Source organism: Martes martes, assembly GCF_963455335.1.
Source record: "Martes martes genome assembly, chromosome: 6".
Taxonomy (NCBI): Eukaryota; Metazoa; Chordata; class Mammalia; order Carnivora; family Mustelidae; genus Martes; species Martes martes.
This window is the reverse complement of record NC_137893.1, coordinates 35,953,409-36,025,497: the sequence shown is the minus strand read 5'-3', so window position 1 is coordinate 36,025,497 and position 72,089 is coordinate 35,953,409.

The following is a 72,089-nucleotide window of genomic DNA, read 5'->3' as shown; positions in this document are numbered from 1 at the left end:
CAGTCCCACCAGATTTATTTCCAAATCCTTATAATATAAAACCAGATGCATAGCACTATTAGAATACTTATTGGTGTTTGTTTTCATTTTTCCTTACCATCTGTGAATGTTTTATTTTACTTATTTAAGTCTATTTTTATAGTGTAATGCCCACATATACTAGACCTTCAATAAATGTTTCTTGAATACATTAATAAGTGTACCTCTGTAAAAACCAAATTCTCTTGTACTAAACATCCATTTCATAATTTACCAGATTGCTAGGCCCTTGAAGTCAAGACCTGTGACTTTTTTTGTTATTGTGCTAAATTATTCAGTGATTATTCACACACACACATACAGACACACATACATTCTTTATAAACTTATAGCTTGAATTAAAGATAAATGGGGCAGGAGATCAGTTCTGCTCTTTCAAAAATTATTATATCAAAAGAAAAGCTTCATTTTCAATATTTTATATACTTGCAATTAGCTAAATCCCTTTTTCACTTGGGAAAAAAAGAGGTGAACTGATATAGTAGCTCCTAGATTTCAACCTTCTCTTGTAACATTTTTGTGTACTCTTTCAAGATCTTTCCCATAATCTAAGAGAATTAAGGTAAAATAAATGACCACTATCACTTGCATGAGTAACTTTGATATCATTTAATAGCCCATCTGCATAGATTTCTGTTACAGAATCTGTTGACCTAATACAGATGTTAGATTAACCTTCAGATAGACTTTATAGAAAGAGCTATTAAACATGCATGGATGGTTAAAACAGGTATACAAGCAAAGTTTATAAACCAGCACGAATGAGAAACATCCTGACCTATTAAACAGATTCGTTTCACTATCCCATCAAAATAGCAAACACTTAATAGGTTATATTCTGTATTTTAAAATGCTTGAGTCAATGGTTTTGCAGTACATTGCACAAGCAATAGTCCTGTCAAACTATCAGGAAGTTCCTGGAAAGTGTTAATTGACAGGAATCTGTGGAATCTGGAGTACAATCTTCAATATTGTGCAACCCGGTTCTTAACTAAAATAGGACAAAATATCAAATTGTCTTAAGATACAAATTATGTCTAGCAGATGAGGTCATTATGATTTTTAAATGTCAAAAGAAAAAGCTTAATGAAGTTGTATTCATCCTATGTCTGTATTTTATAAAATCACATCAAAAGAGATGTAGTGGGAAAATAGACTTTGGAGAAAGATAGTCTGTAGTTTGAATCCCTGTTCACCCACTTATTAATCCGATAACCTTGTGTAAATGACATCTTTATATTTTCTCTCTTGTTCAAGGTGGGTTGATAATTCCTACCTTGCACTATTGCTGTGGGGACTAAAAGAGTAAATAAAAAGAGTAAGAGAGAGACAAAGATAGGTATGGTGTCAAACAGGAAAATGACAAAGTGGCTTCTAATAGCATAGTTGTGTACATGCCAGTAGTAGGAATAGATCAACATCTTTTATTTGCTAGTAAAATTTATGCTTAAAAAAAAGTTTCTGTTTTAAAAGCACCAAATCTTTTGAATGATGATATGATAATAAAAGAGCTGAAATTTACTAAAGCACCATATTTGTATCTGCCCAACATCCTCCATCTCCTTTGGGATATATTCCTTCTGTTTGAATTACTTATGGCTTTAATTACTTTTTAAAAACACACAGATGGCTTTGAAATACAGGCTCTTGGACCTGCTGGTGAGACAGATTCTTCAATCCATAAGCTCACTTCTTTGGTACCAGGGCAGGCAAGACCACCATTTGAGAAGACCTAGATTTGATCAGATTTCCACTTGGTATAAGATGAACACTAGTCATGCTCTTTCAGCCTTCAGCTGTTCCTTAACCTTTGCCATTCTCCTAGAAGTGGATGCTTTTTCTTTCCTTCATGTATGTCCTGTTCCCAAAGCTGGGTTATAAATTTGCTGAAGCCCTGTTCACTTTGCCATCCATCTTGTAGGAGACAAATCAATGTTATGAATTATCTCTACATGAATCCAATGGAACAAGGTTCTGTTCAAAACAAATTAGTGACATGGAATAAATGCAATGCCATCTACCTGAACTCTCATGTTGCTTATGCCTAGAACATTCTGCCTCCACGTTTCACTGACACACTAGATTCTCTTAAGCATGGGATGCACTATATTAAACTGTGTTTCTGGCCCACTTATTTAAATTCCTACCCAAATCCTCATTATTCAGTGGGACAGAATTCTCAGTATGGTTCAAGTCCAGATCAGAAGTGACTGTGGCAGAATATATACCAATGAAAAATTAAGTTTCAGGAATGCAACAAAAACATCTACTCATTCAATCATTTGTGCAAACTATGGATATTAGGCCATTAGAATACACCAATATAATTTGAATCTAAAAGAAAAAAGAACTTGCACAGTTGTACTTTTCACATTTGTGCAGAGATAATTGTCATAAAAAAAAATCTCCACAACACTGCAGTCATTTTTTTTTCAAAAATGTATCCTTTTTGTATGGCTTTACACAGTCTTTTTAAAAAATATATTCTAAAAAGGAATTTTTCTTAAAATCAATTTTTGTATGTATGTTTTACTGAGATGAATATGCACATTTTTGAGCACCTTTGATTAGTCAGCTTAGGCTTATTAAAACAGATGCCATAGAGAAATCATTAAGAAATTGAATGGAAGGGTTTATACAATAAAGCCCTAAGCCTGAGAAATGGAATAAAAATATACATAGTAGGGAAAAGGGAATATTGCAAAAATAGCTCATTTTAAGAAAGTAAAAATGTATGGGCTGGAATCAGGTGAAGGGTATAAGAGGATTGCCATATGACAATTTTTTTTTTTTTAAGAATACAAATGCCCTGGGGCACCTGGGTGGCTCAGTCGTTAAGCGTCTGCCTTCGGCTCAGGTCATGATCCCAGGGTCCTGGGATCAAGCCCCACATCGGGCTCCCTGCTCAGCGGGAAGCCCCCCTCGCCCTCTCCCACTCCTCTGCTTGTGTTCCTGCTCTCTCTCTGTCAAGTAAATAAATATTTAAAAAAAAAATACAAATGCCCTATTTATGTATGTTTATTTGATTTCTAATACCACTTAAGTATAGCAGGCATTGATTTAAATTATATAATAATAGATTCCAGTATATAATAACCTGTCACTTAAGGTAAGTTTGTCTTCTATCTCACTTTATATTTTAGCTCAGAAAATATCTTTTCTCTTAAATTCCAAAGGGGGAAGAAGTCTCTGTTTCTTAATTTCAAATTTGCAGTAGTATTAAACCACATGGAAGATAAAAAATGAGACACCGGCCTGGATGTAGAAGCGTTCCATCCCACATTCAGCGGAACTGAAGGCCATGTCAGGAGTAGAACATATTCCACTTGCAGTGATGAATAACTGGTGCTAACAGCAGCTACCGAGGCAGAGCCATTAGAGAGATGGATGAATGTATCAGCAAGTAGAGGCACACATATCTGCGGATGGGAAGGTCACAAAACAAACATTAACAATTAAGAACATTAATACATTCTCCCACACCAGTGCTTTCTCAACACTGACTTTTGACAGGTACAATCTGGCTCCCATATGTCTCCTGTTAAATCTCGGGGACAGTTTTAGTTCAGTACACAAACATGTCCACAGATTTGCCTTTCAATATGATAGAAACAACGGAGACAAAGTGTTTCACATTTTTTGGGATTTTGTATCCATTGGAACTAGTCTCTTCTCTGAGTATACAAATGAGGAGACTAGTCTGTGAAGTACTAGATCACATAGCATTTGTAAAATAATCATACTTCATTTATTTACTTTTAGGAATTATGTGTGCTGCTCCCTATTGGCATTATATATATAATGATTTCAGATTTTTTTTTTTTTTTTGAAGGGACCAAAAGAAATAGGGAAGCCATGCTTATACTTTTGGGGAAAGGAGAAAAATAAATGGCCAAAGAAGATGAAGAAATTACAAATCAGTTTTCCAGCTGGTGTATTGTCTTATTGTTGTATTTGGGCCCTCTGAACGACCCCTAGATTAAGAGTTCATACAGATGTCAGACAAATAACACATAGGCACCAATGAATATGAAAAAAAAAAGTCATTACTTGCATAATAAACAGCAAAAAGATCCTCCAAAGAGAAGGAGTCAGACTTCAGTCTGGAGTGAAATAAGAGAGATGGAAGTTGGTTACTTTGATTTTTATTTTGGCTAGGATGTGGGGCTGCTTTCCTGCAGGCTAGTTCAGGTGTAAGGGGAAAGGCGAAGGGTAAAGTGTAGGGCTTGAAAGCTGTCAGTGGGCAAACACCAAAAATTAAGTTTTTCTCCTTACACTTATTTTACTGTCATAAACAATTTAGATAATATCTACTTTCTAAGTGCTAAGATAAAATAATTATCGTGATTTTTTTTTCTCTGAACAGCCACAATTTTCCAATTAGAATAATTATGCTCTGCTTTTTCATAGCATTTCTAAGAGATTTTGCCTGTTACTTTATTTGATTGTCGCTAAATCTGAGAAGGACTTAGACCTGAAATTATTTTGCTGATTAATTAATATTTCCTTCCCCAAGTTAATTGTAATATCACAGCCTAAATCCCGTTAAAAAATAGATCTTAGCAACTATTATACTCTTGAAATGACTTGATTTTACTGGAACTTTGCTGTTCTTATAAAATTGCCAATTGAAGTTTTTTGCATTTATAAAAACCAGGGTTGGGCCAGAAAGCAAATAATTTTTACAGCAAATGGTAGATATATTTTAATATATGTGAAAAATACAAGAAACATAGCAATCATTGTAAAGATTAGGTATGTTAGCATTTTTAATTTGGGGATAGGGACATGGAGAGAAAAGAAACCTGACATTCATTAAGTGATGATATGTGTGAGGCCCCATGCCAGGTGTTTTACTTATTTTTCATACCTCTTCCATGTAAGGAGGGTGTCATTTTTCATAGTTTATCTTTAATGATAGTGAGATGCAAAGGGATTAAGAAATGTCCTCAAGATTCCTCATCTACAAAGTTAAAACTAGGATTGACACAACTTCAAAAAGCCATGCTCTTTATCTTTTTTATATTTGCTTTGGCAAACTGTATTAACATATAATTTGTGAAATGGTATTTGGGTAAAAAGCATAGAACAATTACATATGTAATTACACACACACACACACACAATTTTGTTATATCACTATTTGAGGTACTATAAAGTTAAAATATATCACTATTTTAATCTCAGCTTAATTGTAAATATCTGAATTTCCATAGCAGAATCTATATAGCTTTCTCACTAGTCTTAACATTCTTCATGTTATACTGCCATACTGTACTGATTCATTACCACTGTGGTTACTCTTACAGTAATTCTTGATTTTAAGCTTATTTTCCCAGAATACTTCAAGCTTTCTTATGATTGTTCTCTGTATAGTATCCTTTTCTAAGTCTCTTACTTTTATCCTATTCATTAAAAAATGGCCTTTGTGTTATGTTTTTTCTATATTTAGTTTGTTGAGAGTTTTTGTCATGAAAGGATATTGAATTTTGACAAATGCTTTTTCTGCATCTCTTATGATGATCGTATGATTTTTATCCTTTATTCTGTTAATGCAGTGTATCTCAGTGTTTGCCTATGTTGAACCATCCTTGGATATCAGCAAGAAATCCCACTTGATCATGGTGTATGATACTTTTAAATGAAATTGGTTAGTAAATATTTGCTGATATTTTTATCTATGTTCATCAGGGATATGGACTTGTAATTTTCTTCACTTGTAGTGTATTGGGTCTCATTCATTCTGTGACTGTTGCACAACCACATTTTCCCTTTATGTAACCAGTTGCCCTCAACTTTTATTTCCAACACCTTCAACACTGATGCCTGTAATTTCCAGTCTGTTGTAGCTCTGGAGGCTGATCAGTGTCCTGGAGAAAAGAAGATTCAGTTCTTATCCCTGTTATTTTAAGTTGTTTGAGATCAAACTTTGCTCTTTCTTTCTACTTTTGGATACTTCTCAGTGTTTTTAAAATGGTCTTCTAATTTTATTTCACTGTTAGAGTTGTTTTTAATTGAGTGATTGCAGGGCCACTTCACTTATTTACCTTTACATGCTCTTTTCTCATTCATTTTTACTTTTGTTTTTCAACTTTTGTAATCACTGTAAAAATTAAGAGGATGCTGGCAATGTATAAATCAATCTTCTTGTAAATGCTTATCATATGTGCAATATTTATTAGCATATGATTTGCAATAAAATGTTAAAATATGAAGCATACTTTTAGTTATTATAATCTAGTGGAGAGATTCTATATTAGAAAATAACATAAATATTCTATAAGTAACAATATAAGATAATTTATTCTATGATGTCATAGCCTGGAAAAGCATTATGTGGCCATGCTCAGTTAGTCTGAAACTCTTTGGAAAATTGTGACCCAATTTGAATCATGAGATGTTGATATCTCTGGGTGCCACCATTGTAGTTTCTGTCTGGAATTCCTCAGGTCATCTCACTTTTATCCCAGCATGCTACCTAAACTTACCCTCCTACCAGTAGGCTCCAATCCTTCTACATTCTTATATACCCTGAGTTTTGTGCCTGACATATTTTTACATTTTCATTAAATACAAGAGTGTCTTGTGTTCCAACTATTAGTTGTGCTAATATTGCACAGTGTTATTATCAATAGACTTATATAATAAAATGTATGATACTGATTATTAGAGAATCCTAGGGGAGATCTCCAAGCTACCAAACAGTGGTTGTATAATGGTAATGATTTTGATGACCTTTAGGAATGTGTTTTGCATTTGTCCACTATTCACATATTTTCTACTATGTATTTATTAGTACCAGTGAAATACAGAAGGTCCTTTTATGCCTCCCAAAGCCTACTGGGAATGAAATAGCCCTCTTGATAATATATCCAAGACCCAAAACAATCTCATACAGCAGTTTATCTTTTTGTCCTTAGTCCTTATTATATGTTACTATCTCTATGAACCTCCTTAGGAGGCACTGGTTAGAAATAGCAGATACATTAAAGCATATTGCATGAAAAGCATCAAGGATGAGAAAGAAAAGAAATTTGAAGAAAAATGGTGAGGTGAAAAAAGATCAATATGACATTTACTAAAAATTTGTTGAAGAGGCATTCAAAGAATATCTCCACACAAGCAGATCAAGATTGTCCTTGCTAAAAGTATAATATATATATGAATGAGGAGTGAGCAATGAGATAAGAAGTTCAGAGTGTTGGGAAAAGTCAAGAATATGAGTCAGAGAATGTAAAATAGAGATCAAACCAAGAGCAAGTTAAGAGGCTCTGGAAGGCAGTTCACAGGAAGAAAGTGTTTAAGCTTAGTGTGAGTCTGGGAGGTCAACATATCAGTCATGGGGAAAGTCATCCAGTCAAGAAGTAGAAGATATTGGACATTTCTGATAATTCTAGTTTGTAAAATAGAAATGTTGTACATTTCTTTTTTAGGAATAAACAGTCCTGAACATGAAACTAAAATATACAAAGCTATTATATGGAGTTCATTATTATATTTGCTCTGTCATTTAATGTACCTTTATGATGGGACTTTCTATTCAGATTATTATTCTTTCTGCTAACATAGTGCTAATGTTTACACTTAATCATACCAACAATTTCTGATGAAACTTTTTTCCTTAAAAATCAATAACCTCCAAATAGGGCTTCTTGTTAAATTCTCTTTTATGTAGCATGCACATTAAATATTGTGCAGAAACACTGGTCTATTAATGACTTTATTTTTTAATAGCATATATTGAATTTGTTTCTAAACTCAGTATTATTCAGGAAGAAGAGATGAAGAGTTCATTTTGCAAAGTGAATAGAACCACAATCAATTTTGCAGAAACCCAGTTTTGAACTCCTGACCCAGGAAAAACTTTCACTGAAAAAAACCCAAAAATAAATGTCAGTATACCTAAAGTAAAAAGAGTCAAGTTAGAGGATTAGAGAATAAATGTGAGTAGTAGAAAAATAAACAAAGAGAAATAGGGTATTACTCTTTTCTTTCCCTTCTTCCTTTTATTTTTCTTTCTTGTGTTCTCTTTTCCTTCCTTCCTTCCTTCCTTCCTTCCTTCCTTCCCTCCTTTCCTTCTTTCTTTCTTTCTTTCTTTTCTTTTTTTGAAGGATAATAGGAATAGATTTTTAACTCTTGATGGGGGAAATTGGATTCTCTTTGGAGATAATTATAGTAACCATGTTTCTAGCTTCCACATTTGATGATTTGGCATCTTACCACGGACCCTACTCCAACCATAAGCCTTGTTTACCACATTAAGTATAGCTGTGTCACTGCCCCTTTCAGAGAGGCACACAATTGATACTATGCAATAACCAGTACCCTTTAAACCTATCTGCATTTCTGTATGCACCACTAAGAAACTTGTGCTTTTCTCTCTTTCCTGCCATAACCACAAGAAAGGCTCCAGCCTAGTTTCTCTCTCTCTGTCCACCCATTCTGCTCAGTGTTTCCCCAGTGGGCCCTCTTTGGTATATTATGCCTCTTGTTTCCAGGGACCTGAGCATATTAAAACATACAAACAAACAAACAAAAAAACCCTTTTTTCTTCACGACAATTTTTTTCTACTCTGCATGTCTTAAAATACCTGAATAAAACAAATCCCAGATACCCTTAAATTAATGGTAGTAGTGATTGGTAGGGATTGGTAGGTAAAAGCTATATATTTCTTGTTCATATTACTCTATAAGGTAATATATATATCATGCAATTCACGCCTATATACTTATTTATGATAAAAATTCATATCCCATAATGAAAGGAATGGGCTGGATTTAATTTCATGTTTTATTTTATATACTCAAATGGATGTTTGAGAAATGGCCACTGTGGGAGAAAATAACTGTCAGTTATCCAAAATTTTAACTCTCTCCCCAGTCCTATCTTCCTTTACTTAAGTTGATATCCTTGCTTAAAATTCTCTAGGAAATATCTACATCTTCTAGCAAAACTTACCTTAAATTCACTACATAACCACTTTTACACCCATCCACTTGCACTAGGTGAAGTGCACTTAGACCTGGAGTGACTCATTCTGCCAAGACTACATCTTCTAATTTTTTTTTTATAATGCTTGATTCATTAGTCTTCTTTCGTGAAGGTTTTAACATCCTTCTGTATGTGTGTCTGTGTTTAAGAAGATTAAATCAAACCTCACATGTATGCAAATATATGCCAAATATATCAAACTTTTAAAATTTTATATCTAATTAATATAAAATAATTTTTCATGATGGTTCTAGTTTGAATTTCAGTGACTGTTAAGGAAGTTGAGTCTGTTTATTTATGTTAATAGAATATGCCCGTTTCATCTCCTATGAAATGCTTATTCATGTTTGCTAATTATTTTTGTTCACTTGTATTCCTTTTTTTTGTGGTTGTTTTTGTCCCTTGACGTATGAGTCTTCATTACATATTTTGGATACTTGTCATTTTTCAGTAAATGTATGGCAAATAATTTCCCCACAAAAAAGTGTTTTTTATGGTATATCTTCTGCTCTTCTGTATAAAACTGTAAATGTACGTTTACTATTATTGACAGTATATGTTCACTACATATCTGACATCTTTCTATTTTCTTGCCCACCAGCTTCTGGAATAGTGGGGTGCCTCCCACCTAAATATCAATTCCTGCTCAAACTTTTCTGGGTATAAATGCCTAGAACCCCATTATATCTTTGTGGGTGTGTGGGTATCAGCTAGATTCCCCAGTTGTTCCAGCTGATTAGGAATTGACAACTCTTGAGGGAAAACGAATTTCTTCTGTGCAAAGAAAATGAATTAGCTGTAAGATTATGTCCCTGAACAAAGAATCACATTAAGAATTATATTGCCCAAATTAAAGTTTTTGTGCTAATTTACATATTTTAGCTCAGTACATCAGAATTTCTTCATGACATTTGTGGTACAAGCCAGCCTAACAATAAAAGTACTTTTTATTCCATTTCCCATTATGTCTTGTTTATCTCCTTCCAGAAACATAAGGGGGCAGGATGGTAGTTCTACTAAAACAAGATTAAGATATCCCTGTGTAATTCCATTAAAATGCCACTCAAAGGGTGCTTGGGTGGCTCAGCGGGTTGGGCCTCTGCCTTTGGCTCGGGTCATGATCTCAGGGTCCTGGGATGGAGCCTCGCATAGGGCTTTCCGCTCGGCGGGGAGCCTGCTTCCCTCTCTGCCTGCCTCTTTGCCTACTTGTGACCTCTCTTTGTCAAATAAATAAATAAAATCTTTTAAAAAAATGCCATGCAATGCCACCTCAATTTTTCCTAATTTCTGACCTTTAGAAATATAATCAATAGGATTTAGTAAGAAACAGAACCTGGAAGGTGGGATGAGAGAGGCATCTAGAATAACCTTCATATGTCAGATGAGAAAGGGAGGGTGGATGGCAAAAATTACAAAATTACAGAATAGCATATGATCTTGGGGAATTGAAAAAGAAAATGTTTTTGTGGTGTATATTCTGCTCCTTTGTATAAAACTGTAAATGTATGTTTACTATTATTGACAGTATATGTTCACTACCAGTTTCAGTGTTGCTATATATTATTTTATCCTTGCTCTCAGGGATAGAAACAAAGTTCTTCTCTTTATTTCACAATTTAATATGCAGGATATTTTGAAGTACATTATACATGACCTCTGTCACAGCTGAATATCAATTTAGTTCATCATCATAGTCAGAGTATTAGAGTTTATGTACAGTAGACAGGTAGTAGATAGAACTGACTGATCCTCTGAGAATGATGACAAGGGGACAGATAGAAATTAGATATACTGAGAGGTGGAGGTTGGAACAAATTGTATTGTGTCTTAAAAGCATTACAAGCCAAAAAAAAAAAAAAAAAAAAAAGGGCATTACAAGCCAAAAGAAGCAGTGTTTCAGCTTTTGAATGCTTCTTTCACAAATAATTATTAATAACTATTATTTGTTTTCTCAGTGTCAAATGGATCACTGTGTTTCCAGCATTTATCTTTATCACATATATACAAAATTTAATAAAACCATACAAACAAGTGTTATTTTTTCTCAAGAAGCAGATTTTAAAGAAATTTTAATAAAACTGGCTATGCGTATAGATCCAAATATAATCTGTTAAAAAACAAAATTCAGTTGACTAAATTTGGAGACCTAATTGGCTTCCTTAAATGATCCATGAATTGGGCAGCACCCCATCTAGCAAGCAGAGGGGAGCTTCCAGGAGTTTTACACGATGGAAGGTTTATAGAGGAGGGAGGGTCTGGGTGATGTCTGGGTGGCTCAGTCAGTTGATCCCAGAGTCTAGGGATTGAGTCCTGTGTCAGGCCCCTTGCTCAGAAGGGAACCTACTTCTCCCTCTGACTCCAGCTCTCCTTGCTTCTGCTCTCTCTTTACCTCTCCTGGACAATAAATAAAATCTTGGAAGAAAAAAAAAAAAAAAGAAGGAGGGTGGTGGATGAAAGTTACTAGCAAATGAAAGGACTGATCGGGCAAGACAACTTTCCCCCCAAGGGGAAGGGCAAGGGATCTTATTATGCAGATTAACTCATTTTGGGAGAGGGTGGGGGAGGTTGGAGAAGTCCCAAAGGGCAGATTACCATCTCTGGTGCTGATCAAAAAATTCCTGACTGACATTAAGACTACATTCCTGCAAGGGGTTGAAACTAGATCCCTGTTTGAGGATTTAGCCTAAGCAATGCCATTTTGGGTCTGTGATTTTCTTTTTAACAAAACAAAAGGAATTGCTCATTTTAAATTGCATATTTCTCACATTTGAATTGTCTCAAGTTCTTTAGGATTACAAGTGCTAAACCTGTTAGGTTGTTATTAGCATCTCAGTTAGTTTTCCATCAATAGAAAGCAGATAGCCTGGTTCTGTGGCTCTTTGTAAAACAGCAAAATTAAAAGATATCTGATCCAAATATCTCTGAACTAAATTTAAGTGTATATCAATGAAATATTGGCAAAAGCGTCTTCCAAATTTCTGGCACAAAATTGCACCCACATTGTCATCTGTAACCACAGCTTGTTAGCATTTAAGAATCCACAGGCAGTCTAATCAGCTGAAAAATTTATTCTAGTTATGTACAATATCTTCCTGTATAATTAAAGACAGTTACTTCCTCCCTCCTCTAATCTTACTCTTCACTGTCCCATGAAAAATATTATAATTTTTAAGATAATTTTTACAATTTTAGAATGATTTGGGATTAATAGAAAAATTGCAAAGATAGTATATGAATTACCATATATCCTACATCCAAATTCCCCTATTATGAACTTCTAACACAAGTGTTTCAGAATTACTGAACCATATTGATACATTTTTATTAACTAAAGTCAATACTTTATTCAGATTTCCTTAGTTTACGTAATGTTCATATTCTGTCCCAGGATCCCATCCAGGATATCACATTATATATAAAGATCTTTAAGCTCCTCTTAGATGTGACAGTTTCTCACTTTTCTTGATTTTAATGACCTTGGCAGTTTTAAGGAGGACTGGTCAGGTATTTTGTAGAATGTCCTTCAATTTGGAATTGTCGTTTTCCTCATTAAGACTGTGGTTATGTATTTTGGGGAGGAAGACCACCAAGGTAAAGTGTCATTTTCATCACATTATACCAAGACACATACTATCAACATAACCTATCGCTGTTCATGTTGATCTTGCTCAGCTGCCTTAGATAATGTCTGTGCAGTTTCTCCACCATGAAGTTACTTTTTTTGTGGTTTTGGGGGAAGATTTTTTTTTGGAAAAAAGTCATACCACTTAAGGAGTAGAGTTATGTCTCCTCTTTGATTGTGGAGTATCTACATGAATTACTTGGAATTCTTCTGTATGGGACAAAATGTGGGAAACAAGGGAAAAGAAAAATCAAATTTCCTGACTACCTATAGTCCACTGATAAGTCCTTGAAACAGGCAGAGTGACATTCCTCTACGAACTCAGCTGCCTGGATGTTACTACTTTGCTGAAGGCAAAAGGCAATCTTAGCCTGACCCCAGGATTCCTTTTGAAACTTTCTTTATCTCTGCCCTCCAAGATATGCATTGACAATCATCCCCCAAGCATATGACCCACTAATATGCATCTTAAGTGTCTCATGACTAAGGTTTTATTAGACAGTAATAAATGACATTTTCCCAACAATAGCTAGCCCCCTCAAGGTCCTGCAAACCTTACTTCCAAAATTTCTTAGAGACTTAAACTATCCCTAACCCCCTCCCAATTTGAAAGTTATCGTGGACCACTCCTCACAACCACAGGGCAGCTCTTTCTGCCCAAGGGTCCTGTCCCCATACTTCAATAAAACCACCTTTTTGCACCTAAGACAACTCAAGAATTCTTTCTTGGCCATTGGCTTTGATCCCTAACATCTTTCCTACATCAGTTTTTTTTCTTTTATTTTTCTGTTTTTTTGTCTTTCTTGTTTTTTGTTTGTTTCTTTACTTATTTTTTAGTGCTTTAATTTTGGCAATATAGGATGCTTCATGATCTTCTTGTATATTGCCTGTCTTAGTCCTAGAAACAGGCATCTCTCCAAGGAGCCATGATTTTTTTTTTTTTTTTTTTTTTTTTTTTTGCTGTTGTTGGAGGAAGGTATTAGAAACCAATATTTGGGTGCTAATAGATTTGTTGCTATCAGTATCAAACTTTTTGTCAAAAATATTATTTTTTCTGTATGCTTTTATGTCTGTATGCATACAGAACATCTGTAATGTTTTGTTTCTTCATTGTATTATTCAGTTCAAGCTAATTACAAATGTTATACGTGCCATACAGAAAATCTTAGTTGGAATCCAGTCTGGTTTTTTGTTTGTTAGTTTTGTTTGTTTGTTTTGTTTTTTGTTGGTTTTGTTTTTGTTTTTAGTATGTGAGAAACAAGGGGCTATACCTAACTATGATACTAATTGAAAGGAAAGCCTAGGATGGGCATTTAACACAGTCTTAAGATGGAAAGAAGGTCTCTTGAGAAATAATATTGAAGTTTTATTAGTTTTCTACTGCTGTATAAAAATTACTTAGTGGCTTAAAACAACAACAACATCAACAACACTCATTTATTATCTCACAGTATCTCCAGATCAGAACTTCAGTCACAACTAAAGCGGTTCTCTGCTCAGGGTTTCACAATGCTAATATAAAAGTATTATATATATAAAAGGTATCAAATATAAAAGCCAGGTTACATTCTTTTTTTTTTTTTTAAGATTTTATTTATTTATTTGACAGACAGATCACAAGTAGGCAGAGAGGCAGGCAGAGAGAGAGGAGGAAGCAGGCTCCCTGCTGAGCAGAGAGCCCGATGTGGGGCTCAATCCCAGGACCCCAAGATCATGACCTGAGCTGAAGGCAGAGGCTTTAACCCACTGAGCCACCCAGGCGCCCCTGAAACCAAGCTACATTCTTATCTGGAGTATGAGACTCTCTTTCTAAGCTCACATGGTTTTGTGGAGGTCAAGAAAAACAAGGCTATACCCAACTCAAGTCTAGCCCTGACATAAGTGCAGCCATCTTGATGTTCCAGATTATCACAAAATATTTCTTGGGTTCTGACCTACTCAGGTTAGCACTTTAAACAGTCCCTTTCTCCTTTAATGATTGATTTAAACCCCTGGACTCAGCTGCCTCTGTCTTTCATAACTCCCCTACACATTCCCCAACTGACCAGTGTTGACCTGAGTAGGTAAGGACAACTCTGCGCCCCTATTCAGCAGGAAGAAGTTACAGAAGATGAGACCTTCCACCTTCAACAACCTTAAAGATTTAAGGGTCAAAATTGTTCAGGGGGAAATGTGGAGGCCGAGAAAATTAAGGCCATCCCACCTGAAGTTTAGCTGATGTGGGAAACAGAGGCAGAAGAAAATCATTAAAATTCCTCACCTACTGACAAGCCCTTGAAACAGACAGAGTGGCTTTCCCCTGGGGACTTAACTGCCCTCACCTTAAGATTTTCCTAAGGACAATCCTAGCCTGACCAACCCCCTATCCCAACAGGTTCGACCAGGATCCTGTAAGTCTACTTTAACAATTCCTTCAGGAAACTTTATCTCTAAACCTCCAAGATAGTGTTGAGAATCATTCCCAAGCATATGGCCCACTGATATACATCCAAAGGGTCTCATGAGAAGATTTTTATTATTGGTAATAAATAACCTTTCTCCCAACAATAGCTAGCCCCTCAAGGTCCTGAAGACCTTGATTCCTTAGAGACTTACATCATCCATAATCCCCTTCGTCCTCACCCACTGCTGAGTCCACCCTTACTTGCCTTTAAAAACTCTGACTGTAATCTGGTTTGGGGTCCAAGTCCCTAGTCCGCTGTGTCGGGTATACTTGGGCCCAAGCTTAAGCTTGTCAAATAAACCCTCGTGTGATTACATTGGTGCTTGGCTCCTTGGTGGTCTCTCAGATGCGAAAACTTGGGCATAACAGTTTGGCAAAATTTAATTCCTTGCAATTGTAGGACTGAGGACCTAGTCCATTGCCAGCTGTCATCCATGTGCCTCTCAGCTTTCAGACATCACTCATATTCCTCGCCATATGGGTCCTCCAACTTCAAAATCAAAGGAGAATCTCCCTCACATTGAATCTTTCTCATGCTTTTAATCTATCTTCCCTTTCCCCCCTACACCAAGAAGAGCCTAGTGTCTTTTAAGACTTCACCAGATCAGATGCTGGATAACTTCCCTGTTCTTAAAGCCAACTGTGCCATATCACAAAACCTAATTATGGAAATGAAATTCATTATATTCCTAATCCAATGGATTATACAAGATTTGTAGATTGGGGACAGAAATCTTGGAGAACATCTTAAAATTCTGCCTGCCAGAGGTTTGTATTTTGAAAATTTAAAAGAACATTCTCCAGTTGCAGAAATGGAGAAAGCAGGCACTACACAGAAAAGAGATAAGGAATATCAAGATATGTAAAGTAAAATTATAAGTAATTCAGGATTAATGCAACAGGAGATTTTTAGGGAATTTTGGGACATGAGATTATATACATGCGTTGGCCTGAATTATGAAGTGCTTCATTTCATGCTAAGAAGCCTGCAATTTTTCTGTAGTTAGTGGAACATTTTAATCAAGTGAGTTACAAGGTAAAATTTGCTATACTGATAAAATACCTAGGCAACAGCAGAAGTGATAATTCTGTATAATACCAAGATGGAATCAGAATCAGTAACTAGGTCCAAGCAAAAGTTGACAAAGGCCTAAAACAGGAAAATGATAGTAGGAAAGAGAAGGCTTGTGCAGTGAGCCTTGAAAATCAGGTGAGGTTCTGTAATATCTTCAGTTATCTAGACCATGAAAACTTTGTCCAAGGCAAGGCATGAGCAAAGACACAGGAAAGGGAGACTTTGGGGTCTGTCAAGAGAATTTAGAATTTAATTATGAATCACAGGATACATGTGAAGGTTTGTGAAAAATAAGGCTAGAAAGCTGGAACCAAACATTCTTTAAAGTATCTTGAATGGGAACAGGCTGAAAAAAAAAAAAAAAACCCATTTGCCTTTTAGATGATTGAACCATTCTAAATGTGAGATAGGAATCCATCAAAATCTGAGAGGAGAACATAGGCAGCAACCTCTGTGACCTCAGCCATAGCAACTTCTTGCTAGACACATCCCCAAAGACAAGGAAAACAAAGACAAAAATGAACCATTGGGACTTCATCAAGATAAAATCTTTTGCACAGCAAAGGAAACAGTGGACAAAACCAAAAGGCAATGGACAGAATGGGTGAAGATATTTGCAAATACATATCAGATAAAGTGGTAGTATCCAAAATCCATAAAACTCAATACCCAAAGCACAAATAATCCAATAAAGAAATGGGCAGAAGACATGAACAGACATTTCTCCAAAAAAGACATAAATGGCCAACAGACACATGAAAAAATACTCAATATCACTTGGCATGAGGGAAATACAAGTCAAAACCACAATGAGATACCACTTCACACCAGTCAGAATGGCTAAAATTAACAAGTCAGGAAATGACAGATGTTGGCAAGGATGTAGAGAAAGGAGAACCCTCTTACACTGTTGGTAGGAATGCCAGCTGGTACAGCCACTTTGGAAAACAGTATGGAGGTTCCTCAAAGAGTTGAAAATAAAGTTACCCTATGACACAGCAATCACACTACTGGGTATTTACCCCCAAAAAACAAATGTAGTGATCCAAAGGGGCACATGCACCCCAATGTTTATAGCAGCAATGTCCACAATAGCTAAACTATGGAAAGAGCCGAGATGTCCATTTACAAATGAGTGGATAAAGAAAAAGTGATACATGCACACACACACACACACACACACATACAATGAAATATTACTCAGCCATCAAAAAATGAAATCTTGCCATTTGCAATGACATGGATAGAACCAAAGGGTATTATGCCAAATGAAATGAATCAAAGAAAGACAATTACCTTATGATCTTTCTGATATGTGGAATCTAAGAAAAAAAACAGAAGATCATAGGGCAACAGAGGAAAAAATAAAACAAGATGATACCAGAGAGAGGGAGACAAATCATAAGAGATTCTGAATCATAGGAAACAAACTGAAGGTTGCTGAAGGGGAGGGGTGGAGGGACAGGGTGACTATGTGATGGACATTAAGGAGGTCATGGGATGTAATAAGCACTGAATATTATATAAGACTGATGAATAACTGACCTCTACCTCTGAAACCAATAATACAGTTTATCTTAATTAATTAAATTTAAATTTTAAAAAATTCTTCCTGTAGAAACTACCTTCCAAGTTCATGTCCAAGATTTCAGCCTGCCCATTTTGATGGCATGTTCTGGGTTTTAGACCTGCCTGGCTCACATTCACAGTTTCATAAGCCAATTCCTTGCAATAAGTCTCCTAATATATGTCTTCTACTAGTTTGCTTCTCTGGTTGAATCCTGACTGATACACACCTACATGTTGAGGTTTTGCTTGGAGTGACAGGCTCCTTCCTGTTTTCTTTTATAACAATAGTTCCCTAAAATTCCCCATATCAAAGGACTTACGCTTCTAGCCTCCCTCTCTCCTTTTCTACTCTTCCTTCACTGCAGGATGTCTCTCTCACCCTCTGAATATTCCCTCTACACATCCTGTTATCTCTAGTATTATTATTTATGTTCTGATTCTACCCTGAGTGACCCTAAAAATCCTAAGGCTCCCATATGCAAAAATATTCTTTGGAGTTTGAGCAAAGATCACCTCCTGAAAGAGAATGTTTGATGACAAAGGGACTATAATAATAGTCCATTAACTATATTCTTCAAAAAATATGAATATCATAATAGTTACAGAAATGCTGGGAGATTTTTATAGATTCAAGGAGACTAAAGAGACATGATGACTTGAGAAATATCAGATCCTACACTGGATCCTGAACTGGAGAAATGCTCTAAAAGATATTACTGGCTGTACTGACATCATAGAAATACTGGCAATAGATTAAATTCTATGTTACTGCTCAAGTTGCCAAACTTCATATCCATACTGGTGATAGGAAACAGAATATCCTTGTTCTTAGGAAATATTCACTGAAAATTTTATGGTAAAGTATAATGATATATGCAACTTATTCCCAAACATTTAGGCAAAAGATACCTAAATGTGTAGAGAGAGCAAATGGAACAAAATGCTAAAACTGGGTGAATCCGGGCTGTAGGACTAGCAGTGTTCTTATAATTTTTGCAACTTTTCTGTAAATTTGATTATTTTCCTAAATACAAGGGTTTTTTTTTTTGTTGTTTTTGTTTTTAAAGATTTTATTTATTTACTTGACACAGAGAGAGAGAGAGAACACAAGCAGGGAGAGCAGCAGAGGGAAAGGGAGAGGCAGACTCCCCTTTGAGCAGGGAGCCTGAGGTCCTCAGCCGAAGGCAGATGCTTAACCCACTGAGACATCCAGGCGCCTCTATATACAAGTATAAGAAAATGAAAAAAAAAAAAAAGATTATTGAACCATTTCAGCATAAGTTGTATTCTTTGTTTGTTCATTTTATATCGAGAAATCATGAAAACACTAGGATAGCAAAGACAAGAAAGTGAAAAGAAATGCATAAACAATTACACATTGAAAATTTCATGGGACACCTGGGTGGCTCAGTCGGTTGTGTGGCTGACTTTTGATTTCAGCTCAGATTATGATCTCAGGGTCCTGGGATCAAGCCCTGCATTGGGCTCCACACTCAGTGGGGAGTCTGCTTGAAGATTGCTCTCCTTCTCCCTCTGTCCCTCCCCCAACTTGGACACTTTCTCTCTCTCTCTCAAATAAATAAATAAATCTTAAAAAAAAATTTCATTGTACTTAATCATCAGATAACCAAGATTTAAGTGTTTAATCTTCCACTTAGTAAGTAGGTAATGTTCAAATTATTTAAGAAAATAGTCATGTAACAGTTTGTATCATGAGGTTTTACATAAACTCTCTTTAATTCTGGCAAGATATAATATTTAATAGGTACTGTGTTATCTTTGAAATTACTAATCCCCTCACCCCCAGCCCCCAAGACACCTTTCCTCTGTGCCCAAACTCTGGGCAAATCACTGGGGACAGAAAAAAAGAAAGCTACAGGAGAAGAGTGACATAGTGGAAGAAAATACCCTACCCTCCTCCATCTCTTCTTGCATAGAGTTGCAAGAAAGGCTTCTGAGTTTTATAAATAACAGGTTTCTATTTGATCACCATCATTTCAAAACTGAAACAAGCTTTGCCACTTATTAGAATAGAATATGCATCCACATAGAAAACACATTTCCATTTTTATTTCTGGAACTAAGGTTTCTGCAAGTGTACAGACATCTTTAAGTTACATGTAGCTTACAGAGATGATTACATATTGCACTGTCATTGAGAATTAGCTTGATGTACACAAAGTGGAAAGAGAAGTGGGCATATGGCAACTATCCATTTTATTTTATCAGTCTAGAAAATTTGATTTTCTTTGTTTTGACATTGCTTTGATATCTAGATATATCTATTTATCTGATAATAGTCAAATTTCTATGTCACTTTATGTTTAGATTTAGCTTGAGCCAAGGAAATGTTTTTATCCTATTTATTTTTAAAATATCTGCTTAGGAATCAGGATGAAGAGTAAATTGCCATGGGAAGGCACAGCAGGGTATATAGTGAAAAAGGAAGAAGTTAATTTTAGAATGTATCAATAAGGTAAAAAAGAGTAAGTAACTGACAAAGATATAGAATATAGACCAATTAGTGAGGGTCTGTGATCAGCAGAAATACCAGGACTATACATAAAGGAAGAACTCTTTTATCAATATATAACTTTTTTATGAATATTGCTTAGTCCACCCATTTAAGGATTAGAGATAATACACATGTGAAACTCCTCTTGTTTTTTGGAATGTCTATGTTGCCTTTGCCATTGCAAATGTACTGTATGTAAATCAGTATTTTATTTTTAATGGTGACAAATTAAGGAAATGGAATATGGGTGGAAAAAATTTTGAAATGAAAAATGAAAAATGAAAAAAATGAAAAATGAAAAAATGAAAAAAATTTGAAATGAAACTATAATATTTTTACCTTCAAGATTTGAAAATCATGTTAAAGTTTTATACTTTGGAGTTCATAATGTCCACAAGCCTAATTCGATTTGATCATAATAATTATCATGGAAATAGAATATTCACTATAATTGCATATTGGGGTGAGAACTTTATAAGACTTTGGAGGGAAATCTTGGGGCTCCAGACTCCTTTCAGAACAGCTGCAACTGAGAATTTGTTCAATAATTTCTGATTATCAGACTTCTAGAACCTTCTATTATCTTTCCAAAGTAATGTGTCCCAGGAGTGGGTGATAGCCCCTTCTCAGAGTTTCACTCAGCTGTACCTCCCTCAGTTTTTCTTCTATTTAGCAGTTCTTATCTAGTCTCCTAGAATAGAGTAAATTCTGAAAGGCTTTTAATTCTAAATTTTAAGGCTGAATTTTTCATGACTTTTGCTTTAGTCCATAAACATTTAGTCCATAGACATTTTCTCCATTTCATAAATTGCACTTTCTATAAAATGAAAGATTTGCCTTTCAAGATTCTTGTCTGTACCATAATTTCAAACTTTTCTCAGAATAGGAGGATAGAATTGTTAGGAGGTAGAATTAATTAAAGACAAACTGACCAATTTTAATCTTGCCTGACTAAATGAATTTCTTTGAATAGGGGAAGGGTCACATGCAATAGAGGGCAGGAAAGGGAAATAGAGATTGACATTTCAAGATGTTATTCCACTACAATAATTTTACAGATGGCAAAAGTAAGGTTTATTGTAATTGTAATATATGTTATTATAATTGCATATAACTGAGATAGCTTGGTTGAATCTCATGGCAAGATCTTTTGATGCAATAATCTGATTTATCTCATAAAGAAATATGCTTAATGGGAGAAATATGGAAGTTGTGTTCTCCTTTTGAAGACTATATGTTGGTTAGATGGAAACTCAAATATATCTGTAGAGCAGTGGCTGATATATACTAGATGTTATGGGAACATAGAGAGAAGGGTGTAACTTTTAATGATTGGGGAAGTTGTGGAGGGCAAATGGCATTTTAGGAGAAGGGTAAAATAAAAAACTGGATAAATGGAGTTTCATACACATGGGTATTCATATAGGAGAAATTGTAATTTATTTGATCAGGAGATACATTTTGGGTGGGAAAGAGGAAAGGAAAAGAAAGGTCAGTAAAAGTTGTGGAGAATGAAGCTTGCGTAGAGGTCAGGAATAATTTTATATGTCATACATGTCAAAGGCAAGTGATTTATGATTTCAAGAGACACACTGAAACATGGCTAAATTTGTGATTTGGAAAGACAATTGCTGATGGCACAATGATGAAATAAAACTTTTTAGAAAGAAGAGCAGTTGGGAAATAACAGGAGTATTCCAAGAAAAACTGATGGTAGTGTTATGAAGAAAAAGGGTGATTCAAGATATATTTAGTAGGAAGAACCAACAGGGCATAATGACTGGTGGTATGAGAGACTGTGTGTGAAAACATCTGATATGTAGGAAATATAGCTATTCAATAAATGTCCAGTTTCTCCTTCCTTGCAACCTATGTTGCACTGCCTCTAACATGATTAGAACTCAGACCTGTCTGCCATGGAAGTTATGTCAATATAGCTCCTAAAGCAACTTGAATATGATTTGAAAATTTCCCATTATATAAAAAGTCAAGAAAACATATACATGTTTGCCTACATGAGCACTCATTTACATACAAACATAATTTCATACACTTAAATACATATGAGTGTGATGTTAGATGAGAAAATATACATGTTATATCTATACACTTAGAATGTTAGAAAACCATTATGGAATCAAACTAGTGTGTAATTAATATTTGCAAAACAAAAGATTGGTAATCTTGTTATTTTTTGTAGTTCTATATTTTGTAAGTTAAAAGCATAATAGAATTTACAATAGGAAATTCTAATAATACCCAACAAGCAAAATCAATCAATCAAAAAAATCTTTTGTTACTTCCCACCTCCACTCTGCACTTTGTGCATTTGTTTTCTTCATTTGGGTAGATAACAGTTTTAATGGATTAAGATGGTAAGTATTATCAAAAAGCAGAAAGCAATTTAAATAAGAAAGAAATAGAAACTAATAAAGGAAAAGGAGAGGATTATCATTCCACTTGGAGTTAAATATGAACCACAAATCTCCCTCATCCTCCATTTGTAGGTTTTATACCCAATGCCCTTGCAAATGACCTGTGCTTTTCAATGAATATTGTTAGTTCCACATTACTTATGTTCTTGCTCTCTACTCAATATTAATGGAATTGGGAAACCCTGTTTATCTCACTTTATTAAAAATATCTCCAGATGGTAGGGAAACACTGCTCACAATGTTGTAATCTGCTTTCTAGTGGTGGGATTGTAAACAAATTATATTGGAAAATTTGACTACACTATTCTTAAGTGATTTGCATACTACCAAATCCTTTGCAGGCTAAGTGTGAGAGGTCCACCAACTCTGTTGATCTAATTATTCCTATTTTCAGCACAGACTATGTTTATTGATAGATTGGCTTAGGGAAGTATGTTAAGTTTAGAATGAGAACTGGAGTCCCAAGAAAATTAAGCCAAGATAGAATTTAAGAGCCAGAAAATTGATACCAGATAATACAAAATAATAAATATTCATGGTGATGTTAGTAAAATAACAATTAATATGTTAGGATTAAATAAAAGTGTGTATTTTATTTTAATTTATTTTTTTAAATTTTTTTTAGTAGTCTCCATGCCCAGTGTACATGGAGCCCCACAAAGGGCTTGAACTCACAGCCTTGAGATCAAGACCTGGGCTGAGATCAAGAGTTAGATACTTAATCAATTGACCCACCCAGATACCCCATAAGATTATATTATATTATATCATATCATATATTATATTATATATATTATTATGTATAATAATATATATAATTATATAAATATATATAATTATTTAAAAATTATAATAATTTCCAGAGATTACATAAAAGTGACTAAAGGCAGGAGCCCTGATACTGAAATTTATGGTTACCTAGAATATAGTAAATCACAGCCAACTTTAAGCACTACTGTTTTTAAAAAGGGGTTACTGGCACTATGTAGACCTGAGATTGTTAAATTCTGCCTTCACATTTGAAAGACTGGGAAACTCTAAAAATACTAATATTCAGTGGTATTTCAAATCAACTAGAATTGATACTGATATCTGGTGTCATTTCAATTTCAATTAGAATCTCTGGGAGTGGAACCCAGCCTTGTTATTTTTAAGTTCCCAAGTGATTCTATGTACAGCCAAGATCAAAAACTGTAGGGCATAACTTTATTAAACTACAGTGGAAATAAATCCTCCAAAATCTAAATGTTTGAATGCTTTTTATTGATTTAACTAAATATAAAGGTTTTTTCCTAGTAATTACCTTTGAATTAATGTTAAAATTACTAATATAGTTTATAATATCACTACTTACAATATTTGAAGGATAGATATTGATAGGGAAAAACTGTACTGTAAGATGGCCAACCAAACCAGCAAGGTAATTCCAGTCCCTGTCTCAAAGTCCTTCTGGGTTCTTTCCTACCCCGTTTCCTGTGTGCACCAAAAGTACCAAATATGTGGAGGTAGAAGCATATAAATTCCCCTCCCTGCTTGTGCTCAGGGCTCAGATCTTTGGAGAGCAACCTCCTCTGAGTCCACTGGTGTTAAATAAACCTCCAATCCTCCAAAGTCTCCCAAGTGCTGTTTGGTTCTTCCACCAGAATCCAGCTCAGTTTCCATAACAATATGAGGTGTTTAGTATTTTTTGTTCTGGACAATTTACATGATCTCAACTACCCTGTCATTCATAACCAAATTATTTCTAAAATGCTAATTGCTTTCAAAGCTGAGTTGTTTTCTACTTTGGTTTCCTGTCAACAGCAAATCAGTTTTAGTATAAAGAATTCCAAAGATAGTGTCTTAAATTAATTTTAATTAACTCTGAATAGAATTCAATATTTATTACAATCCAGGAAAATGTGACTTTGAGTGACAATTGGATTCTAAAGTATTATCTAGAATATTATGTTCTTTTTTTTAAATGGATGATGAAGGTCTTCATTTGTTTTGTAGTAGTAAGATATATCTTTCTTCCGAACTAGGACAGTTCTGCTTATCTCTAGAAATGCCTGCAACTCTGGTACTAACTTGTTCTAAGAACAAGTGAGATAATTAACCATTCATAATCTGTTGTTTATAGTTAGAATTACCAATGATGGCACCATGGTTACCTTGTATATTCATGACTGTCAGAGGCAAAGGACACACTGCCCCAAAATGGCCCACTTTGGTATAAAGATTATTTCAAGTTAAAAGTAATTAAGACTCATCAGATGTAGGAAAAGTCCTCTAGTTTTCAAAACAAAAGTCCTTCTATGTTTTTCAAAACATCTTTCACCTTCCTGCTAATGGTCTCCTCAGCTTTGTATTCTCAGACTCTACCTTTTTTCTTAGCTCATAAGCTTCATGTTGCCTCATTGTCTTTGAAATTTCATGTCTGTGTGGATTCCCTGTACATATGCGTATTAAATTAAATTTTCCCCTGTTAATCTCCCTCATGTCAATTTGATTGTTAAGTCCAGCTAAAAGGACCATAAGGCAGAGGAAGTTATGACACTGTACACCTGGTATAATTGGCTATACATCTTGACTTGCTTTTGTGATCAATGTGGCATAAGATATTCTGCTGCAAATCATTGCCTCTTACTGTCCTGAAATGAAGATGATAGTACTAATGCAGATATGAAGTATGTCCTAAGAAAGGACCACTGGAAAGTGCATCTGGAAGTCACTTCAACTCAATTCTTGCCTGTTTTTCTTTCATCTGTTGATCTGTATCCTTTATCTTTATTAAACTCTTTCAGAGTCTTTGGTTGCATTTTATGAGTCATTTTATGAGTCATATGACTCATAAAATCTCTCTCTATATATCTATATATATATAGAAACCATGTTTCTCTTGGTCAGAATCTTTTACTCTTCACTTTTGACCCTATGGAGTCCTTGTTAGATATGCTTCAGATATAAATATGTATGTTACCTGATCTCCAAATTTATGGTTGGAGTGTCAGGAGAAAATTATGGTAAATGTGACTGGGGTATTTGTGACATGGGGGAAGGGGAACTACTGTATAAAAGTTATTATTATTTTTTTTGTTTATTGTGAAATGTGTATTGTTTTTTACAGAAAATTATTTAATAAGCCCATAATTTTTATATAAGATATATCACTAGGTACTAAGACAACTTTTAGATAAAATAGGCATGGTCATACTTTCATAGGTATTAATGTTTATAAAGAAATTAGTAAAAGTAAATTGCTGGTAAAAGGATGATCTTTTTAATTAATGCTGTTGATTTTGTTGTCTAGCCACATAGAAAATATGAATCTTGACATCTAACTCATAACTCCAAATTAATTCCAGTTAGTTTATGGATATAAATATCATCAGAAAAGTATGCAAAACTAAACTTTCTGAAAGATATAGAATAATATCTTCATAATCTTTAAGAAAGTGAGAAGGGAGAAAATATTAGCAACACATGTAACTGAGAAAAGACTGAAACATAAAAAATAAAGAGCTATTATCACTATGGAAAAGACAATCAACCCAATTAAAAAGTATCATGGGATTTGAACTTTATTTAAAAAATCCAAATCATCAAAATATCTGGGCAAAGAGTCAAATTCTTGATAAGGTTTGAGAAAATTCAAATTAAATGGCAACTGGGTTTCACTAAACAACAATTGTAATGAGAAAAAACAAATGCAGACAAGTGCGAGTGTTGAAAAGGAAGTGAAGCAACTGAAACTCTCATGACAAATGAAAACTAGTACAACTATTTTGGAAAACTATTTTTAATTATGGACTAGAGCTGAATATATATGTGTTCTATTACTAAGCATGTATAAATTCTTAAGTACATAAAGAAGAGAAATGCATATGTTTGTATGTACAATGAGACATCAACAAAAATATTTATAAGGAGTTATTAATAATAGCTCTAAACTAGAAATAAATCAAATGGATCATCAGTATGATGGATAAATAAGTTATGACATGTTCATACAATGGAATAGTATACAGTAAAAAGAATAAATAAATTATAACTACACATAAATACTATGGATTAATATCACACACAGAGCAATGGACAAAAGAATTCGATTATGAAGGAATATACAACATGTTATTCCATTTATGTTAAATAAAATCAGGCAAGACTGGGCTATGTTTTAGAAGATAAGATTATTGTCAAGATTGTGTTTAGGGAGAAACTAATTACAGAGGCAAGAATGGAGATCTAAGGCAGTAATAATTTGCTGTTTCTTGATCTGAGTAGTGAGGTGAGTTTATGATAATTCACCAAACTATACAATTTGGATTTGTGCATTATTCTGTATAATTGATTTACTTTAATAAAAAAGTTAACAGTACAATTAATCATAAATATGTGATATCGCTCTGCACAGTAGATGAATTCAAATAATTATTGTCAGTTTTATTAGGTATGAAAATGATATTGTGGTTATATAAAAATAAATGTCCTTAGTTTTAGAAATGCATTCTATTTACTGAATTATCTCATAAAAAGATATGTCTGCCATTTGCTTTAAAATATATTAATAATGAAAATAATAATAAAAAGGTAAATAAAAGAAATATGGCAAAATCTTACTGAAATTTCATGAGAAGTCTATGGCAGTGAATAGTACTATTATATCGAGGAAAGTAGATAGTACTATGGCACTATTCTCTACTTTTAAATATATTTGATATGTTTACAATAAATATTCTTAAAAATCAGTGCCACAATTTTCCAGCTCCTAAAATGACCAAGAATTTATCCTTACCTCTGTGCTTCTTAGCACAGTATATGACACCCTACCAGTATAATAATTGCTTAAGAAGTAACCTAGATACAGTGCTTGACCTCCTTTCCTTCCTCAACCTTTGCCCCTACCACACATGTAATCATCCTTAAAGTTCTACTGCTTCTGCTTCTTTTTGCCTCGAGAACCTTTCTATCTCCCCTCTTGGCAAGAACCACTGTCTTAATTCAGGCCCCAATTAACTGACACCTGGATTGGTTTCCTTAACCTTCTTACCTAGTCTTCTGTCTCTGGTATTTGTCAGCTTCAAATAATTCTCCACACTGGAGCAAGAGGCCTTTTTAAAAGCACAGATTTAATCACAGTACTTCCTTCATTAGAATACCTCAATGGCCCCCTACTGGACGTATTTAGGGGCTCAATTGATATTTACTGAATAAATCAGCATACGATATTAAAACTCTTCCTTAATCAACAGAGGGACTCACAAGGGGTCCTAGAATCTTTCCCACAAACATACAGGATGTTTAATAACACTTCAAAATTGGAATTGCCTATTGGAATTAGCTGTGCCTTCCTGCATTTTCAGTTATATAATCCATGAATTTATTTAAAAGGCAAATCTCCCTGTTGTGCCCTGGATTAGTTTCAAAGTTCTAAAACTAACAAAAGCTGCAGTCGTATTACTCTCTAGCAGCCAAAAGGAAAAAAAAAAAAAAAAAAAAAAAAAGCAGTAATGGCCAAGAAGTTGAGTTTCTACAAGTCTTGATGTAGGAAAACTCAGGGAAATCTGAGCTCACCAGACTGAATTGAGTATCATTTCCACACTTAGTAACATAATGTGTAGGTTTCCAACATACTCACCAGTGGAGGGATTTATTTAGGCCTATATATGTAGTTCTGTGTACCCTCACTGGGAGGAAGGATGTATCGGTTCGGATAAAGTTGCAGATAGCAGAAAGGAATTTATTATAGGTAAGTAATATTTATAGTACCTTAAGATGTGCTGAGGAGCGGGATCAGGACTGAGCTTCTAGCAGCAGTGTTTATCGTGGGAGCTTCTAGTTCTGCCGCATCAAGTCAGGAAATCAGGAAATGGATATACAATTACAGGCTCACAATTCACTTCACCAAAATGGATGGCACATATACTCTTTCACAATCCCATTAGGAACTTCTGCTACAGCTTCCACAAAATGTGAAATGTACCCATGATAATGCTTGACAACAGAAATAGTAGCAGCAGAATAATTGCAATGACCTCATGCTGTTTTACATATGTCTTCCAAGTCAGGCGAAGACAGAGATGATTGGAAGAACCTATATCTAGGTTAGAGCAGTAACTGCCAGGAAAGCTGGGTGAAAAAGATTTTAGAGGTATATTTTAAATCTGGGTTAAGAGGGGATATTATTAGGAGGTTGGAATGAATGTCACTAAAGAGAACTCAAAAAATCCTCCACAAGGGCCATGGAGAATTTAGTAGGATAAATTTTGTTTTTTGTTTTTTTCCAACTTTCAATCAATAGCTCCCAAGGAAAGTAAATGATAAATTTGAGGTGAGTGAGACAAGTAGATAAGGTTCTGATTTCCCTGATGGAATCAGTATCATGCTTCATAGTATGCATGGATGAATTGCATAATGGGGAGAATTTCGTAATTTTGTATAATAACATGAAAGGATTTCATGAAATATGAAGGAATGTGTATAACTAATAGCATATGATTCTGGAAAAAATATTCTGGAAAAAGAAATAATTCATTTATTTTTACACATTTACACTTTAATCAGAGTTAATATTTTCCTAAATCAATTTTAAAAAGATTCTGGAAGATGTGTAAATTAGAGAAGAAAATCAGTATGTATTTATTTTTATGTCTGATCCCCTTTGCTATATGTTTAATAAATGTATTCCCATGTTTTATTATATACTTTTTATTTATTGACAATCTTTTCCTCTTTCTACTGAAATTATTTTCTTCTTTTCTTACAAATCAGATTTTTACTAAATAGTAAGAAACAAAAGATGAACAATCAGAGCAACTTGATTTTATTATTCTCTCAACTATTGAGGCAAATGTATTGATAAAATGTGTTCATAAAAGTGTATCTTTTAGGGGCACCTGGGTGGCTCAGTGGGTTAAAGCCTCTGCCTTCGGCTCGGGTCATGATCCAGGATCCTGGGATCGAGCCCCACATTGGGCTCTCTGCTCCGCGGTGAGCCTGCTTTCTCCTCTCTGCCTGCTTGTGATCTCTGTTTGTTAAATAAATAAAATCTTTTTTTAAAAAAAGTGTATCTTTTAATCCAATTTATTATTATTTTTAACTTTTTAAAAAGATTATCTAATTTATTTGAGAGAGAGAAAGAGAGAGACATCATGAACAGGGGGGAGGGTAGAGGGAGAAGAAGACTCCCCACTGAGCAGAGAGTCCAGTGTGGAATTCCATCCTAGGACCCTGGGATCATGACTTGAGCTGAAGGCAGACACTTAACCAATTGAGCCACCCAGGTGCCTCCAATTACTTTATTTAGCATACAGAAAAACCGTTAAATATCGAGAATTAGACCTGTTTTGCTTGCTGTTCTCTTCTATGTAATTTCATTTTAGATTACTATAACTTGGAAAATATTCAATATCATACAGAAATTGAGTTAGCAGTATAATATCCAAGTTTTTGTTTTTGGACTGGAGCTTTTTTTAATATTAGCGGTATTTGAATGCAGGAACTGTATGAACAAAGTATATTTGTTTTTTCAGTTAGTGTGTATAATTTCCCAGATATGTCTAATATCAAAACATAGCAAATATTAGATGACATTCAAGTTTAAGACATGGCCTCTATCATTATAATGACATTTACTGCACAACTTTTTAAACAAACTGCTGTAGCAGCCAAGATGAGTCAAAGCAAAATCATTTTGATGTTCCACATGAAAAATAGATTTTAAAAAATTGGCTGAATTGAATCATTTCAGATTGCCCACCACCTGTCATTGCTTTTTCTAAACTAAAAGCATCTTTTACTTTATATGTGAAACTTCTGCTATTTCAAATCAAACTTCTTTTTCAAAAGACTATGGAGGCCCATTAACCCATAGTGCAGTGGTTCATGTACTGAGAGCCCATGAAGTGTATAAAGAGAATGGTGATTTTGTGTGAGAGTTAAATTAAACTGAGGGAAGTATGTGAATTGAAGTTGGATGGTTTGTTATCTGCCACCAGAGCAGCCTCATTGCTCTTTTTATCTTTGTTTCAAGCTAGCCCTAACTCAAGATAACAGGCAGACAAATATAACAGAAAATATAAAGAAAAAACATTTAATCATCATATTAGCTTCAAATGAGTATCGATCCCTGGCCTGCATTCTGAGATAAATGGAAATAAAAAAAAAATAAATTTCTTTTTTGTGAAACATCTTAGACCAAAACCTTGGGTACTTTGGTATTAGCCAGGATTACTTCTTGGACTAACAGACCAGAAATGAATTTACATCCAGCTCCTGGCTTCCTTTGTGGCAGCAGGATTGTTGACTTGCCTTTTGTTTTTATATATTTTTTTCTAATAAGTGATTCAGCTATTCAGCTTGATTTTCTCCAGGTTTATGTTTATCTTTTTGTCCTCAAATTTCACAATCCATATTTATTTATTTATTTATATTAATGTATTATTTGCTTTAGGGGTACAGGTCTGTGATTCAACACAATTCACAGTGCTCACCATAGCACACACCCTCCCCAATGTCCACCACCTAGCCATCCCATCCTTCCCACCCCCTTTTCCTCCAGCAACCTTTAGTTTGTTTCCTGAGATTTAAGAGTCTCTTATGGTTTGTCTCCCTCTCTGGTTTCCTCTTATTTCATTTTCCCTCCCTTCCTCTATGATCCGCTGTCTTGTTTCTCAAATTCCTCATATCAGTGAGATCATATGATAATTGTTTTCTATGATTGTCTTATTTTGCTTAACATAATGCCCTCTAGTTCCAGCCACATCACTGCAAATGGCAAGGTTTCATTTTTGATGGCTGTATAATATTCCATTTTGTGTGTGTGTGTGTGTGTGTGTGTGTGTGTGTGTGTGTGTGTGTACCATGTCTTCTTTATCCATTCATATGTTGTTGGACATATAGGCTCTTTCCACAGTTTGGCTATTGTAGACATTGATGCTATGAACAATCCACTTTTTAAAATGGAAAATTTAGTGTGAATTTTTTAAACTTTAGGCTTTTTGTTTTTAATTATAAAAGGCATACTTAACCTAAATTTCTCAAACAATGTAAAACCAATATGGAGTCCCACATTTCTTTGATCATCCCTCTTTCCAGGGATAATGACTGTTAGCAGTTTACTGTGCATTCCTGAAGTGGCAGCCTCATAAAGTTCTTCAGTAGAGGTATTACTTACCTTTCAGGATGAGGTAGAAAATCAGACAATACGGAGTTTCTTTTAATAAAATATATATATTATATATATATTATATATATTTCTTTTAATAATATATATATATGTATATATATATATATATAATTTACCACTTGGATCAAACTCTAAGTGAGCCATTTTTTTTTCCTGATTAATAAGGGACATGCTTTCCAGAGAAAATTCTAAATTAATCCATACATCTTCCAAATATATACACACAACCATATTTATACACAGCAATAAGGCTGAAGCTTCTGTTCTCATATATGCATTGATCATATCACAAAAACAGTATCAGAATGCTCCCTGACCAAATCATATTTCAACAGATAATATTAAACCTCCCTGTCTCTTGGGTTATTCTGTCAGATCCTCTGATCATTCTTTCATTCTCAGCATCAACAAAACAACAGAAAAAAATTTTAAATAAAAACAAACAACAGTAACAATATAGAGATGCTGTTGTTACTATACATTTTCCAGATACTGATAACTGAGTACAGATTTCTGTTATAGGGTAGATAAGTGAGAAAACTCCATCAGAAATAGTCAAGTAATGCCCAGGTGTGAGGGAGGTTAGGTCCTTGAAAATTCGAATAGAGCAAATAACATAATGGCTGACAGAAATAAAGCATCCAGAATTGGTATTGAATCTTTTTGAAATGAATATCTCTTATTAGGATTCTTGACTTGAGATAAGTTAGATGTTCTTAAAAAAAAAAAAAAACTATCTTGATAAAGAATATCTAAAATTCTGGATAAAATATTCTTAACATCCACTTTTAAAACTCAAAGCTGATTGGCAACAATAATCCTTAGACTACAAGATTTTTAAAAAAGCTTTCACGTAAGTTTTAAGACAATTGAAACCAACTTAATTATTTCCTTTTATTCATTTTAAAATCCAACACCACAAGACATTCAGGACTCCTAGCACACCACATCTCCTACAATTTCATGCCTGTAGGTCTTCCAATGCTCTATTTTAACTCAAATTTCTACACCTACAACTCCTAAAATATACATGTACTTCTGAAAACACATATTCATTCATTCTCTAAATCCTCCAAATACTCAAACTTTGCTCTGACCTTTTCTTTACCTTCACTGTCTTCTGAGGACCTTGACTGTTTACAATCCTCTCACATAGTAGATGTTTTTATACTCTCACCTCCCATTTCACTAGCCTGGGAGTGCCCTCCTTTCCTTTTTCATTACCATACTTCCAGATCAGTGATGCTTTCTTCTCCCTAAAACCCATATTCCCACACTATCCCTAATGACTGCCTATCTGTCACTTTCTACCTGTAGTCTTCATTTTCTGTCATCATGATCCATCATTGTTTTAAGCTGTCAAGTATCTGCTCCATCTTTCCCTCTCCATACAACCTTCACAATATCCTATTCTGGCTAAATCCAACTCTCTGCCTAAAACCATGCATCTTCATCTGTTCAAGGAAAAATGGGAAGACATGCTGCTAGGTTTCACTTTAATTTCATGACTGCTGATCAAAAAAGCACCATAGAGCTATCTGTCATTTATTCTGTATTTATATGTCCCATTCATTCTCCCACTGCTTTATACAATTATTTTATACTTCTTTTTTCTCAAACCTCTAATACCTTCTCCCCCATTCTCTCCCTTGGTTTGATTTTTCTTCCTATTTCTCTACGACAACTAAAGCAATCTCAGGTACTTCGGATTCTCATCTACCATCTACCTGCATGTTGCCCTTATACCCTACTTTCTCCTTTGTTACTATTTATGAACTATCTCTGCTCTCACAAAAAGCCAGTCTCTGGATTGTGTTTTCAATACTCCCTTATCTTTATTCAGGGCTATACCTCTAGCAATTGTCCTTTTCTCCCATATCTTGTTTTCTCTCTGACTGAATTCCTATAAATAATGCATCATTTATTTCTATACTTATTATATAATTTTCAATATTTTTTATTCAAAATATGAAGTCTTATATATTGTTATATATTGTTATGCTAATTGCCAGGAACCCATATTTTATGTCACTGTAAATTATATATATGCTTTACAAAGTTGCATCAGCCATATCTTTGATATTGGTGTCTAGGAATATAATTTATTTTGATAAATTTGTATTTTTCTATCAATGTTGATAAGCTTTCAATACTTATAATTGCTCTGCATCATCTCTGTCGGAAACCATACTATCTGCATATGATGACTTATCTTCAATATTTATAATTTTATTTATTTCTTATTCTGATTCCAGTAAACAATGAGTAGAAGTGTTAGTGGGCATGTTTTTCTTGTTCCCTATTTGGAAAGAAGTGTCTCTAATATTCTTTCATATTTCTATTGTGCAAGAGACTTTTTAAAATCATGAAATGGCACTGAATTTTATCAAAAGTTGTTTTGAATACATTATCATTATCATTTTTCTCTTTATACCTGTCATCAAGCTGAATTACATTGGATGGTGTTATAAATTCCTCCTGCTATGCAGAGATAAATCTAAATTTGTCAGTATGTCACTATTATGTTTATACACATTCCTATTTTTAATTTGCTAAATTTTTATTTCAAACATTTGAATTTATGATTATAGGATTCAATTGTGACTTTTTTTTTGAATTGTGATTTAATTCCTTATGTCCATGTCTGGTGTTAGTGTCATGATCCTATAAGCTTTGTAAAATTTATTGCAGTTCCTCTTTTTAAAATGTTTTCAGAAGGATGTGAAATAGCTTAGGAATTTCTATTATTGAACATTTGCTAGACTTCATTAGTAAAAGGATATAATGCAGTGTAAATGTTTTTAATTTATTTGTGTGTTCTATTTTTGTTTATATTATTTTAGAATGTTGTTCATCTAAGTTTTAACATTACTGACATAAAAACTTATTCCAAATCTATTTTTTTATTTCTAGTGTTTTCATTTGTGTTTTCTTTGATGCCCTTACCTTCCATGACTAATCTTGACTGAAGCTTGGCTCTCTTTTATTTAAATTATTTTTGTTGGTATATTCTATTTCATTAATGTATGACCCTCAATATTCCCTTCTTTTACTACTTATACATTTACTCTCACTTATCATACTTCTTAATGAATTTCATTATTTGAATGCCTTTCTCAGCTATTTTAGGTTTTATATCTTTACATCAGGAATTTAAAGTATAAATTTTCCTGTCAGTACCTCTTTGGCCACATTCTACAAATAATATATATATTATTCCAAATTTAATAATTTTTTTATTTCATTGTGTTTTTGACACATACATTATTTAGAAGTTACTTTTTAAAACTTCCATATGTAAGAGTTTTTATTTTTTGTTTTTAAAGTGATTCCCCAGTTAATTACCTTGTATGATAAGTATATGAAATCTTCATTCTTTATATTAACAATTTTTGAGTTGTGTTTAGACTTGTTTTACAACCTAATATATCATCACTTTGTGAAATGTTCCATGTGTAACTGAACAAATTATTTAAATTTTTGATGTAATTGGAAGATTTTATTTAAACCCATATCATCATATATATGTATGTGTAAGTATGTATATGTAGCATTTTTGTAACAAACAAGTTAAATTTTTAGATTTTCCTTATAAATTGTTTCTTTTGAGTTAAGTTGGTACCTTCTATCTGAAATGTTCGTCTGATATTGATATAGATACATACATTTTTGTTGTTCTTATCATTTTTTTGATGCATCTTCTCTTCATTTAATTTCAATGATTTCAGCTTAAGATATACTTTTAGGTATTCACATATGGTTCTATAGTAAATATTTAACCAATATTGCAGTGTTTTTAAAGGGCAAGTTTATGCAATTTATATTTGTTACAAAGTATGATTTATTTGGATTGCTTTATTTCTTCACAATATTTTATGTTTCTTCGTGTCTTGCTTTGTTATATTCATATTCATCTGTTTTCTTGACATTTTTGGTAACAGCTCTGTTGAAATATAATTTACATGTGATACAATTCACACATTTAAAGTGTAAGTTCAATGGTCTTTGGTGCATTCACAAAATTATGCAACCATTGCCACAATTGATTTTAGAATATATTCATCAGCATAGAAGGAAACCCCATACCCTTTAGCCATCAATTTTTTTTTTTTTTAAGCCATCACTTTTAAGTCCCACAACTTCCAACTCCATCCCTTGGCAACTACTAAAATGCTTTCTGTTCCATAGATTTGCCTATTTCAGACATTTATTTAAATAGAATTATGCCATCATGTAAAATGTGATTTGTCTATCTTTGCATCACAATTTGAAGGTTCTTCCATGTTGTACTATTTATCAGTACTTTCTTTCTTTTTTTTTTTTTTTAAGACTTTATTTATTTATTTGAGAGAGAAAGAGAGTATTAGCAGGGGGAGGGGCAGAGAGGAAGGAACAAGCCAACTCTGTGCTGAGCACAGAGCCTGACATGGGGCTCAATCCTTTGACACTGAGATCACGACTTGAGCCGAAATCAAGAATTAGATGCTAAACCGACTGAGCCACCTCGTGCCCAGTACTTTATTTCTTTTTATTGTTGAATAGTATTCAATCGTATGGATATAACAAATCTATTTATCCATTCATTAGTTGATGGATATTTACCATGTTCAGTTTGGGGCTATTATGAACAATACCACTATAAGTATTCATATACAAATTTTTATGTGGACATGTACTTTCATTTCTCCCACAAAATGGGAAAAACAAAACTGAAAATCATAGATCTGAAAAGGGACCTGTGTCTTTAGTATCTAATAGAGAACTCAAAATATTTATAACAATAAGTAATTATTCCAATGTTAAAAAGACAACTCAACTTAAAAATGGGTAAAAAGTCTGAATAAAGATTTATTAAAGAAGATGTATAAATGGTAATAGCATATGAAAAGATTCACAACATTACTAGCCATGAGGGAAATGCAAATCAAAATCACACTGAAACACTTTGCAACCACTAAGATGATTATAATAAAAAAGATAATAATAAGTATTGGCTAGGATTTGGAGAAATTTGAATCTTCATACATTGCTGGAGCATTTGTATGGCCACTTGGAAAACAGTTTGGTAGTTCTTGATTTTCTTTTGAAAATTTTCAGTCCACTTTTACTTTGTAGGTTTGGAAAATATTTTCTTTAATTCTATTATTTTAGTGATTTAAAATTTTAATTTTTTTTAAAAGATTTTATTTCTTTATTTGACAGACATGGATCACAAGTAGGCAGAGAGGCAGGCAGAGAGAGAGAGGGGAGGAAGCAGGCTCCCCGCTGAGCAGAGAGCCTGATGCGGGGCTCGATCCCAGGACCCTGGGATCATGACCTGAGCCGAAGGCAGAGGCTTTAACCCACTGAGCCACCCAGGCGCCCCTAAAATTTTAATTTTTTTAAAGATTTTATTTATTTATTTGATAGACAGAGATCACAAGTAGGCAGAGAGGCAGGCAGAGAGAGAGGAGGAAGCAGGCTCCCTGCTAAGCAGAGAGCCCGATGCGGGACTCGATCCCAGGACCCTGAGATCATGACCTGAGCTGAAGGCAGAGGCTTTAACCCACTGAGCCACCCAGGCACCCCGTGATTTAAAATTTTAAAGTCAGGCATGGTTAAAGTCAAAGTTATTGTCTTAAAAAGATTTAACTCCAAGTAAATTGTTTCCCATCTCACATGTCAAACTATTTCAGCAGGTTTATTCTATGCTGTTTTAAGCCTTAAACTACGTTATTATTAGCTTATACATCTGTTACTTTAGATACTGTGCCTATTTACCAATGTAATTGCTCATCAATCCTTCTTATATATCCAAAATTTTGGAAGTAATTTTATGTCTTCCTCGATCCATTATTAGAATTTGCTTCAGTTAATATCTATTAATTTTAAACTGTCTCAAATTTTTATTTTCTGGAAATGCTTTTAATATCTCTCAAACTTGAATGGTAATTTTAGTTGGGTATTCAGTTCTAGGTTGACAATTACCTTCTCTAATAGCTTGGAAGATATAATTCCACTGACATTTGGCTTTCATTTTTGCTGTGAAAATTGCTATCTGTCTAAAATTTAATTATTTTCTAGAAAATCTCATTTATCTTAAAATTTGCCTCTAAGAATTTCTTGTGGGTTTTGGCACTTTGTCATTTTACAGTAGAATATCTGGGTTAGTATTTTTTTTCCTTTTTCTTTTTTTCATGGCAAGTAGTAGTTTGTTGTGATCTGAAAACTTCAATTTTGGAAAATTCTTATCATTATCTTTTGAATATTTTATCTTTCCAATTCACTTTCTTTTTATCTTCTAGAACCCTAAATTGATATGTCAGAAATATGCACTACTTTTTCATGTCTTTTACCTTTCTTTTTCTTCATATCTTCACCATTTGGGGTTAATTCTGCAGGTTTCATTAACACTTCACTGATTCTCACTTCAGTTATTCTTTGTGTGCTGTTTAATTCATCCATTGAGTTTTGACTTTTAGTGAATGAATATATGTATATATGAAATAGATATAAATGCATATACATACACATATATACACAAATATGTACATAGTCATTGACTATACATGACAATACAGAAATACATCTATATGTATATATACACATATAGATATATGTGTATATATATATACATACACATATATCTATATGTGTGTATATATCCATATATACACATATATATTCTTTTAAGATTTTATTTATTTACCTGACAGAGAGACAGCGAGAGCAGGAACACAAGCAAGGGAAGTGGGAGAGGGAAAACAGGCTTCCCACTGAGCAGGAAGTCTGATGTGGGGCTTGATCCCAGGACTCCAGGACCATGACCCAAGCTGAAGGCAGACGCACAATGACTGAACCACCAGGCGCCCCTACATGTATATTTTTATGTGTGTGTGTGTGTTTGTGTTCACAGAACTGCTAAATACCAATTTCTTGCATCTGCCATGACATATATTTAATATTTGCAATCTCTTTCCTAATGAGTTATTTTCTTTTCTGTCTTCCTCATTTTAAACATGTAACATCATGATTTTTTCTCAAAATGTGTTTTCTAAAAATTTTGCTCATGCTTATTTTAATTTATAGCAGCCTATGTCATGCTGTTCTTTGTAATTTTTTTGTGTATAAAGTTGAAAAAAATGAAATTGTGACCTGTTTTGATTTATCCAAGGATTATAATGTTGACTTAACAGAGACCATGTGCAATGCCATTTGTTACATTAAATTGATACTACAGAAGTAAACTTAATAACTCATTAAAAAGAATCTAACAAAAATGTGTAATATGTATTAATGAGAAATTATGGTAACTCTTAAAGAATTTATGTCAAGTGGGGGTGCCTGGGTGGTGCATTGTTTAAACTTCTGATTTTTGGTTTCAGCTCAGGCCATGATCTCAGGGTTGTGAGATCAAGCCCTGGGTTGGGATCCATGTTCATTGCTGTGTCTGCTTGAGATTCTGTCTCTGCCCCTTCCTCCACTCACGTAAGCACACACATGATCTCTCTTTTTCTCTATCTCGTTCTCAAATAAATAAAATCTTAAAAAAAAAATTAACTCAAGTAAATCATTATCATCCTCATTTATATTCAATTTCAATTTTTTTTTTAAATGGGGACAGCTGGTCAGCACAGTTAGTTGAGGATATTTATTAATATCCCAAGAATTAGGATGGGGAAAAAAAAACAATACTAACTTGTTTTCATAGATATAATCATATAAATAAATAGATAGTGAAACTTATAAGAAATAATTGAACCATTTAAGGTTATCTATAAGGTTATTACATAAAAATCACATAAGAATCGAATTTGCTTCTATACACAAACACAAACAAAAAATGATGTGGATGATACTTAGAAATAAAGTGCTCGGGGGCGCCTGGGTGGCTCAGCAGGTTAAAGCCTCTGCCTTCAGCTCAGGTCATGATCTCAGGGTCTTGGGATCGAGCCCCATGTCGGGCTCGCTGCTCAGCAGGGAGCCTGCTTCCCTTCCTCTCTCTCTCTGCCTGCTTCTCTGCCTACTTGTGATTTCTGACTGTCAAATAAATGAATAGAATCTTAAAAAAAAAAAAAAAGAAATAAAGTGTTCGGCTAAAATAAACAGGCCACGAAAAATTATATACAGTGGGTTTTAGTGTATATTTATACAAAAAAGTAACAATAAAAATAAAGAATATTTAATACAAATTTCAGAAGACTGTTTACTTTCCCTTACTGTATTGAAGAACAGATATGGGATTGTAAAAGATTTTGAACTATTTTGTTTATTATAATAATTCAGTCTATAGCACATAGTTTCATATTTTTTTAAGATTTTGCTTATTTATTTATTTGAGAGAGAGGGAGAGTGTGCATGTGCACACAAGCAGAGGGAGAGGCAGAGGGAGAAGGAGAACATCTCACACAGATTCGGCACTGAGCATAGAGCATCATGTGGAGCTCAACCACATGACCTGATGCTTGTCATGATCAATGATCATGACCTGAGCTGAAATCAAGAGTCAGACGCTTAACCCACTGAACCACCCAGGTGCTCCAAACATAGTTTCACTTTTAAAGCATACTCTTCAAAAGTGTGTCAGTCTGTTCAGGCTGCTATAACAAAATACCTTAGGCTGAGTGGCTTTTAAACAAGAGAAATGTATTTATTTAGTATGCAGACTGGAAGTTCAAGATCAGGGTATCAGCATAGTTGAGTTCTGGTGAAGGTTCTCTTCCAGGTTGCAGACTGATGACTGCTCCTTGCATCCTCACATGACAGAAAGTAGAGAGAGGAAGCAAGCTCTCATGATCCCATTCATGAGGCTTCACTTTCATGACCTCATCTAATCCTAATTACCTCCCAAAGGCCTTAACTTCCTAATACCAACACATGGAGCTAGGGACAGGGTTTCAACATATGAATTCTGAGGGGAACATAACACGTACTTTATAACATAAAATATTCCTTACAAAGTGATTTATAGTACTGAGTGAAGTAAAATTCTTTATTTCCAGAGGTCACTGTCTGAATCCCTACAATGTGCACCCAATGGTTATCTATTGTTATTGAAAAAACCTAAAACCAGCTTTGTTTACCATTTGTGTTTTACTTGTCATAGCAATATGTTACATATGAAAGAGATAAGGCTACTTATAGTATAGACGGATATATTGATGATAGTTTTCTTCTAATGTAACTTTAGAGGAAGGTGAAGCAAGAAAGAAAAGCAAAGCAAAATAGGAGGGATAACATGGTAAAGAGTGACTAAGAACATAAAGCTGATAATATGTCGATCAATATTAATAAAACTACCTTATAAGATGTCTTGTTCCTAACTTAACCAGTCTCTTACCCAGATGTTACATTTTAAGATGTATTTTCCTAATTTAAATCTTCTATCAATCTTGTGTTTTAAGAAATATGCATAAACTGACATCAAGCTATAAATATTTCAAATTTTAATTCTTGAAATTAATAATCAAAAACATGTCTGAACGTGAACTATCTTGCTGCAGTACTAAATTATTTAACAAGCAATAGCAAGATCAAATTACTATTTGACCCACATAGACACAGAGACAAATCTAGATTTACTCACAGTGGATCAATTTAACAATCTCATTCCATGACCCATACCCTATTTTATGCACATCTGCATCCAGACAGACTCATCTCCATACTGGTCCTCAAATTTGATTTGTTTTAATCATGCCAGAGGAAGGAGATTAAAAGCTTCTACTTAAATAGCTGAAAATTCTCATTTAAAATAACAGCAACCAGCAGTCCTCCCTCCACAATAAATTCAAGTAACTTTCAATGTCTGTGTTTATTGGTTCTGTGTGCCATTTACTTATCAATCTCTTAAATCCTTTTGGTTTAGAATGTTTAGAATATTTAAACAATCCACACAGATACAAAACATGAAAAAATGATCATGGAAAATAGGCATCCTAGAAAAATGTGCGCATATGTCAAACTATTCCGAATTTGAGGCACACTGATCAAATGCAGAAAGAATTTCACTAAGTGTTAAAACAGTTGGAAAAGTCTCCCCCACCCTCAAGTCCTACTTTTAAGTTCCTTTGATACAAGGTGGCACAAAGTCAAGAGAGAACTTAAAACAAGCTTCACATTAATATTTGAAAAAGGGCACCCACTGTGTTTGATGTGGCGCCCTTCATGCAAATCATGTAGTCCAAGAGAAATCCCAGTAGGAAAGATGCTGCTTTCTTCTTAGCATGCTCCCTTTTTTTCTGCTGGATAATAATGAACTTCTCACACTCCCTTTGCAACGCCTCCCTCACCCCCCTGAGCCATACAGAAATTAAGTTATTGCTTGCTAGCCGGAGACTCTTTTTGGCTGATTATCAGGACATCTTTATTATTATTACTATTATTGATTTGGGGTTTAGAGAAAAAAGACTAAAATTCTGAATTTCATTAAGAGAAAAAAAATCTTATTTTTCTAATAATAAGCAAAATCAGATCTAAGCAAATGTGGCCAAAATAAGATATATTCATTTAAATTACTTCAGTGCATGATTGCTATTTATAAAATAGCATTCCTTTATGTACTGGCAGCATGCAGCGACATTGATTTAGCTGGAGAGGGGAAATTATTAATGGAGAGAGCCAGTGCATAGGAAACCTTCCACTAGCTGAACGTGGACTCCTCATAAAAAAAGCACCCCTGCCTGGGGAGGTGGAGGAAGGGATATAGAAATGAAAAACCAAAGTTAGAATCTGCTATGTTGAGAGTACTTATTTTGTTGTAGACTGGAGAGCTCCAAATTTTGGGTAACTCTGTACATATCTTCAGGAATATTTAGAGAACTAGAGGAAAGATTGTTGTAACCCTTTCCTTCTTTAATAACAATACGGAAATTTATTTAATGCTCTCCCCTTACTACCAAGGCCACACTAAATTCATTTAAGGGAATCCTGAGTAACTTTGGCCTTTTTAAAATGGCAATCAGTTTTGTTGTAGCCAAACCTGAAAGTATTATATTCATGTTGTTAAAGGAAATATCAACTAGATTTCACTTAAGTTTATCAAACACTTTCACACACTAATTTTTTTGTATTTGAACCTCACCACAACTTGATGAGAAAATTACTCTTCCTGTCCTAATTCTGCAAAAAAGGAAACTGAATTTTAGAGAGATTATGTAAATTACCTCTATGGTTATTAAAAGTTATCTAATACATTTGTCCTCTGACTCCAGATTGCCTGAATTTCTCAGAACCTAATTTATTTGGAGGTTAGTAGATACCAAAGAATTAAGATCAATTCCTCGGCCTGAAAGGTCTCTGGCCTGAAATCTCCATAGTGTCTGGTAAGTGAGTTCCTCTGTATATACTATTCATATCAGCTCCAGTATGTGAATCTGAGCATTTATGGAGGTACAAACTGCATGCCAAAGTTCAGGCCAAAATTACACTAGTTTTTGAGGATGAAATGGTGAGACTTAATTCACCAAAATAAGGTCACCTAAAAATTTTATCATGAGGCTCATTTTAAAAAGTCCCTCTATCTTCATAATGGTCTTCCTTCCACATTACCTCCATGCTTTTACTCTAATGAATATGAAATATTGGATAGGAATGTGGAATTGATCATTTCAGCTTATAGATTATTTTTATTTTTTAAAGATTTTATTTATTTATTTGACAGACAGATTGCAAGCAGGCAGAGAGGCAGGCAGAGAGAGAGGAGGAAGTAGGCTCCCTGCTGAACAGAGAGCCCGATACGGGGCTCCATCCCAGGACCCGGAGATCATGACCTGAGCCAAAGGCAGAGGCTTTACCACACTGAGCCACCTGGGTGCCCCAGATTATTTTTATCTCCTATATTATTGCTTAAGAATTTACTTAATAATGTGTTCTCTCACTTCTATATTACTGTTTAGGTATACACAATTTTGGCAATATCTAAATTTTGTATTTAAGATTGCATAACTGTCTGACACAATGGGAAAGTAGGTCTTATACCATGGGTATTTTTTTTTAATTGTTTTTAAAACTGATCATTCTGGCTCTGATCTATTTTAGAACTACTAAAATATGATATGGTCAAAATAATTGGTTTACCATATCAGTATCTGAATATTCCTGGACTTTCCTGTTATTTCTATATAAATATTAGGCTCTTAAAAAATATTTTATTTTGATGATAAAAATTACAATGAAGTTGTTTATTTCTTTTGCAGTGTGCCACAGTTTCTTGTGGGTTCTTGAGTTTGATGATTTTGACCATGCTACTTTCCTCATAGATCTTATTGTTACTGTTTCGAATATGGTATTTTAGGAATTATTTTTCCACTTAATCCATTTCCTATGTAGAATACCATCATACCACCAAACTTTTAAAAATAGGACACCAGATCCCAATTTAAAATTAAGAGCCATAAACATTAAAGGCCTATTTTAGTATTCTGCTCACATCCTGCAAAAATATCACAGTAAAGCTACAAAGACACATCAATAGTACTGAATTTGAATTTTGGAAAAACCTTGGACAGAGGATTTAGTTTCTTCCTTGAATAAAATTAACATATCTACTGACAAAGAAAAATAAACCCAAGGAAGTAAATAGATGTTAATAATGATGAAAAGGATATGCTTGTCAAAACATGGACTCTAATGATTATTTTACACAATTACCATCACTTTGATATCCTTTAAATAATGATTTCTCATCAACTCTTCAAATAAGACCATGAATTTCAATATAATGGATCAGACAATTAGTGCATCTAAACTAAAACCCGCATGTGGTAGGTGCCAGTGGGCTGTTTGAGGGAAAGGCTAAACAAATTATACCTATGTACTGCTCTACACAGCATGTGATACTGTTCCTGACTTAAACAGATGATATGCGTATGCCTAGCAGCTTCTAATTACTGTTTTAATGATCTTATCTTTCATAGCTAACACACAGTAGCCATTTAAAGATTGAGCAAACAGATATGCTTCCTAATCACGTCTGCAGTTTTGTACCATATTTAAGATTTCCTTCTTACACATGTGTACATTTTTAAAATTATTATGTATCCACCATTGACTTGGCTTAGAACAGAAGGGCATTGCTAGAACATAAAGAAAAAAAAATTACCCTTAACCATAAACTAATGAAGATGCTGGACTATGTAGTCAAATGTTTTGTTTTGTTTTATTTTGTTTTGTTTTAGTCATCTGAATAACAAAGTATACAATTTGTATGGAATAAAGGGTATTCTCTATAGGATTTGCTTTTAAGAAAACATTGGCAAGGCCTGCTTAAGCATGGAATTACCAATTCAAAGATGTTATCATATCTTTGCAAGTTCTTTCTGTTAGGTGTCTCCAGTTTAATGCCTATTATTTCAGCATATTTAGTATATAGTGCCCAGAAGTCAAATTAATAAGTATTACAGCATCTAGTATCTCAAAATTATACTTCGGAGAGATAGGCAGGATTAAGTAACACTTTGGAACATAGGATAACATTGTCTTTTAAAAAATCTACCTCTGGGATGGCTGGGTGGGCTCAGTGGGTTAAGCATCCGCCTTCGGCTCAGGTCATGTTCTCAGGGTCCTGGGATCAAGCCCCGCGTCTAGCTCTGCTCAGCAGGGAGTCTGCTTCCCTCTCTCTCTGTCTGCCTCTCTACTTGTGATCTCTCTCTCTCTCTCTCAGTCAAATAAATAAATAAAGTCTTAAAAAAAAAATCTACCTCTGCACTCTCTGAATATTTTCTGTGTATCTTTAAACAATGATATTTTGTATTTAGTTAATGCCTAAATCTAGGCAATGGAAAAAGCTTTGCAGGCATTATTTACTAATCCTAATAAAATGTCTATGAATTCAGGAGTATTATCCCCAAGTTTTGTTTTTTTTTTTTTTAAAGATTTTATTTATTTATTCGACAGACAGAGATCACAAGTAGGCAGAGAGGCAGACAGAGAGAGGGGGAAGCAGGCTCCCTGCCGAGCAGAGAGCCCAATGTGGGGCTCAATCCCAGGACCCTGAGATCATGACCTGAGCTGAAGGCAGAGGCTTTAACCCACTGAGCCACCCAGGCGCCTCTGATTCAAAGTTTTATAAAGTGTCATTTTGGGATAAATTTTATCACTTTATCCACCAAAATACTCTACCTCTTTTAATAATTAATAGGAAATACTATGCTCGTTATTTCTTTCTACATAGACATTTGTGTAATTATGTTAGATAAACATGGAGGTTGATAACTGAGATAAAGTTGTATGTTAGTGCATCTTTCTCCAACATTAATTTCTGCAACATGTTAAACTAAATGAAATAAAATAATACAATAAAAACAAGAAGACAAACACATGTATACATTTTGTTTATTTATATTACAAATAAAACCTTTTAACCAGATGGGAAGTTTTTTTTTTTTTTTTTTTTTAAACAAGTAGCTTGATACATCTGAAAGTAAAGAAATATCAGGTGTCCCCACTTTTGTAATTATACTGGTCAGAGAATTGTTTCAGTGACTCTATGTCCTCAGATGGTTTCAATGGAAAATTAAATGCCATTGGACTTTTATATAAATTGCCTGAAAGTGCCAACTGTTTTCAAATCTATTGTGTGAAAATATTTTTTATATTAATCCATTTGGGGATGTTGTGTACATGTCTTTGAATTTAAAAAAGGGCTTTTAATTCCAATTGTGATTTTTAGGAAGTCAGTCTATCTAGCTTCATGGTTCTTAACCAAAAGTTAAGTTGCATAAAAAACCAAAAGTTGCATAAAAATTAAATAATATTAATGTTTTGAATAGGTTCATATTTCCATATTTCCATTAAAAATCCTTCCTTAAATCTGGATAGAGATAGTTGAGGGTAAATGTGAGGCATCAACGTTTGTTAACCAAATAAATCCTTCTTTAAAACTGAGAGGGACGGGGCGCCTGGGTGGCTCAGTGGGTTAAGCCTCTGCCTTCGGCTCAGGTCGTGATCTCAGGGTCCTGGGATCAAGCTCCGCATCAGGCTCTCTGCTCAGCAGGGAGCCTGCTTCCCCCCCCCCCCCGCCCCGCTCTGCCTCTCTGCCTACTTGTGGTCTCTGTCTGTCAAATAAATAAATAAAATCTTTTAAAACTTAGAGGGAGTAGGGTAGAATGTGTCAACCTAAGTAACTGTGGAAATAAGTGGAGTCCTGAAGACTAAAGGCAAAAGAAACTGTACATAAGCACTATCCTGTAAGTGATAAAGTTGATAAAGGTTAACAATTCTGAAACAACTATTGAGCAATTAAGTAAATGAAACTTGTATTGGGGAGTTACACATAAACAAGGGAGGAAGCTAAATGATTCTCATGTAATAGGTTGATGTTGGAAGCATCAGCATGAATTCATGTTTACCTTAATGCAGATATGGATGATTGCATACAGAAATAGCTATAGGTACATATATATACATAGGTTAATATGTGCATATATATATATTTCCTTGCTGGGGACCTAGAAGTAATGACATTCCAATAGCAATAAGTACACTTAGCACCCAGGTCTTGGTTTCGTTTTTGTTTTTGTTTTTGTTATTTTTGAAGATTTTATTTATTTATTTGTCAGGGAGAGAGCAAGAGAAAGAGAGAGAGCGAGCGCACAAGCAGAGGAAGTGGCAGGGAAAGAGAGAAGCAGGGTCCCTGACGAACAAGGAGCAGGATGCTGCACTCAGTTTCAGGACCCTGGGATCATGACCCAAGTCAAAGGCAGATGATTAGCCAACTGAGCCACCCAGATGTTATAAGAGATCTTGGTTTCTAATACTATTCTTCAGGAGAACAAGGGATCCTTGGGCAAATAGCTTACTTTAAGACTGGGGCAGAACATATACAAGATGATCCCGGAGTATCTTGTAGTACCCCAAATCCAAAAATTAAGGAAATTTCCCCCTTTCTCCCTCTCTCTGTTACACCCTCACCCACACATACAAACGCAAGTACACACACAAACACACCTGCACAGAATGATGGATATATGTTAAAGGAAAACAGAAGCCAAAGGAAAGAGCTCCAAATGGCCAAAGCTGGGACAATCTGAGCAACGTGGTAAAGTACCATTGGTCTATAATCAAAATATAAAATCTACATGCAAGAATCTACACTGAAATAAATAGAATAATTTATTTATTCATTCATTCATTAATGGGGGAGAATGGAGAGATCTCTCATGAAGTAGAATTCCAAATCATTTACGTTCTCTGCCCTCAAGGAGTTGGGCACTCAAGTTGTACACAGTGATTACCTTCCAGAGAACACAATTATACGGTTTTAGGGACCAGGATAGGTCCCGCTAAGGTAATTAATTTTAAGGTGAAATTGAAGTAGAAGTTGGAGTTAGCAAGGCAAAATAGGAATGAAATGGGAAGACAACTCTTCTCCCATCCAAGTACTAACCAGGCCCAACCCTGCTTAGCTTCTCTTAGATCAGATGAGATCGGGCGTGTTCAGGGTGTTATGGCCATAGACGGAAGGCAACTCTTCTGACAGAGACAATTATGTCTTAATATTTGTTGATGAAAGCAGTGAAATTCCAGAGCTCAGATCTGAAAGGAATCAAACAAAATCAGGATGTTGGAGCCTGAAAGAGGAAAGAGTGGTTCAAGACAAGGCAAGCAGCTAGACTGAAAAGACGTTCTACAAGTGTAAATCAGATTGGATGTATACTGTAATGGCAATATGGAGCCATAAAGGGCTTTATGCAGGTGTGTAACTGTCCATTATAATTTTTAAAAAAGAATGTTCTACTTGCTCTATATAGCATGGACTGGAACAGAGAAAGGTTGGATGTAAATATCTGCTGTGATGATGCCTTAAACATTTTACTTCTCTGTCTGCATAGATCAGTGATTCTCAAACTCTAGTCTGCTTTTGGAAACATGCATTTTACTCAATATAGTTTTCTTTTGATTAGTATTTGTTGCTATATATTTTCCATTTCTTTCCTTCTACTCTCCTGACATCATTATAGTCTAGGTTTTGTATGTGTATAGGTGTTGTTCATATGTTTGCTCTAGGGATTATAATATATATTATTGTTTAAAATTTTTATATATATTTCCTTTTAATTAATTGGAATGTGAAATTAATTAGTATTAATAGTTTACCCCTTTGGAAACATAGAAAATTTGCCATAATTTGTCCTTTTCTCCTCTTCATTTTCTGTTTTAATTTTCATAGCTATATACATATATATGTAGAAACATCTCAGAAGATATTTTAATGTTTAAATTTTTTCTTTCCTTTAAATAATCATACATACGTTAAAGAACTTAAAAAAATATACTACCCAGAAACTTACCAGTTTTTCAATTTTATTTTAATGAAATTTATTTATTTTCATATAGTCACTCATATTAAACAAAGATTTTTATATTTTTTCTAGCTTCATTAAATATAAGTAACAAGTATTTGTAGTGATATCCCATTTTGCACTTCTGACATTAGTAATTTGTACCCTCTCTCTTTTTGTCTTAGTTAGTCTGACTAAAAGTTTATTGATTTTATTGATTTTTTCAAAGAACCAGCTTTTGGTGTCATTGATTTTTTTTTTTTTCTACTGAGTTTCTGTTTTCAATTGCATTGATTTCTATTTCTTATTATTTCTTTTCTTCTGCATACTTCAGATTTAATTTCTTTTATTTTTGCAGTTTCCTAACATGGAAGCTTGGATTACTGACTTAATTTTTTTCTTCTTTTTTAATATATGCATTCAGTGTCATACATTTCCCTCTAAGTACTGCTTTCATTGCATCCCACAATTTTTTTTAAGTTGCCTTTACCTTTTCATTTGGTTAACCATATTTTAAAATTTCTCTGGAGATTTTTTCTTTGACCCATGTGTTATTTAGAAGTGTGTTACTTAATCTCCAACTATTTTGGGATTTTCCTGTTATCTTTCTGTTACTGATGTGCAGTTTAGTTCCTTTGTGGTGTAAGAGTAGACATATGATTTCTACTTTTTAAATTTTGTTAAGGTGTATTTTATCTCCCAGAATGTGGTCTGTCTTAGTAAATATTCCACGTGAGCTTGAGAAGAATGTGCATTCTGCTGTTGGATGAAGTAGTCTAAAGATGTCCATTATTTCCAGTTGATTGATGGTGTTGTTGAGTTCAACCATGTTTCTATCTGTGGGATCTGTCCATTTTCTGAGAGAAGGGTGCTGAAGTTTCCAACTACTAAAGTGAGATTCATCTATTTTTCCTTGTAGTAGTTCTATCAGTTTTTGCTTTGTGTAGTTTGACATTATGTTGATAGGTATGTATGCATTAAGAATTGCTATTTCTTCTTAGAGAATTAACTCTGTATCATTACATGTCTCTAATAACTTTCCTTTTTTTAAAGTTTTTATTCAAATTCCAGTTATTTGGGATGGCTGGGTGGCTCAGCCAGTTAAGTGTCTGCCTTTGGCTCAGGTCACCATTCCAGGGTCCTGGGATCGACACCACACTGGGCTCCCTGCTCAGTGGGGAGCCTGCTTCTCCCTCTCCCACTCTCTCTGCGCTCTTACTCTCTCTTGAATAAATAAATAAAATCCTTAAAAAATAAATAAATTCCTGTTATTTAACATACAGTGTAATATTAGTTTCAGGTGTACAATATAGTGATTCAACACTTCCATACAACACCTTGTGCTCATCACAATTACACTCCTTAATCCTCAAAACCTATTTCACCCATCCCCCACACCCACCTCCCTTCTGGTAACAGTTTGTTCTCTATAGTTGCGAGACTGTTTCTTGGTTTTCCTACTGTCTTTCTCTCTCCCTTTCCTCTCCCTTTGCTCATTTGTTTGGTTTCTTAAATTCTTACATATCAATGAAATCAAATGGTATTTGTCTTTTTCTGACTGGCTTATTTTGCTTAACATAATACTCTCTAGTTCCATCCATATTGTTGCAAATGGCAAGAATTAATCTTTGACAAAGAAGGAAGGAATATCCAATGGGAAAAAGGCAGTCTCTTCAAATTATGTTGGGAAAACAGGACAGCACATGCAAAAGAATGAAACTGGACAACTTTCTTACACCATTCACAAAAATAAATTCAAGGACTAAATACCTTACTGTGAGACTTGAAACCATAAAAATCCTAAAGGAGAACACAGACATCAGCCATAGCAGCTTCTTTCTAGATTATGTCTCCTGAAGGAAGGGGAAAAAAAGCAAAAATAAACTATTGGGACATCATCAAAATAAAAAGTTTCTGCACAGGGGAGGAAACAATCAACAAAATTAAAGGCAACCTAGGGACTATGAGAAGATATTTGCAAATGACTTACCTAATAAAGTGTTAGTATCCAAAATACATGAAGAAACTCACCCCCAAAATAATAATCCAAAAATAGTAAAAGGACATGAATAGATGTTTTTCCAACAGACACATGAAAAGATGCTTAACACCACTGATCATCAGGGAAATACAAATAAAAACTGCAGTGAGATATCACCTCACACCTGTCAGAATGGCTAAAAACACAAGAAACAGGTGTTAATGAGGCTGTGGAGAAAGGGGAACCCTCTTGCACTGTTGGTGGGAATGCAAACTGATACAGTCATTGTGGAAAACAGTTGGGAGGTTCCTCAAAAAATTAGAAATAGAACTATCCTCTATCCAGGAATCACACTACTGGGCATTTACCTCTAAAATACAAAAATAGCAATTCAAAGTGGCACATGCATCCTGATGTTTATAGTGGCACTATCTACAATAGCTAAATTATGGAAGGAGTGCAAGTGTCCCTTAACTGACAAATGGATAAAGAAGATGTGATACACACACACGCACACGCGCGCACGTGCACACACACACACACACGCAGGAATATTACTCAACTATAAAAAGAAGTCTCCTTATTTTCAGGTTTGCTTTGTTTGAAATTAATATAGCCACTCCTGCTTTTTTTTTTCTATTTTATTGTATTTTATTTCTTTTCAGTGTTCCAAAATTCATTGTTTATGCACCACACCCAGGTCTCCAAGCAATATGTGCCCTCCATAATACCCACCACCAGGCTCACCCAACACCCCCACTCCTCTCCCCTCCAAACCCTTCAATTTGTTTCTCAGAATCCACAGTCTCTCATGGTTTATCTCCCCCTCCGATTTCCCCCAACTCATTTCTCCTCTCCATTTCCCAATGTCCTCCATGTTATTCCCTATGCTCCACAAGTAAGTCAAACCAGATAATAATTGACTGCCTCTGCTTGACTTATTTCACTCAGCATAATCTCTTCTAGTCCCATCCATGTTGATACAAAAGCTGGGTATTCATCCTTTCTGATGGAGACATAATACTCCATTGTATATTTGGACCATATCTTCTTTATCCATTCGTCCATTGAAGGGCATCTTGGTTCTTTCCACAGTTGGCAACTGTGGCCATTGCTGCTATGAACATTGGGGTATAGATGGCCCTTCTGTTCATTACATCTCTATCTTTGGGGTAAATACCCAGTAGTGCAATTGCAGGGTCATAAGGAAGCTCTATTTTTAATTTCTTAAGGAATCTCCACACTGTTTTCCAAAGTGACTGCACCAACTTGCATTCCCACCAACAGTGTAAGAAGGTTCCTCTTTCTCCACATCCTCTCCAACACTTGTTGTTTCCTGTCTTGTTAATTTTGGCCATTCTAATTGGTGTAACGTGGTATCTCAATGTGGTTTTGATTTGAATCTTCCTGATGGCTAATGATGATAAACATTTTTCATGTGTCTGTTAGCCATTTGTATGTTTTCTTTGGAGAAGTGTCTGTTCATGTCTTCTGCCCATTTTTTGACATGATTATCTGTTTTGTGTGTGTTGAATTTGAGGAGTTCTTTATAGATCTTGGATATCAGCCCTTTGTCTGTAGTGTCAATTGTGAATACCTTCTCCCATTCCGTGGGTTGCTTCTTTGTTTTGTTGACTGTTTCCTTTGCTGTGAAGAAGTTTTTGATTTTTTTTTTTTTTAAAGAAGGTTTTGATCTTGATGAAGTCCCCAAAGTTCATTTTCACTTTGTTTCCTTTGCCTTTGGAGACATGTCTTGAAAGAAGTTCCTGTGGCTGATGTCGAAGAGATTACTGCCTATGCTTTCCTCTAGGATTTTGATAGATTTCTGCCTCATGTTGAGGTTTTTTACCTATTTTGAGTTTATCTTTTTGTATGATATAAGAGAATGGTCGAGTTTCATTCTTTTACACATAGCTGTCCAATTTTCCCAGCACCATTTATTGAAGAGACTGTCTTTTTTCCACTGGATATTTTCCCCTGCTTTGTCAAAGATTATTTGACCATAGAGTTGAGGGTCCATATCTGGGCTCTCTACCTGTTCCACTGGTCTATGGGTCTTTTTTTGTGCCAGTACCATGCTGTCTTGGTGATCACAGCTTTGTAGTAAAGCTTGAAATCAGGAAGCTCTTTGAAAAATACCAGTGGAATTTTGATCGGGATGGCACTGAAATTATAGATTGCTCTAGGCGGTATAGATATTTTAACAATGTTTACTCTTCTGATCCATGAGCATGGAATGCTCTTCCATCTTTTTGTGTCTTCTTCAATTTCTTTCATGAGTGTTCTGTAGTTCCTTGAGTACCGATCCTTTACCTTTTTGGTTAGGTTTATTCCCAGAGTCTTATGATTCTTGGTGCTATAGTAAATGGAATGGATTCTCTAATTTCCCTTTGTATACTTTCATTGTTAGTGTATAAGAAAGCAACTGATTTCAGTACATTGATTTTGTATCCTGCCACACTACTGAATTGCTGTATGAGTTCTAGTAATTTGGGGGTGGAGTCTTTTGGGTTTCCATATAAAGTATCATGTCATCTGTGAAGAGAGAGAGTTTGACTTCTTCTTTGCCGATTTGAATACGTTTTATTTCTTTTTGTTGTCTGATCGCTGTTGATAGGACTTCTAGTACTATTTTGAACAAGAGTGGTGAGAGTGGACGTTCTTGTTGTGTTCAAAGGGAAGGCTGTCAGCTTTTCCCCAAGGAGGATGATATTCACTGTGGTTTTTCATAGATAGATTTTATAAAGTTGAGGAATTTTCCCTCTATCCCTATACTTTGAAAGGTTTTAATCAGGAACGGATGCTGTATCTTGTTAAATACTTTTTCTGCATCAATTGAGAGTACCATGTAGTTCTTCTCTTCTCTTATTGATTTGTTCTATCACATTGATTGATTTGCAAATGTTGAACCACACTTGCATCCCATGGCTAAATCGCACCTGGTCATGGTGGATAATCTTTTTAATGTACTGTTGGATCCTATTAGCTAGGATCTTTTTGAGAATCTTGGCATCCATATTCATCAGGGATGTTGGTCTGAAATTCTCCTTTTTGGTAACGTCTTTGCCTGGTTTGGGGATCAGGGTAATGCTGGCTTCATTAAAAGAGTCTGGAAGTTTTCCTTCTGTTTCTATTTTTTGAAACATCTTCAGGAGAATAGGTATTATTTCTTATTTGAATGTTTGGTAGAATTCTCCAGGGAATCTGGCAGGTCCGGGGCTATTGCATTTTGGGAGGTTTTTGATCACTGCTTCAATCTCATTACTAGATATTGGTCTATTCAGTTGTCAACTTCTTCCTGATTCAGTTTTGGAAGTTTGTAGGTTTCCAGGAATGCATCCATTTTATCTAGTTTGTCTAACTTATTGGCATGTAACTGTTTATAATAATTTCTGATGATTGTTTCTATTTCCTTGGTATTAGTCGTGACCTCTCCCTTTTCATTCATAATTTTATTAATTTCGGTCCTCTCTCTTTTCTTTTGGATTAATTTGGCCAATGGTTTATGGATCTTATTGATTCTTTCAAAAAAACCAGCTTCTAGTTTCATTGATGTGTTCTTCTGTATCTCTAGTTTCTATTTCATTGATCTCTACTCTAATCTTGATTATTTCCCTTCTTGTGTATGGGGTTGGCTTAATTTGTTGTTGATTCTCTAGTTCTTTAATGTGTAAAGAGAGCTGGTGTATTCTAAATTTTTCTTTTTTCTTTTCTTTTTTTTTTTTTGAGGGAGGCTTGGATGGCTATGTATTTCCCTCTTAGGACCACCTTTGCCATATCCCACAGGTTTTGGACCAATGTGTCTTCATTCCCATTAGTTTCCATGAATTGTTTAAGTTCTTTGATTTCCTGGTTGATCCAAACATTCTTAAGCAGGGTGGTCTTTAGCTTCCAAGTGTTTGGTTTCCTTTCAAACTTCTTTTTGTGGTTGAGTTCCAGTTTCAAAGCACTGTGATCTGAGAATATGCAGGGAATAATCTCAATCTTTTGGCATTGGTTGAGCCCGTATTTATGACCCAGTATGTGGTCTATTCTGGAGAAAGTTCCATGTGCACTCAAGAAGAATGAGTATTCTATTGTTTTAGGGTGGAATGTTCTCTTTTAGAAGTTTATATCTCTTTATTTTTGCACACTATTTATTTGTAGAAAAGTAAGTTGATCTTTGGACCATAGAATTTTCTACATTCTGAATTTGATCGGTTTCATTTTTTTGCAGTGTCATTTAGGATTCTCCTCTCCCTATTGTATTTCCTATGAACTGGTATTTAGAAGCTGTTTGATTAGATACATGTTTAATGTTTTTGGCAATAATTTTTGTGCAATGTTATGTTTTTCCTATCATGTAATGTGATATGAATAACAATGTCTAATTTTATTTACAGTTATGTCACTTGCAATGATTGCTTAGTATTTCTATGATGGTAACAACCTTTGCTTTTTTTTTTTTTTTTTCAATAATCCTCTATTGTTGGACATTTGGAAACCAATATGTGCTTTGTGGAAATGGACAAAGTTATAGTATAGTATAAGCAATATCTTCTAATAATAACTTTCTTATTAAAGACACAAATTATAAACAGAACTCAGCTGATGGATTTTGTAGGGCTTGCCTTCTTTGAGTAATTTTTCACTTCTGGTCAACTTCAGTGTAAGGTAAAGAAAATTCTAGGATCTGAAGTAAGGTCAGTGTTCGTGGTGTATTGTAAACTGGGAGTGACTCAAAGTATTGATAATTATTGCTTGACTAAACTTGAGACATTTGTGGTCACATATTAAGGGGAAGATGTGATTTAGAGTGTAGTAAATAATCATGAAAGACTTATAATATCCACAATTATAAATGTTTGACTATAATGTCAAGAATTTTCTTTACTTAGTAAACATACAAGATTCTTTGGTATTCACCATTCAGAACTCTTTTCTATAGGGCATATTAATACAGAGCAGAGGTGATTGGTAACTTGATACTATCTAGCCTTCAGTGGCTAAAAAAGTTTCACAACCTTAAAGTGAAATATCACTATTTATTGTATTTTAACCCTGAATGAGAAATAAATGACAGCTTCTTGTTTAGAAAGCATGTTCAAACTGGTGCTTTCCAATTTCATGAGCTGTCATTAATTTTTCAACAAGTGATAAAATGGCACAGCAACAAGTGTCATTTATGTAGGACCAAAGAGTAAAATATAAGTGGCTCAATATTTGAGCCATGACAGTTTTCTATATAAATTATAGAAGTCCAATCATAACTGTACCTTGGAAAGGTGGAAGGAAAAAAGAAAGACAGGCAGGCAAACTGACTTATACATAAATCTGACAAAATAAATATAGAATCTGTATGCCCAAAACTACAAAATACAGATGGAAGAACTCAAAGAAGACTTAAATTACTGAAAAAAATGTATTCATGGATTTGAACACTCAACATTAGCCTGTCATTTCTTTTGAGATTGACCCATCCTAGTCAAAACCCTAGCAATTATTTTTGTAGATAATGATATGCTGATTTTAAAATTATATGAAAAGTCAAAACAACTAGAGTATCTAAAATACTTTGATAAAGTGGAACGGAGTTGAAGAATCCACATTACCTGATTTCAATACTTAATAAAAAATTAACAGTAATTAAGACAGTATGATTTTAGTGAAAAGACAGATACATAGATAAAATGAACAGAGTCCAGATTTGGACACATAGGAATATATTAGTTTGGGGCTCCTGCATGGCTCAGTGGGTTAAAGCCTCTGCCTTCAGCTCAGGTCATTATCCCAGGGTCCTGGGATTGAGCCCCACATCAGGCTCTCCGCTCAGCGGGGAGCCTGCTTCCTCCTCTCTCTCTCTCTGCCTGCCTCTCTGCCTACTTGTGATCTCTGTCTGTCAAATAAATAAAATCTTAAAAAAAAAAAAAGAAAAATAAATATATTAGTTTGATTTTGGCAGAGGTGTTAAGGCAATTCAGTGGAAAGAAAAGCATAATCTCTTCCAACAAATGGTGTGGGAATAATTGAGCTCCATATGCAAAACAAAGAAACAAAAACTTTAAACCACATCTCACATATTATATGCAGATAAATTCAAATGAGTCATAGACTTAAAGATAGTAAAGTATAGCAGAAAATCTTTGTGACCCTAGGTCAGATAAAGATCTATTAGATGTAATACCAAAAGCACAAGGCCTAAAATAATAAATTGACAATTTGGATTTTATTAAAATTAAAAACTTCTGCTATTTAAATGATACTGTAAAGAAAATGAAAATATAAGCTGCAGACTAAAGGAAAATATTTACAAATCACATACCTCACAGAGTATTCATATACAGATTATATAAAGAACTCTCAAAATTCAATAATAAGAAAGCAACCCAATAAAAAAGATAAGCAAAGATCTGAACAGACATTTCATCCAAAAAGACATCCTCCTGGCAAATATGCAGCAGAAAAGATGCTCAACATCATTAATTTTTAGAGAAATGCAATTACAAGTATGAGACACCACTGCTCACTTATTTACTTAGCATACAACAACAGACTGACAATACCATGCATTGACAAAGATGTCCCAAAGTTAGGTTTCAGTTATGCTCTTTCTTGGTTATGTTATCTAAATAATCAACTTTTCTCATTCTCAGTTTCCACATCTGTGAAATTTGGCTGCTAATACCTATCTTGTATATGCTGTTGGGCTGTTGCAAGAAAAAAATGAGAAACACAAAGGAAACGTTTTGTAAAATACTAAGTACTGATGTAATGAAATATTACTATAATTTTAGTAATTAAGAGGTTAAGAGGAAGAGTAAAACAATGATAAGCCATTTGTAAATGAGGTATATTCATATCATTTATTACACAAAACTCTTGGAAGATATAATACAAGAAGCATCGTTATCAATTAAACATGATAATATATTAATACTAACAATTGCTTTTTGATAATAGAATTATTGGCCCAGAATATCAAGGAATATTAATAACAAAATTAATGATATAAGTATTAATTGTGCATGTACAAACTATATATGATAGTTAAAGCAAACTGATATATTATTTCAATGCCTGCCTTTAAAATGGCCTTAATTTTAATAAAAGTATTCATTATAAAAGTATATTTTCCTTTTTGCTTCTCTGATCATTCACTATAGAGAGAACTGATAATAAATTGAGCTATCCTGTTCTGCAAAGAAAAGATAAAAAGAAATAAAATAACAACTCCCAAATCTAAAGAAAAAATTAAAATGTCAACAGTCCCTTGGTGACAGTTTTAAATGAATCTTTAAAAGAAGCTTATTTTGGAAAGCCTTCTGGTCACCCCCAATTACTATGGTTGCCTTGGTTGTGACAGCTGGTGTATAATCTTTGATTACACTGTCATTAAAATGTCTTTTATACCTTTTTTAATGCCATCAACACACCATTTGCTTTTCAAATCACACCCTAAAGTGGGTGGATCATGGGCATTGAGGTATCTATGAAGTTTCTAAGCCTTTTTCACACTTTTTGGAGCTGGAAATTCATACACAGTATGGGAATCTGATGCTGCTCCAGCTCTGATATACTAAATTTATCCTAGAATTTTTTTTTTACATCTACTCATACTTTTTATCTTTCTCTTCTACCCTCTTTCTCAACAGAAAGCATTAATTTCATTAGAGTTTGTCAATGTACCTTATTGAAAATGGTAATAATGAGGTCAAGAGAGTGCAGCCACCAAGCACATCAATTACATTCCACAGGGAAAAAACTTCTTTCATAGCCTTAAACCACTTATTTACCCAATCAGTCAGCTTGAAAATTTGCCCCAATGTAGTAAAGAGCATACAGATTTATCTCTGGTGTAGATAGGAAACTTAATGAGGAATCAGAGGGAATCTTTTCCCCTTTTTTTTCTTTCTTTCCCTGATTATGTTGCTTAAAAAATAAATTCAGATAATTTTAGTAAGTCCCAGTTTCTTTGAAAGTAAAATGAAAATGATAGCTGTTCTTTTTATTTCTTGAACTTTTTCTCATCTTTAGAAGACATAAATTTTAACAACCTATTACAATCTGGAAAGCTCTGTAATGTAATACATTGCTGCTGTTAGTGGTACCTCTACAGATACATTAATCAGAAGTGTCCAACTCCTACTGGGTCAGCAACCCGAGTACCACAAAAGGAGGACTGGCCAAGGTAGTTCTGTGTCCACAGGTGTCTTCAACCACAAAGCCAGGCAGGAATTAACATCTCAATTTCTCATTAGGGAAAAAAAAAAAAAAAAGTGTTTTTTTTTAAGTTTTGAAAACTTTTTGAAAGAAGAATATTTAGAAATCTTTTTTTTTTTTTTTAAGATTTATTTATTTGAGAGAGAGAATATGAGCATGCACAGGGGAAGGAGCAGAATAAGAGAATCTTCCAGCAGAAGCCTCGCTGAGTGAGGAGCTCCTTGTGGGGCTTCATCTCACCATCCATGTTATCATGACCTGAGCGAAAACCGAGAGTCTGACACTCAACAAACTGAGCCACCCATGTGTCCCCTCCTTGGAGAAATCTTTAAATAATTTGAGAGATTGTGATAAAATCATAAAAATTTAGTTTTTAATAAGAGTTCTTTAGATACTTAAAATACTGAAATGTAAATAGAAATGGAGATAGAGAAGTTGCTTCAAGATTTCAAGAAGTCTGGGGGCGCCTGGGTGGCTCAGTGGGTTAAAGCCTCTGTCTTCAGTTCAGGTCATGATCTCGGGGTCCTGGGATGGAGCCCTGCATTGGGCTCCCTGCTCAGCAGGGAGTCTACGTTCCCCCTCTCTCTGTCTGCCTCTCTGCCTACTTGTGATCTCTCTCTCTTGGTCAAATAAATAAATAAAATCTTAAAAAAAATTTAAGAGGTCTGGAAGAAATATATTTAAAACAATACAGACTAAAGTATCTTGCATTTTAATGTTTTAAATTATTTATGTTTTGCTTTTTGCTGTGTAAATACGCTATTCTAATGCTGATTAAAATATTTGATTAGCAGTGTCTTAGAATAATGCAAATCAAACAAACTTAGAAATAATATATTCGGTTAGGAGGTAAAAAGTTTTAAATAATAAGGTTCGAGTAGAAAAGGAGTTCTTTTTTTTTTTTTTAATTTTTTATTTTAATAAACATATAATGTATTTTTATCCCCAGGGGTACAGGTCTGTGAATCATCTGGTTTACACATTTCACAGCACTCATCATAGCCCATACCCTCCCCAATGTCCATTTCCCCACCACCCTCTCCCGTCCCCCTTCCCCCCCGCAACCCTCAGTCTGTTTCTTGAGATTGAGAAAAGGAGTTCTTTAATCAGGAAAAGGCTACCTCAGTTTCAAATTTTAAAACAATTATCCATCACATGTGTTACAATTTTATTAACTTGAAATGAACCATCTATTTGCTGTATTATTTATTGCATTTCTTAGTTTAAGCTCAGATTTTGCTGAAATTTCTAGATTCCCTTTGAATATGAGAAACTTTTCGGTCATCAAGTGATTATTGCTTTTAAGGTCTATCCTTGTTGCTTTTAAGGTCTATCCTTGTTATCTCTGCTCTTTCACACTATACTTTCTCCATACCTCATCACAGAGCACTTATCCAGGGACTCATTAATGGTGAATTTCTAAAGTTGCAACATGAGTCCTTTCATAGAGCTTTCACTCTGTTAAATTGATACGATTTTCTATGAAAAGTGCACTCAGAATTGGAATTTCCTCACTGTTATATATAATAAAGTCTATGTAAAATATTGAAGTTTTTTTAGGTAGTAGATATTTAGAGGGCTTGGGATTTTGAATGCAGTGTTTGCTTAAGAATAAGCTGAGATAGTTTCTCTTTTTAAAGGATAGTCTGAATAATGAAACATATTATGAATAGCTTACAATAAAAAGATATGACTTTTTGGTGATATGATATGCACATTGCCACATAGATGACCACAGATATCAAACCCAACATGCTCAAATTAGAACCCATCAATTTTTTAATTGCTGGATCAGTTTTTCTGCCAAAATAAATATATCTTAAGGAAGGAATAATTTGATGCTTTTGAGTTTTCTATTATATTCAGGCCCAAGTGTAGGAAAAATATATTTTAAGAAGGAAGTATATTTTAGTACCCCTCAGTATTTTCCTATTTTTCTGTGTCTACTGCCTCTTCTATGGCTCTTCAATGCATAAATTTCATATTAAAATGCAAATGCATATATGTGAATCTGTATGTGTATGTATGTGTACATATATATGAATATATATGATATCTATATGATATAGATATGATATATTGGATCATGATAGATGATAGATAAATAGATAGATAGATAACTATCCCAATTGCTGAATGACCTGAGATTATGGTTGATAGCACACAGCTGAGAAGAAAGCTATTAAATTCTTAGATCTTATCTTCTAAGAGGACTCAGGTGTTGGTGAGGGATGCCCAGTCTGCTTCTGTGCTCAAGAAAAACTAAATATATGCCTTTATCTGCAGGAGACATTGGAGAAAGTGACATTTCTGAAAACATTCTAGGTGTCTAAGTACAAGGTCTATTTTATCTTGGGAAATGTGTCTCTTAAGGCAAAGGGATATTGGTCCCTGATACTGATACCAAGATTTCTAAAGCCAACAGATGTACAGGAATAACCCATACTCAGGACTTCAAAGGACCAAAGCTTAATATTCCTAGGAATGGGAAGATAGTTTTTTCCTTCCCAGTTCACTCTTAGAAGTTGGAAATAGGCCTTGACATGAAATAAGTAGCATAGTTGGGGTCAGAGACAGAGCATGTCAGCCAAGCAGTCTCATAGACAGCACCACATGAATTGTTGGTGGAACTAAGTGAGATGTAGCTTAGCCTATGGAGGTTCCCCCATAAAGAAAAGACTTGGCTGATATGTCTAAGCATGCCTACAGGACACATCTATACATCCTTCTTGATTCTGCTTCATAACCTCATCAATATACTCATTCTGTGCCTACAGGATGTTTTAGATGGAATGATTAGTTAATAAATAATTCAAAATAAGATACTTCAGCAGAATTTCCACCAAAAAAAAAATTCCTATAATCTGAAAAATATAGAAATTTAAGGCACTGTAGTCAGGAAAAGGAGGGAACTAAACCAATTTTTTTTTTCAAATTATGTGCCAAGCAGTGCACTTAGCACCCCACATGTAATAAATTGCTTAATCTTTACAACAAGTCTATGAAATAACATTACTCTTGCAATTCATTAGATGAGAAAAGTGGTTTTCAGATTGCTGAACTAATTTGTCCAAGATCACAGAGTCAGAAACAAATTAGTCTATCCTCAAGAATTAAAATACTTTTTGTTATGATGTATTTCAGGAGGGGAACATTTTCCTCAGGAGACCTTTTTATACATTAAAATTTTCTTCTCTGCTCATTCATAAAATGATGATTGATTTTAAGACCTATTCTCATGACATCTGTATACCTACATTAGAAATGTATATATTTATTTATTTATTATTTTTTTATTTTTTAAAGATTTTATTTATTTATTTGACAGACAGAGATCACAAGTAGGCAGAGAGGCAGGAAGAGAGAGAGGAAGGGAAGCAGGTTCCCCGCTGAGCAGAGAGCCCGATGCAGGGCTCGATCCCAGGACCCTGAGATCATGACCTGAACTGAAGGCAGAGGCTTAATCCACTGAGCCATCCAGGTGCCCCGAAATGTGTATATTTAAATGACCTCTAAATTTTAATCATATACTACTTTATTTCTAGATGTATACCTTCCAATACAGTTATATTTATTTATAAATTCAATAATGTTTTAATAAGAGCTAAACATTTTATATAGTATTCTCTATACTTTATCAGTATTAATGCATTTTATCACCATATCACTCTTGAAGCAGGTACTGCTTTAAAACATCCCTGTTTTAAGGATAAGTCACAGAGAAGCACATTTACCACAATGCCTTATTTAACAGATAATGAAGGGAGGGTTTGGACCTCAGTTTCTAGAAGCACATTTTTGAACACTTTAATATATTTTGGTTCTGTACATCCTTCTAAGGTAATTGTATGAATCCTACAAAAATTGTATGGATTACATGAATATTATGCAACATAAATAAAAATAGAAATTAAAAAAGTGATGAAGTAAAAATGAATATAAAAATACTTGCTGTTACTTTTTCTAAATTCAGATGGATCATTTTATGTACCCAGGTTTGGAAAATACTGATTTATTTCTAGGAATTTGATCCCCTCTTGATTTTAACAATAATGACGCTATTTTCACAGATATTTTAAGAAGAGGGTTTTATTCCTTTACAAAACAAGCAAGAGAGAGACATAAGAGTTTTATTCCCTCAAAAGCTTTTGTTGACTAGACCCTGAAGAACATCTTTTTGAATAAGAAAGAAGAGAACATATGGAAATTAGTAGCTAACTATCAAAAGGATGATACTACTAAAGCAGTAAGCAGAGTTTAAAAACCATCTGTGTATTTATTGAGTATGCCTGTATAATAAACATGCTTTGTAGGAGATCACTTGAGTTTGTATTTTCATATTCTGACTGATTAGAAAAAAATATCCTCACCTTCTGAAGAAATGCTGTCCTATCAGGTGTAGAAACTAAAAAGAAAAACAATCCTTAAATAAATATATATCTGTGTTAAACGCATATGCCTCAGCATCATAGAAACAAAAAGGGTTGTTTCATTTAGTTTAAAGAAATTCATAGTCAAATAGGAATTTTTATATAGTAAATAATGAGATTTCTGCTATTTGTCCAATTTTTGCTTTAACAAAAGCACGAGTTTTGGTTTCACTGCACATTTCCCTCTGAGTTTTCCCAGCCACAAATAGAGAGGTAATTTGTATATCTCAGCAGGGGTGTTTTGGAGTCTGTTTCATACACAATTTCAGAGAGAGAGAGGCAAATGAGATAACCAGGAGCGGTACCAGAAACTAACTCTTACTAGGCAGAAGCTCCATTTAAAAAGCATAAAATGATAATAAAAATTAAAAATGCACAAAGTGCATAGAAGCGATATTTGTAGTTAGAAAAAGAAACCTAACTTATTCAATCTTTTTTTGGTAAGAATTCTATTATTTATTGCAGATACGACAGGTAATCCTTTCGGTGATAGAATTTTGTTATAGGCAAATGTCAGCATGGAATTGCCAATGTAAATCATCAACTTCAGTCTCAGTATTCTTCATCCTGAAAATAGTTCCAACTGAAGTTCCTTGTAAACACAAGGAAGGCTCTTCAATTTCAAATATTTTGACTCGGGACGCCTGGGTGGCTCAGTTGGTTGAGCAGCTGCCTTCGGCTCAGGTCATGATCCCAGCGTCCTGGGATCGAGTCCCACATCAGGCTCCTTGCTCCGCGGGGAGCCTGCTTCTCCCTCTGCCTCTGCCTACCACTCTGTCTGCCTGTGCTCGCTCGCTCTCTCTCTAACAAATAAAAAAAAAAAAAAAAAAAAAAAAACAAATATTTTGACTCATATTAAAGATATTGAAAATCAACTTTTCAAATCTTGAAAATATCATATTTTTCTGTCCTTAGAAAAGTCACTTCAATATAGTTTTCTTTTTAATCATGTCATGTTTTCTAAAAATAATGGTTACTCCATGAAGAGGAATATAATTTGTGCATTTTCTGGTAGTTTTTCTTTTTTGTTAACAAACTTGGAATTTAAGTGTGCCCAGCACACTTTCACATATATCTTAGCCCACAATGCTTCCCTTTAGGTTATATTTTCCAAGAAACATCTCAGAAGTTACCTTCCACAAAAGAGAAACATACTAAGAAAAACAAACTTAAAAAAAAAAAAGATGTTTTAAATTCAAGTATGCTATGATGAATATGGATCTAGTTTCTTAAGAGGACCCAGAAATCTACCCTACCCATTGAATGTGTTCCTATGCTAACTGGTCCTATAGCCAAATTGAACTAGATATGTACGTTCTCTAGATAAATGCATTTTATCAGCCACAAAATAATTCCAAAGCCAATATCCCAAAATGTATTCCCTTTCCATATTTTGAATTACAAGTAACAGTAATTTTAATTCAAAAAGATGAACTCAAGAAACTATCCAGCCATATAAAATGTTTACTTCAGCCAATCACTGATAACATATAAATAAGAAAAGAATGAATTAGAATTTGATCTGCTCTTAGGCCAAATGGCAGCCAAATGAAACATCTTATCTAAAAATATTTTTTCTCAGAATCTTCTGGGATTATTATATTTACAAAAAATAAGAACAACCACAAAATGGAAACACACACAGACACGTGTATATGTATTTGTATGTAACACATAACCTAAATATTTCTTAGAATCTGTTCCATAGAAGACTTTTAAAATAAAATATTTCAAGGATTGCATTCTCTTTTCCAAAGAAGGCACACTGTCTTTGAATGCTCTGTGTTCCATATATTATTTTGCAAATGCTTTTTATATATTGAGGCATTCAAAGTTGAAAAATCCTAACTGGCTTATGTCCAGGAGTACAGTGTCAATTTTCAGAGCTCTGACATTACATGGGTAGTGCCTTTGGTAGTACAAATCTTTCCTACTTGCAAGCCTTGTGTTTCAAAAATGTCCTACATACCTTTGAATTTGCTTTCTTCTTCTTCTTTTTTTTTAAATTTGCTTTCTTCTTACAGGATTTTAATGCATTGTTACTATGAAAATCTAACAAATTATAAACTCCATTTGGTTACAAGTATTTCTTATATGTCTAATAAGTGAGAGACATATTTAAAGTATTAAAATATTTAATATTTAAAAGCACTGAAATAATTTAGGTATCACATGATGCCTCATTAAATAACCTTTAGATGTGCCTATTCTAATACCCCTTGGTTACAAACATACATTGATTCATTTTCTAGAGCATAGCCATTCTTGCTCAATGAGTATTCTGTACTTTGGATCTTCAGAGAAACTATGTTTTCTGTCTCTTAAACAAATATTTTCTAATTACTTAGAGATTCTACCCAGCTTTGATTTCAAATGCCTTATTTTTGCTTCAGTCTAGTTACTTGGATTTTAAGTCTACCAGTTTTACCTCTAAATTCCACCTTAGTGGAATTATATTTATAAGCACAGCATGTTTATAGTAAGACTGCTCATATTTCACTACGGTTAGACCTTCTTTTAGATATTGTCACTTTACAATTTTCTTATTTTACATTTCATCTTTATTCTCTTAGGCTAGAAAGAAAGAGATAGAAAGCTACTTTTAACAGGGCCCTTGTCCATATAAACAATTTAGTCACCCCAATTCAGCATGTTAGGGTTATTCTCGAGGTTCAATTTTGTGCAGTCTTTGGAAGCATGTACCACACTGGACAATAAGGGCAGTCTTTTTCCTAAGCCATAATTCTGGAACCATTCCAACCACAGGGTCGCAGGGCTTGTTGGGAGCATCTGGTTGGCTCCACAGCAGAGGGTATGGGCTATGTTAGAGGTTCACAGATGCCCTCTGAAGGGTTCCAGTCAGAATGTGGGTTGCTTTTTTCTACAGTGTTATCTATCCAGACCCAGAATACCTGAAAGAACCTTAGAAAATGTTTAGGAAGCACACCAGATCACAAGGCCTACTAAAGCCAGGGACCTAAATAGAGGAACAGCTTACTAAGTCAAAGACTGATACTCCTATGGAAGGCCATCCCCCTATTTTTTATCAAGATGCCTTAACAACTGCCTTTCATTCATAATATAGTTAGTTGAATGACTAAATCACAAGTACATAGTTCTCTAACTTTTCTCTTCTTTAATCACTGTAATTAATACTGAACAGTTTTTATTTTAACTTGAGTTTTAGCTCTGAACTTCAGGTCAAACAGGTTTTCCCCTAAAGCACTTAAATATAATGCGAACAGATGGGAAATGAACAATTTTAAGCATAGTTAAAATCCTTCGTTATAACTGTCCTGCTTTAATTGACCTTACATCTTCCCCTTCTTTGAAAAGAGATATTTGAAATATTTCATGATATTCACCGATGACTTTAAAATTCAGTTGTTGCTAGGCTGATTTTAGCCAAATTATATAAAATAACAATTAGTGAAGCCACACTGTACTGGGTACAGTATGTGTCCTGACAACTGCACAAGGAGTTTGAATATTACATGGATTTTATTTTCATTACCTTATTTACTCTTTTGATAACCACCCTACTTTAACAATTAATTTATTTCTTCAACAAACATCAAATGCTTCTTATGTGCCATACACTAATCTAGACATGGATACACGTCATATTACAAAACAGGAAAAAAAAAGGCATGCACCTTCACTTACATCATACTCCTTGGTTGGGCTCCCTTGGCAACCACTACACAAACGCAATTTTGCTTCCTAAGTTCAATTGCTCCCTTTCTTTCCTTATCTTGAAGCTAACCTATATTTGGACAGTATCCTCTGTCCTGGAAAGCCTCTTATCTGGTAAACATGCTAATAAGGTGTTATGTCAATGACCCATCTTCCTGGCATCATATATTCATTTTAAACTTGTTCTCCTGGAGATAACTTCACTGCAATTTTTGCTCAGTCTTGAGGAGTAATGACTGACACACTGGACTGCAAAGTTCATTTCAATTATGAGACAGGACACTGTAATGGAAAACTACTGAGGAGATCGTTCTATTCTGCAGAGGCCTTATGGTTACCCTCCTATATTATTTAACTTTGAGGTCTAAGCATTGAATCTCTCCTGAGTTACTGACACTTAGGAAAAAAAACAAGTCATTTTTTTACCTTTGCATTCTGTTGAACTTCCCCCCTATATTTTAAGTCAATAACTTATATGTGTAATTTATTTACTATATATATAATAAGTACATCTTTAGTGCACAGTTAAATGAATTTTTACAAAGGTATATACCCACATAGTCATCATCCCAGTCAAGATGTAAAACAAGAACCTCCCCAAAAAGGTTCTCTTGTATCAATTACAAGACAGCCTTCTTCTAAGACTACTTGACCTAGGCAACCACTGGCTTTAAGTGATTACATATTCAATTTATCTTTTCTAGACTATTATTAAAATAGGATCATGTGGTATGTATGCTGGTATTTCTGATATCTTTCACTCGGCATGTTTTTGAGATTCATTCCTGCTATGAGTAGTGTGTTCTATGAGTAGTGAGTATGAGTATGAGTCTATGAGTAGTGTGTTCCTTCATATTACCAAGCAGTATTGTGTTTTACAGATACATCTCAATGTACTTATCCTTCCACCTGTTGATGGATGGATTATGGGTGTTTAAGTAGGTTCCACGTTGGGGTTATCAAAATAAAGCTGCCATGTCATTCCTATTCATGTTTCTCAGTAAACATCTAAAAATGGAACTGATGAGCAGTATATAATCAGTGTATACCTAAATACTTAAGAAACTGCCTAAATGTTTTTCAAAGAACTTATACATTTTACATCCTCAGATATCTTAGCAGTACATGAGAATTCCACTTTGCTCCATATTCAGTCCATCATTTGGTACTGCCAATTTTTAATAATTTTAGTCATTCTAACATTAATATTAATAAGTGTCTCACTATGATTTTAATTTTCACTTCCTTAATAGCTTAAAATATTAATTTAATCATCCTTATTTACTGATCACTCCCATCCCCTATAAAGAGGTTTCTGTTTAAGTCTTTTGTGTGTTTTTTCTTTTTTTTTTTATTGGACTGTTTGACTCCTTATTATTGATTATACATACTTGGGATGTAAGTCTTTTGTCAGAAATATACATTGTAAATATAGTCTTTCAATTTGTATCTTGTCTTTTCATTTTTAATGATACAGTTTTTAAAGCAGAAGATAATAATTTTAATGTACATTTATCCATTTTTTTAAAATTTGCTTTTGTATTTTGTGCTCTATCTAGAAAACCTTGGCTGGCCAAAGTTTGTAAACATATTCTCCTGTGTTTTTGTAGTGATTGTAATATTTTATTTAGCTTTTAAATATGAGGTCTATTCAAATTAACTATTGGTTTGATATTAGGTAGTAGTAAATTATTTTTTCTTATTTGGATATGACTTAACTGTTTCACACTGTTTGTTCAGAAGACTAGACTTCCCCTTTTCATTTCCTCAGCACATTGTCAAAAATTGACTATATATATGTTGGTATGAGTATATATTCTCTCTTCTGCTCTGTTCATCTACATTTGTTTCCTTGTGCCAGTGTTATACTATCCTGTTTGCTGCAGTGCTATAAAAGTGCTTGAAGTCAAGGTGTGCAAGTTCACCAACTTTTTGTTTCTTTCTTTGCACTTCCATTTAAATTCTAGAATCATTTTGTCTCATTTTACCAGGGTTAGAAGTTTTTTAATTATTTAATCTATTTTAGTTGATATAGGAAATTTCTGGATGTTTTAGATTTTTAGGTCAGTTTTGAAAATGTATGGCTTACAAGGAATTTGTCTATTTCACTAACACTTTATATACATCAAATCCATCAGCATAAAATCATCCACACTATTCACTTTGTTATTTTTGTCTCATGGATCTGTAGTGATTGACTCCTCTTTCTATCCTAAGATTGGCAAATAATATTTTATTTTCTGTTTTATCAGCCCATTTATTTTTACTTTATTTATGTTATATTTAGTTTTTAAAATTAATATATTTTTATGAATCTGTAGAGATTTTATTGATGTTTCCTAGGAAATTGATTTGGTCTATTTATTTTTATCTAATGTTTGTTACTTTTTAGTACTTTGTGCTCTTATAGTTATTTCCTTGCTATTCTTTATTTTGAGTTTGATTTGCTCTTCCATTTCTACCTTCTAAAGTTGGAAATTTAGATCATTGATTTGAGAACTCTTTTCTTATAAAGAATTTAATAGACTGCTTTTATTATTTTTAGTATCTTTTGTTTCATTTTTGATAGATTTGAATATTATCCAGTTTTGTTTTGTTTTTAACTCATGGATTTTTCAGGCTTATGTTATTAATTTCTAGATATTTGGATATTTGGGTATTTTCTTATTGATTTTTCATTTCATTTCATTGTAGTGGTATTACATATTTGATATGACACTTTTACATTTATAAATACTTTGTTATGATATGTTAATTAGGTGAATTTAGTGGATAATATTACACCTTTCATGGAGCCACTTATTTCCTATTTACTTGATCTATTAATTAATGACAGAGCAGTGCTAAATCTCCAACAATAATGGTGAAATAGTCTCTTTGCACCTATGTCTGTTTTACTTCATGTACTTTTAAACTCTGCTTTTTGCATTTGTGTATTCTTATTATTGATTAATTGGACACTTTATCATCGTAAATTTTCCCTATTTATACCCTGTACTATATTTTGTTCTGAAATCTAGTCACTCGTATTAATATGGTCATCTCAGATTCTTTATAATTTCATCATGCTATGTATGTACCATTATTTTTCTTTCTTTGTGTATTTATATTTAAATTTAATATCTATAGCATGTATTTGGCCCTTGCTTTATTCCCCCAGTTTTAATATTTGTCTTTATAGGAATGTATAGACCATTTATATTTATTGTTGTTACCAATGAGATTAGCTTCAAATCTAATAATTTGCTAATGCTAATGATTTTTTTTATCTCACTTTCCATTTGGTCTTAAAGATTTTTTCCTCTCTAATTTCTTTCTGACTAATAATATTTACCATTCTAATTCATCTTCAGAATTGATAGCCTATTTGCTATCGCTAGTAGGTAATAACTATTTCTTTTTCCTGATAATAACTTTGGGGTATTGATATGCACTTCTAACTTGTCACAATCTATCATCAAATGATATTACATTCTTCCACACTTTATGTAAATTTTTACAACAGTATGTTTCCCCTCCTTTCCTTGTTTTATAACCATATAATTTTACTGTTTGCTCCAACATATGTTGTAAAATCTTCAATAGTCAAACAAACTTTTTAAAAAATTAAAAAGTAATGCAAACTTTATGTTTACCTACATTTTAGCATCTCTGCTGTTTTTTTTGTATATCAATGCAAGTTTTTATGTTAAATAATTTTCTTTTGCCTTTTTTTGTAAAGGATTTTTTTAAGAAACTTCAGTGTAATTGACAATGTTACATTGATTTTAGGTGATTCAGCATAATGATTCAACAAGTTTATATGTTATGCTGTACTTGTCACAGGTGTAGCTACCATCTGCCACCGTGTAATGTTATTATAACAACATTGATTGTATTCCCTGTGCTGAAATTATTCCCACAGTTTATTTATTCCATAACTAGAAGCCTGTTTCTTCCATTTACCCATTTGCCCATTTCTCCCTTTATCCATTTTGCCCATTATCCCACCCACCTCCCCTTTGGGAACTACTACTTTGTTCTCTGTATTTGTAGGTTTGATTCCACTTTTCGTTTGTTTTCTACTTATTCATCTGTTTTGTTTTTTAGATTGCACATGTAAGTGAAATCATATGGTATTTGTCTTTCTCTCTCTAACTTATTTCACTTAGCATAATGTACTATTTTGTTACAAATGGCAAGATCTCATTTTTTCCTTTGCTGATATATATATATATATATAATTATATTATTTATGTAAACATACACAAGTATAAATAATTTATATTATTTATGTAAGCATACACACATACTCACACACCCCATACCTTCTTTATCCGTTCATCTGTTGATAGACTTTTGGGTTGGTTCCATAACTGGGCTATTTTGAATAATGCCACAACCAATATAAGGGTTGATATATCTTCAAGTTACCATTTTTGTTTTCTTTGGGTAATTACCCAGTAGTAGAATTTTGGATCATATCATATTTCTAATTTTTTGAGAAAACTCCATATTATTTTTCATAATGGTTCTACCAATTTACATTTCCACCACTAGTGCACAAGGACTTTCTTTTCTCCACATCCTTGTTAACACTTAGTATTTCTTGTCTTTTTGACTCAGCCACTCTGACAGGTGTGAAATGATAAGTTACTGTGGTTTTAATTTGCATTTCCTTGCT